The sequence below is a fragment of the Danio rerio genome, chromosome 3 (assembly GCF_052040795.2).
Source record: "Danio rerio strain M-AB ecotype USA chromosome 3, GRCz13ab, whole genome shotgun sequence".
In the NCBI taxonomy this organism is placed as follows: Eukaryota; Metazoa; Chordata; class Actinopteri; order Cypriniformes; family Danionidae; genus Danio; species Danio rerio.
In genome coordinates this window covers 3,373,886-3,445,974 of record NC_141023.1, presented here as the reverse complement: position 1 = coordinate 3,445,974, position 72,089 = coordinate 3,373,886, and the positions used below count along the sequence as shown (strand labels likewise).

General features: G+C 40.0%; 4 protein-coding genes across 10 annotated transcripts in view; 2 read left to right on the top strand and 2 right to left on the bottom strand.

Annotated features, from left to right (window-relative positions):
* Window positions 1-229, top strand: part of LOC147845420 (uncharacterized) — a 20,533-nt gene extending 20,304 nt beyond the window's left edge. The window contains exon 2 of the mRNA XM_087243531.1: window positions 1-229. This exon is cut by the window's left edge and continues 2,109 nt beyond it. Coding sequence (XP_087099657.1) covers window positions 1-128 — 128 coding nt within the window. The 3' untranslated portion in view covers window positions 129-229.
* An 8,930-nt stretch (window positions 230-9,159) lies between these two features.
* Window positions 9,160-10,901, bottom strand: LOC147845419 (uncharacterized). Its single transcript, XM_087243881.1, has 5 exons — window positions 10,784-10,901; window positions 10,013-10,092; window positions 9,771-9,909; window positions 9,462-9,679; window positions 9,160-9,358 (listed from the first exon to the last, which is right to left on the bottom strand). The coding sequence occupies exons 2-5, from the start codon at window positions 10,076-10,078 to the stop codon at window positions 9,245-9,247; spliced, it is 537 nt and encodes a 178-aa protein (XP_087100007.1). The 5' UTR covers window positions 10,079-10,092; window positions 10,784-10,901; the 3' UTR covers window positions 9,160-9,244.
* A 10,108-nt stretch (window positions 10,902-21,009) lies between these two features.
* Window positions 21,010-68,622, top strand: LOC147845417 (interferon-induced very large GTPase 1-like). Of its 5 annotated transcripts, none has more exons than XM_087243494.1 (3): window positions 21,010-21,314; window positions 24,908-25,031; window positions 63,628-68,622. In XM_087243494.1, the coding sequence occupies exon 3, from the start codon at window positions 63,700-63,702 to the stop codon at window positions 68,401-68,403; it is 4,704 nt and encodes a 1,567-aa protein (XP_087099620.1). In that variant the 5' UTR covers window positions 21,010-21,314; window positions 24,908-25,031; window positions 63,628-63,699; the 3' UTR covers window positions 68,404-68,622. The 5 variants fall into 5 exon arrangements, 4 of the variants coding, with proteins under 4 accessions (XP_087099620.1, XP_087099619.1, XP_087099621.1 ...); XR_015480178.1 differs by lacking the exon at window positions 63,628-68,622 and adding an exon at window positions 26,552-26,896 and having other exon boundaries at window positions 21,044-21,314; window positions 24,908-26,289; XM_087243493.1 differs by having other exon boundaries at window positions 21,044-21,314; window positions 24,908-25,057; window positions 63,566-68,622.
* Window positions 30,675-46,768, bottom strand: LOC147845418 (interferon-induced very large GTPase 1-like). Of its 3 annotated transcripts, XM_087243524.1 has the most exons (4): window positions 46,546-46,615; window positions 46,145-46,260; window positions 36,922-36,983; window positions 30,675-34,568 (listed from the first exon to the last, which is right to left on the bottom strand). In XM_087243524.1, the coding sequence occupies exon 4, from the start codon at window positions 34,234-34,236 to the stop codon at window positions 30,790-30,792; it is 3,447 nt and encodes a 1,148-aa protein (XP_087099650.1). In that variant the 5' UTR covers window positions 34,237-34,568; window positions 36,922-36,983; window positions 46,145-46,260; window positions 46,546-46,615; the 3' UTR covers window positions 30,675-30,789. The 3 variants fall into 3 exon arrangements, 2 of the variants coding, with proteins under 2 accessions (XP_087099650.1, XP_087099649.1); XM_087243523.1 differs by lacking the exon at window positions 36,922-36,983; XR_015480181.1 differs by lacking the exons at window positions 30,675-34,568; window positions 36,922-36,983 and adding an exon at window positions 42,876-44,341 and having other exon boundaries at window positions 44,497-46,260; window positions 46,546-46,768.
* Window positions 68,623-72,089: the final 3,467 nt, after the last annotated feature.

Below are 72,089 nucleotides of genomic sequence, written 5' to 3'. Positions count from 1 at the left end.
TTTGCAGATTCCAGAAAGATCTGGAAAAAAAGTACAATAAAACATTTTCGGGGCTCAAAAAAATCCCAGATAGATGGAGACTATATTCAAAACAGTGTGCTATTAAGAGTTTGGATCAATATATTTAATGAAAAAGATCATACTCACACCTGTTCTCCTCAGATCAGTCAGAAGTGAGTTTCTATTACTCATTATTCATCATCGAGAGTCAAAACCCATCATCTCACAGGTGCAGAGGATCACCAAATACGTTACAATCAGATCAAAAACATTGTAAATGGATTAAAAACTGTATTTCTGCACTTGCTGTAGCTGGTGGTTGAAATGCTTTGTAGTCGAGAGCTCTGTCTCAAGTCTTAATTTGTGCCTTAATCTGGACTATTGTACTACTTAAACCAACAATGCATCTTAGAGGACAGGTGTGGGTGCACAATTGAATAAGAAATCCTACCTTACCAGACTTAAAATAATAAATCTACAGCCAAAGACCCACCTAAAGACCAAACAGATCTGGCTGTGCTAATGGTGCTAAAACAACAAGAGGCTACTATCCCTTGTTTGTTTATTCTGCCATCTTAAAGATAAAAGTGGTTGGTGATAAGATTCTGTAGTTTCACTCACTCTCAGAAAACAAAATCTTTCTTGCAGGCAAGCAGAATGCTAAATACTGAAGACAATTGTTTATATCAGATGCCCTCCATTCAAACTAACTTGGTGCAAAAGTGCTAAAGGACACTTCTTCCTCCATCATCCATCTACTATATGTGCTACTGAACCCAACCTAAATTGCTCTGGTAAACACACACAACTTTGGTAAATGTCTGATGTTTGAATGGACTTGTGGCTGACGCATACCACAAGCACAGTGAATATGATGCTAGTTAGTGTTACACTTTAAAGAAGGAGACGAAGTTCGTTCTTGTAGCAACACATTTATTTCTGTTTAAACACAGGAAAACACCGTTTGGTTAAGTAGCACGCTAGTTGTGTCTGCCATGCAGCTAACCATACACTTGACTACTGCTTCCTTGTGCTATGGACACCTACAGATGTTACTACTTCAATGTGTTCCTTTTGCCACCATTCATACCGCAGCGAAGGCGGTAATTGGTGCGCCAGCAGCTGTTGACTGCTGGGTGGCACTTTAACCACAGATATTCAGCTTTGCCTTTTCACAATACTAAACAGACGATTCTGAATGCGTACTTTATGTGATGTGATGTTCAATTAAAATATAATTTTGATTTAGTTTTCTTAGTAATAAACATGATCTTACACTATACTGTATGTTTTAGAAAAGATACATGGTGAGAAGTATAGCCCTAGGCTGCAAAAAGCAAATATAAGAATTAAGTTCTTTAGCCTTTATTCAATTCAATTCAGCTTTATTTGTATAGCGCTTTTACAATGTAGATTGTGTCTAAGCAGCTTCACATTAAAGTTCAGTTCAGTTTAGCTCAGTTCAGTGTGGTTTAAATCATTACTGAGAGTCCAAACACTGAAGAGCAAATTCACCGATGCGTAGCTCTACAGATCCTGAACCATGCAAGCCAGTGGCGACAGCGAAGAGGGAAAAAACTTCACCGATAGGAGAGTGAAGAAAAAAAAAAGTGCCCTTTAGTGCCCTATTAAATTGTGTTGGGGTGAAAACAATGTTTCGTTTTTTTTTACCATCATGGCGATGTTATTAAAATCTTAAACGTGCGCATATGAAAAACAGCAAAATAATATTAAGATTATCGTGCAGGTGGAGCACATCACCTGATTGTGAACTTGTGATCACCTGAACTTACTTTATCAGTAGGCTATTTATTATTTATTACAGGCTATGTTACAAATATTTGACCAACTGCCACTTCATGTAAAACACTGTCATGTTTGAATAAATTAATTAAATAAATGGACATATCAGCACGCAAAGTGAGCCGCATATTTTTTATTGTCTGTTTTTTTTTTCTGTTCATTTTCTCTTTCACACGCATGTAGAGAAAGAAAAAAAATTGCTTGTTTAAAAAATCATTATGTCAACTAATGTATAATAATAATGAGAAGAATAATAATAAAAATATTAATTAGCTAATAGTAATTACCTATATCCATAATGCTGGGATGTGTTGTGCTTTGACTCGATATCTGGGTCAAAAGCAAAATTGTTACGTGTTGCATGGCAGGCTAGCCTATAGTGTGGAAAAATATAATTAGTTTCCCAAAACCATTGTTAGCCAACTAAGTTCTTGTCATTACAAACATAGTTCGTTGATTTGCCGTTTCCCAAAAGTTAGTTTATATTAGTTTAGTTTTTACATACAGTATTGCATAGACCTTAGTTTTCATCGGACTAAAATTAAGGCATGGATTCTGAGTTATTATTTAAAACATAAACCTGCATTTTAATGACGGATGTGGGTTTCACAAAATACTTTTCAAATAAATGTTTTTGTATCATTATTATTTAATGTGAACAACACTTAATAAAAATTTAAATGTATTTATTTCACCATTTATTGGAAAAACTATTAATTACATGCTTCCCGCACTTGCGGTGGTAGCCGGATTGAAGCACATTATTTACCCACATCACTTTAACTATATGCGACAAACAAAACATAATTCCATTTTTAATAATAATAATTGTATTTATTATGACACTTTTCTTTTTTTCTAATAACGAACAATTTCAACTGCGGGGAGATGCCGACAGTTTGTTTTGCAGTATTTTCTAACATGTTAGAAGCAGGCAACGGACACCAGCTGGCCATAGAGACGGGCCGGCACAGAAAAACATGGCTGCCGGTGGAGGAGCGGCTGTCCCCACACTGCCCTCAGCTGATTGAAACGGAGCTGCACTTCCTTACTGAGTGCAGATAATACACAATATAATTACAACAGAAAGACATAAAACTTAACAAATTACGTGTCCCCTTTTGTACACTTAAACAATAGTGTCATATCTTGATAAAATAGCCATATTGAAATGGCCTATAATTTAAAGAATTACAAATATCGGATATAATAAAATCGCATTAAATAAATAAACCAATATAAAACAAGCAAAACCTAGCTATAACAGTTTAGGTAGGCCTATATAGCCTACATAAATGAAACCGTTAAAGCCATATAAAATACGTTTGAAAAACGTAACACTTTCCTTAAGATCACAGAATAATATGCAACATCTAAGTGTCATATAGCCTATAAGGAAAAATGCATATGTTACATATCGAACTCCAGCACTATAAGTGGATTTGATGTTCTAAATCCACGTATGGGAGTCCATTGAAAGCGCCATAATGACTGCACCTTACCAACGCCTCCGATGAGAGGGCAGTCAGGCAAGCGTGACGCACCCAAATCATGGAAGGCGCGGTCCTCCAACATGCCCTTGGCCCTAACTTATCCCCACTTCAAAGAAGCTTTACGGAATAGGTATATTTTTTGGGAGTCGCTCGCGTCTAGATAATTCTAGGAAAATACAACATTATGTTGGGAAGCGTGCAATCCCGGTAGGGAGGACGCTGCGAAGACCATCGGCACCCAATAGGGAGACAAATGGAATTACATATGGACTAACCCTAAGAAGGGGGAGTGCACATAAAAGTGGTTAGCGGATAGGGAAGGCACGGGTCCACCCAGGGGGGAAACTTAACCGTGGCGGAAAAAGCAAATGGGGAACACCAGCGTGGACACGGCACTTCCCTGCTGCCGTCCGCCATAACAGACAAAGAGCTGCTCAGAAGATCTAAAGAACTGAGTACGGTCCACATAAACGCGCAGGCGCAAACTGGAAAAGTAAAAAAAGGGGGCATGAGAGGGGAGCAAGTTGGATTAATTCGCCTAGCGCCTCTGAGGAACCGGATGATGAGGTTATGCTTTCCCACGGTGCCGCCAGCCACCGCGTCATGGTGAGCGGAGATGGCGGCAACGTAAACCTTGAGAGTGGAGAGCGACAGCCTACTGTCCAGCTTCTCTTGAAGGAAAGAGACGACAACACTGATCTGGCAAGATCGGGGGTCTTCTCTGCGAGAGACACACCACTCAGTGAATAGAGTCCACTTTAGGGCATAGGCGCGCCTCGTGGTGGGGGCTCTAGCCTGAGTGATGGTATCAACCACCGCGGGCGGCAGGTTACCTAAGTCTTCCTTGCGTCTAGGGACCACACGTGGAGGTTCCAGAGATCGGGGCGAGGGTGCCAGACGGTGCCTTGTCCCTGAGAAAGTAGGTCCTCTTTCAAGGGGATCTGCCATGGGAGGGCCGTCGCGAGGAGGGAGAGCTCTGATATCCAGCTCCGGTTGGGCCAGAGGGGCGCAACTAACAGAACCTGCTCCTCATCCTCCCTGACCTTGCACAGTAACTGCGCGATCAGGCTCACTGGGGGAAACGCATACTTGCGTATGCCCCGAGGCCAGCTGTGGGCCAGTGCATCCGTGCCGAGAGTGCCCTCGGTCAGGGAATAAACAACTGGCAATTAGCGTTCTCAGGGGAAGCAAACAGATCGATCTGGGCCTCCCCGAATCGCGCCCATATCAGCTGGACAGACTCGGGGTGGAGTCTCCATTCTTCAGAGTGAATCTGCTGCCGTGAGAGCACATTGGCTGCACAGTTGAGCATACCTGGGATGTGAATGGCGCGCAGCGACTTCAGCCACGGGTGACTCGAAAGGAGCAAACGGCGGACGAGCTGAGACATGCAGCGAGAGATCTTGATCTTGATCTTGAAGCCAGTGCTGAAGTGGTCTCATATGGAGCAGTCCAAGCGGCGTGACAACCGCGGCGGAAGACATATGCCCCAGGAGCCTCTAAAAATATTTCAGGGGGACAACTATTTTGCTGTCGAGCTCCCTCAGACAGTTCAGCAGCAGGCGAGCGCGCTCTTCAGAGAGGCGCGCTACCATGGTGACCGAGTCCAGCTCCATCCCGAGAAAAGAGATCCTCTGCACCGAGGCAAGTTTGCTCTTTTCCCAGTTGACCTGCAACCCCAATAGGCGAAGATGCCGGAGCACCTCGTCTCTGTGCGCAGTCAATTGCTCCCGAGAGTGGGCTAAAATCAGCCAATCGTCGAGATAATTGAGTACACGGATGCCCGCGAGCCGAAGGGGCGCTAGGACACCCTCCGCGAGTTTGGTGAAGACCCGCGGAGACAGAGAGAGCCCGAAGGGGAGGACCTTGTACTGCCATGCTTGACCTTCGAATGCAAACCGCAGAAACTGACGGTGGCGTGGAAGAATGGAGACATGAAAATACGCGTCCTTCAGGTCTATGGCTGCAAACCAATCCTGAGGGCGGACGCATCGGAGGATTCGCTTCTGCGTAAGCATTCTGAACGACAGCTTGTGCAGACAACGGTTCAAAATGCGCAGATCTAGGATTGGCCGTGACCCACCACTCTTTTTGGGTACCCGCTCTCCATCTCGGCTGGAGGTACCGGCTCAATTGCACCCTTCGCCAGGACGGCAGCAATCTCCTCTCGTATGACAAGCAGAGCCCTCGCTAATGACGTCATCGCAGCAATCGCTGACGTTCCCGCGGAGGGGCAGCGCGGAGCGGGTGTGCTGATCCGGGGAGCGCGAGGGTCCCACCGAAGAGCTGGAGGAGAGCGATTCGCTCTGGCTCCGCACCCTGACTCCGGAAAAGGGGCTTGGGGGCTGGGAGAAGGGAGACCGTCCCCCCAGCACCCGTGAGCCGCTGGCGGAGCATGTAGACCCTGCGAGCTGAGAGGCGGCGCGTCCCAAACTGGCAGGGCTTGCAGTGCTCGTGAGCCACTGGCGGAACGCACCGAACCTGCGAGCTAGAGGGCACAGTGTCTCAGACTGGCAGATTTCGGGCTGTCACATCCGGGGAAGTGGAAAAGTGCCCTTTCATTTTATGGCAGTAAAAGTTGCCGTTGGAAATGGCGCCCCGCCCTCCAGCGGGGAAGAGCAAGTCCCCTCTTCTTTAGATGACCTGTCCCAGGGACGCTTCGCGGTCCGTTGCCGGACTTAGCGGCGTTCTGGGCAGGGGGAGCTGCCTGCTTCCGAGGTGCTCGATGCGCTCGCTTCGCCGGAGGCATGTGCGGTGCAGCTCTCGTAGACGGCGAGGAGCAGGTATGGATGGCACGGCGGGCGGAGCGGGCTTACGGATTCGCCGATAAGACATCACCCATCAGACTGCTCTCTCACCGCCTCGAATTCCTGGGTGAATTCGCAGACAGTGTCGCCAACCAGCTTGGGATATGGGCTAGTCAAGAAAGCGGACTTTGTCGACTTTGCGCATACCAGCCAAGTTTTAGTCAGGGGTGGCGCTCCTGGATCACTAGTGTGGACATCGTCCTCCCCAAAGCACACTCAGCGGACTCAGTAGTCCGAAGAGCTTAGTTGGCGGCGGTGCGGAGCTCGTAAGCCTGGGTTGGACCCACCCTCGTGCAGCTAGGCCAGCGCCTGCGCTTGGTAGCGCTGGTAGGTGGCTATCGCATGCAAGGCGGATGCAGCCTGGTCCGTAGCTTTGTAAGCTCTAGCTCCGAGGGAGCCGAAAACTCACAGGCTTTGGATGGGAGACGAGGCAGACCCCGCCAAGAAGAGGCGCCGCGCGGATTAACCGCCATCGCGCACTCAACCTGAGGAATCGCCACATACCCCCTGGCCGCTCCACCACCAAGAGTGGTGAGGGTGGAAGGACACGCAGCATGAGCAGAAAAAAGTGCCCTTTAAGACCGCGTGAGCCTACTGTGCATCGCCGGGAAGAAGGGCCGCGGAGCTGGGGGATAAACCATCTCCAACCCACGGCCGAAGCAGCCCGGGGAAGCACGGCTAACACGTCCGTTTCAGGATCCGTTTTGACAGCGCTTACCTGCCCGAAGGGGGCGAGCGGGTCCGGATCATCGTCGGACAATGAAAGCCCACCCTCCGATGCCGCGGAGGACATCTGATCTCCGGTGTCAGCGAGCGTGAGAGCTACCATCTGATTAGACGGATCACTCCCAGTACCCGAAGCTTGGATGGAGCGCTTGGAGGAATGAGAGGTCCGCGAGCCCTTAGGCGGCGGATTATCTCTCGCTGTAACCCTCAGATCTGCCCGCTGCAGAGCAGAAGGCGACTAGGGTGGCTCGCTCTCTTACGAAAGTTAGCCGCGTTCTCAACTGCGCGACGGTCATGGCATCACAGTGACGACATGAACCGCCCCGAGCACCACATTAACATGCTGGACCCCCAAACATGTAATGCAGTGATCGTGCCCTTCATCAGGAGCCAGGAAACCCCCGCAACCAGAAACGCACATTCGGAGCGCCGTCCTGAAAAGGACGTGCTGCACGACTGTGTTGCTCTTTTAGGAAAACTGCAACAATACGCACCGCTCTGGGAACCGGACTCAAAGGGATGCCTGGCAAGGGAGAAACCCAGCTTGACCGTCTGCTGCTGCGTGGACTCGCTCTGGACCGGGAGACATTCGTTCGCTCGATGTGGCTGTAGACACCAAGAGGAACCCTCATGGAGCTCGATCAGAAAAGTCTCTGAAGCGAAAAGGATAGCGTTTGTTAGCGCTAGGTGTGCTTATATGCTCAGTTAATTGCCGATGCAGCACACCTGCGCAAGCTTACGCTGCCAATTAATTGCTTTCATTGGCCCGTTCAATACTCTTTCAGACGAGTAGCTTCTAAACCAAATCTCCCATACGTGGATTTAGAACATCAAATCCACTTATAGTGCTGGAGTTCCCCCCGAAGGGGAACACCTTTTTCCCACAGCACATAAATGGTCAACTTCATGCAACAGTAAAATACTGTTTCCTTTTATTACAGCAAAACACTGGCTATTTTACAGTTATTTATTGCATAATCTACAGTAAGGGTTAACAGTGTAGGTAACTAGATAGAATAGACAGAGATGGGTTGATCTCTGCAGCAGCTGCTGAAGACCTGCACACTGCAGACGCAGCTGGTGTGAAAGGCTACGCCTGCGTGCTGCTTCTGCTCGACATATGCGCTGCGCACGCTCTGCTCACGCACTGCTTTCGCTTGCGGTGTGAAACAGCCGTTATGTTGAAAGGAAAAACAAGATTAGTTGCTTACCCCATTGGCAGATTATTTTGCTTGTCTTAAGGAAAAACTCACTTAATTTTGGCATATTATTTCTGAAAACAAGACATTATGTTTTGCTTGTCTACAAAATGCTTCTCGATTTAGGAATTTTTAGATATTTGGACTAGAATCAAGAAAAAAAATCTAAGTAAGAAAAGCATTTTTACAGTTAGTGTAAAACTCCTGTACATTTTAAAATGTCATTATTGGCAGATAAAAAGGGATTTTGGGTGTACAGCCTGCATGTTTTACTGTATGTATAAATGTGTTATAAATGGGTTTTTGATCCAGTCACAGTAAATGTTTAAATATCTATTACATATGGTGCTGCTTATATTATTTCACCATCTGTACACCAATATAAGTAGTGAATGTGCATGTCTGTCGGTGGTGCTGTGTCGGTGTGGTGCTGTGGGCTATTGTGGGCTGAAATTTTGTCTCAGTCCCCCCCTGCTGAGATATACTTGAAGATCTCTCTTCCATGCTGAAAGATTTGATTGGGAATTTGTTTTTTGTATATTTCCCAGTATTGTCTTAAAAAACAGAGACATAGCTTCTTCATCATTCATGTGTTGAAGTAAGTTAATGTAGAACATTGTGGCTCTAAAGGTAGTAATTTCGTTCATTCATTCATTCATTTTCTTTTCGACTTAGTCCCTTTATTCATCAGGGGTCCCCAGAGTGGAATGAACCGTTAGGTTGTAATTTGTTAATACATCTAATTCATTTATTTATTCATTTATTTTCCTTTGGCTTAGTTTTTTTTTTCAGGGGTTACCACAGCGGAATGAACTGCCATTTATTCCAAACTGGGGAGTACATGCAAACTCTACATGCTTATGAACAACTGCTGAAAGGTCATGCTGTAAGTGTACCTTCATCATATAGGTCGTTTACCATACTTAATAATAATAAAAAAAACATTCAATTCAGTAAACATTTTGAGGAGATTTTTAACAGTTGAGTTGAGCCCAGTACAGTTTTAGAGTTTTTAAGAAAAATAAATTGGGTACTTTTTGGCAAAATTTTGATTATTTGTCTGTGTAAAGTGCATTTAAGTGTTTGGTTTTAATGCTATTAACAAAACAAACCAACAGGACAGGTTGCACATTCATTGCATTCTCTCAACTTTATTAATGTCTCCTTCAGAATTAGCAAGAGGAAAAATAATTGAAGAAAGTGAAGATGGAGATGTTTAAGCTGCGGCGGCAGATTCACGTCTAGAAGGGTTTCTAATTTCTTTGCGTGCTCTTCGTCTCTGGTTAATGTAGGTGAAAAATCTGCATATTGGTCCAACAAGAGTACCTGGCTACATAAAACATCAGTGATATTAGATTATTATTTACCATTTAATCTTACTCTCAGGAGTAAGGAGTTTTAATAATAGATTTTACACACAATATATAGCATACCTGATTACACTGGGAATGATCCTCACCATATCGAACATATGTGGCGATGTGCTCACAGGTATTTGTAAGCCACCACTCTCCACATTCTCCTTTCATTAGATGTACAATGGCCTCTACAATATCTTGCCTCTCCTGTGGAGGAATTTCATCATGATCTAAATAGTTATTTATTTGAAAGTCTTCAGCCAGGGTACTAAATCGACATCCAGATGGGTTTCCTGTGAAAAAAGGATGCACAGTGCAAAACATAATGAAAGAATAGTGAGTATTATAGTCTTCAAATATTAAGAGTGAGAAGACGTGGCATACGTGTCATTTCAAAAATGTTTTGCCCAGGTTTCCTTTTTAGATTGTCTAGTTCTGGTATTGGCTCAGCATCAATAAACACAGCATAGTGACTATAGACACCACCACATCTTTTAAACTCAAGCATGTCTCCAAATTGAAGCTGTAAGGTAAAAAAAAAACATAGGCAAATGATCTGCAATAAAGCACTCCAAATAAAGTCAAGTTGTGTGTGTAATTGCATGAAATGTATAAATAACCTTTACCTGTGTGGCATAAGGCACCGTCACAGCAAGAAACAGAGTGATCAGAACAAACCTCAGGCTCTTCATTTTTACAAGATCCTCTGAAAAATAAACAGTTAAAATTTATTTGATGTGCTTTGTTTTTTCCCATTTAGAAATGTGATGCACACAGTGTTTCAAATGATTGCTTCTGGATTCAAATGTATACTAGAATTCTCTGTAGAACATTTTTATAAAACTGAGAATATAGGGAGCATGGTATAATGCTATTACACAATATTTATTTCCACTTTATATTCAGTGGCCTTAACTAATAAGTACTTAACCTGAAATTAATCATTCACTACAATGTACTTATTGTGTAAATGCATGTTTTACTTTGTACCTCTGCTTGATTTAATACATGCATGTCATTTTATCTCTAATTCATTTCTGTAATTACATTTATAATTACACTGTTGATCATCTCTTACTCCATAAACCACCCATAAACCTACCCGTACCACCAAACCTGCCCCAAACCCAACCCTTATCCCACCTAGTGTTCTGCAGTACATTTATAAATGCAGTAAGTAGATTGTATTTATATATTTAATGTAAGTTCATAGCAGTTAAAGACACTTATAATGTAAGTCCCAATATATTGTAATTATAGACCCTTAGTTCAAGAATTTGTCAAGAAAAGTTAAATAAAAAACAGTGATGTTAAACACTGTAGCTGAAAAACCCTCCGAGTGCTACACTGAATTTAACATGTAGAGTCTCAAATAGTGTGAAAGAAAGGGCTCTTACCAGGGTAGATGATCAGGTATGAAGCTGGATGAGGGTATAGTTTGTCAATTGTAGGAACAGACTTTAAATAGTGTTGCCTTTATCTTATCAACAAAACCATCGTTCCTCAGTTGCATATAATTTAAATACACTTCTCTGCGTTCAGTTTTTTTATACACAGCAGTTTCAGAGTAATCTATACAGGCAAATCAATTCACAAATGAAGCATGCTATAATTATGTGTAGTCTTACTCAAACAATGAGAATAATATTGGAAGTACTGAAATAAAGTATTTTAACACTGCAGCCCTCAGTGAAATTATGTGTTATAACAGGTTATATATACAGTATTTGTAAAAGTGTACTCTGAAATCTAGTAAACAATCTGCCGGTAGAAAATGGTGCAAAAAACCCTCAAGTAAATGCCTAAATAACACGGAAAACTATAATACAACTACAATACATTAATTGATACAGTCTAAATACAGCAAATTACTGAAGTTCTAAAACATACACATTATACATTTGTTACGCAGAGAAATATACAACCCTACGCATGTCATATAGGGATGATTCATTCATGATCATCGTAAACATTTTTTCCACAAGTAGAGAAAAACACAAATACAACCCCAAATCAGAAGTTGGGACAGTATGGAATAAAAAGAAAAAAGTATTGATTTACAAATTTATTTTGACTTGTAATGAGTTGCAGACAATACAACAAACATTATTTAATGTGTTCCTTATGTTTTTTTTTTTTTTTTTTTAAGTAGCACAGTAAAGCATTTACCTCTTTGTAATGTTGCCTTTCCTTTTCACAACACTTAAAAGATGTTTAGAGACTGAAGACAGTAAGTGATAAAGTGTTTCAGGTGTAATTGTGTCCCATTCTTCCTGCACACAAGTCATAATGTGTCCAACAGTATCGGGTCTTCGTTGTTGCTTTTTGGGCTTCAAAATACCCAGATTCTCTATTGGAGACAGGTCAAGACTGCAAGCAGGCCAACGCAATCTCACAGCAATTCGTAACTTTTTAATTTAGTGGCTAAATCGTATGAATTCATACAATCTAATTTGTACAATTTAGCATGATTTGCTCATCACCCAATGACGGTTGGGGTTAGGGGTGGGGTTGGGTGCCACGCCTCCTTTTTAAGATCATACATTTTCATACGACTTAACTCGTACGAATTAGCCACTGAACTGACAAAGCGTAAAATAATTTGGTTTCCTCGTCTGGACTAGGCTGGACAGGCCAGTCAAGTACCTGAATCCTCTTCCTCTGCAGCAGGACTCTAATGTGTGCAGAATGTGCTTTTGCATTGTCTTTTTGAAATATGCATGCATGCTCCTGAAAAAGAAGGCAGCATATTGTGCTATAAAATCTCTCTGTACTTTTCAGAATGTTGCATCACAGAAGTGCAAGTTACTTTTGCCCAGGGCACTGACACAATACCATACCATGACAGACTCTGGCTTTTAGATTTGTTGCTAGTAAATGTCTGGATCAGGGTTGTCAAACTGATTTTAGGTCAGGGGCCGCATGGAATAAAATCTGTTCTCAAGTGGGCCGGACCCCAAGGGGGGAGGGGGTGTGGGGGGACGGTACCACGGCTCTTTTTTTAAATGGTACATTTTCATACGACTGAACTCGTACAGAGTAGCCACTAAACTGACAAAGCGTAAAATAGTTAGATTTCCTCATGAGATCAGCTCAGTGTGCAGGGCTTCCCACAGGTTTAAAATATACTCACAGAGGGAGCCGGATTGAAAAACACCTTTTTCCCACAGCACATACATGGTCAACTTCATGTAAGAAACAAAAAATAATCAGATTTTTAACTTGATTTTTATTTATTATGACACTGTTAAACACCTTTTCTTTTCAATGGGTTAAAGTTATTTTAAAAAGGCTGTTGAAATAATACTAATCCACCATTTCATGTGCACCCACTGACAGGTAAAGGGTGCTCTGCTCTCTCTCTCTCTCTCTCTCTCTCTCTCTAAAGTTGCTATATTGGAATGACATTTACAGTATTGTCAAAACATTTTAGATATGTATAAAGAATGTAATGTATTAGCATCATTCAATTATTAAAATATGCAGCAAATGAGAAATAAATATCAGAAAAAATAAAGTTAGACATTTTTGCAAAAATAATTAAAGTAACTACTAGAATAAAAAGTGTAGATTATTTAAATAAGGCAAATTAGTTGTTTAACCATTTCTGATGGTGTAAAAATATTTTGCAGCCATTATAGATGTCATTTTGTTTTCTCCGAGTATAAAGTTTATCCGAGTCGTTTAGTAAATAATTAATCATTTAATGTTTCTCTCACGGCTGTGCGCGCAGTCAGCTGTGAAATAGTGCAAAAACACATACAAATAACGGCAACTTTAGAATGCAAAAGTAAAACCGAAATCTTGGACATTTTAGGAGATTCAGAAACTACGGTCGGATGCATTTTGGCGGAAAAGTCGTGTCTCAGTGGGTCTGCAGAGCACGTGAGAATTTCTGTATGAGTGACAGATCGCGCAAACACAGAACCAGCAGTAGGAAACATGCAGAGCGAGAGAAGATTTTCCACTGGGTAATCGATCGCGAATGTTTACTTTTCTTGGATGGATACAAAAAAAGGTTTGAGGTCTTTCTCTCTGAGATGGCTGTCAAACTGACGCTTATTTAGGCCTCTGGATGGGATGAAATTAAGTTGGCTGTTGCGCCATCCAGTGGACACAATTGGAACAGCAGCATATTTTATTGAAAAATTTTGAGCTTACAGAATCATCTCGCGTTAAATTCATTTGCGGGCCTGATCCAGCCCAGGGGTCGTACGTTTGACACCCCTGCTCTGGATGATCCTTTTCTTCTTTTCTCTGGAGAACACGGTGTCCATTTCTCCCAAACAGTACCTGAAATTCTGATTCATCTGACCAAAGTGCACCTTTCCTCCAAGCCCAAAAAAGTCGACAGTGCTTCTGGACACTGTTAACATAGGTCTTGCTTTTGGAAAAGTACAGTTTTATTTATTTTTACTCACATTGCATCTGAGCCTGAGCACGCTTATGTCATCGATGATGAGCTGTTCAGTACGAAGCGCTCTCGCTCAGCACAGTAAAGATTTCATTAGTTATATAGTTTTAGTCGTTTGATATGCAGTGACACAGTCAAATAATTCAACAGATCAGCCACTTTTGACGCTCATAAACAATCATAAAGTCCTCGTGCTGCAGGAATTAGGAGGTTTGCAGTGGACTTGCAATGAGGGGTTTGTGTCTTTAATAATCTATGACAGTTTGCGTTCACTGAACAGTAAGAATGATTAATAAAAACATACAAAACAGTCCCTTAAAAGTCACGTCTCATCTTCAGTTTTGGGCTTAGGCGCACTTTGCACTCACACTACAAGTGTACTGCGCCAAAGCCCAAGTAAACCGCACTTTGGCATACCTCTTCCAACCAGGCCAGGGCTGGCCAACTGAACCGCACATGAGCCCAATTCAGAACACTCACACTTCTCAAACAATCCGAGAAATGCGCCTGGGCACAGTTCGGATAGCAGAGTGTGAGTTCAAGTCTCTGTTTTAGTCTCTCAAGTTGCGTCCCAAATCGCATACTTATAATCTATTCTAAGCCATTTTGTAGTATTAATAGTGTAAGTAGTGCGTTCACACTGAAAACTCTAAACATAATAATAAGTGCACTTTAATTACCCGGATGATGCACTCATTCAGCCGCTAAAATGAAGTGTGTAATGATGGACACTTCACGCACTCAATGACTTCAAGTTTGCTCATGTAGAGGAAGGAGCAGAGCTATCGGGCGCCCATGTTGGATAACTTTATTTATTTTGGATTGTGAAAGCAAAATTTTCCTACGAGAGTGATTATAGTGTCTCCCGATGGTGTATGTGGTTACACTCATGGCAGGTAATATTTGATAATTCGGTCGTTTATTTCACTGATTTGGCGACCGTCAAACGTCATCAGGGAAACGGTTTAAGTTTCTGCGTTGTAAAAAAAAATATTAGTGTGCCATTTGGGATGACACTACATACATATACTATCCTGTTGAGTTTGTGCTTAAGTACATAGTGCATGAGTGCATAGTGTATAGTGTGCCATTTGGGACACAGCTTCAGTCTCAGTCTCTGCTTATGAGCCAATGATCTGAATCAGGTGTGTTTGGAAAATGTACAGGACATGTCCTACAGGACTGAGAGAAACACTGCCTTAAAGAAACATATTAGTACATAAAGTGTCCTTATATTGCACCTTAAAGTACATATTTGTTCCTAAAAATTATAAAAATATACCTTTTAAAAGAGTACCACCACAGTGAGAGCATTTGTGACCTTTACATCTGAGAGTGCTCTTATTACATTACTACTGTACTCTTTATTGGTCTGTGCTACAAAGATAGACCCTTCTTATATTGGGATGCAAATGATAGGCCATTATAACATTTCCACTGAAGAAATGATAAGAAGACTAAGAAGAAGAACAATGTTAAGATGAGGTCCCACTTACAGTAGGACCTTTGCATTTTATAGCTTGCAAATGGCAGTGGAGAGTCATCCCAAAGATATCTTGACTCTGTAAGTTTAGCGACAATTGACTGCTGAAATATGACAGAATGGTTGTCAGAATATATGGATCATCTGATATGTGCTTCTCTTTTGTCATTCATTGCTCAAAGAAAAAACTCAGTTACATTAGTCGATTAATTTACATATGCATAAGCATACAAACACAGAGAATAAAGGATCAATGGGTCAGTTTAGAGGGAAGTTTTTAGTTCTGTTTCGCTTTGATTGCTGTAAGTATTCTCATTTGTCACTTGTCAAAGTGTCACTTTAGATCAGGGGTGGGCAAACTCGGTCCTGGAGTGCCGGTGTCCTGCATAGTTTAGCTGCAACACTAATCAAACACACCTGAACAAGCTAATCAGTGTCTTCAAGATCACTAGAAACCTATAAGCAGGTGTGTTTGATTAGAGTTGGAGCTAACAATTAAACAAGCAAAAAAGAAATATTGGAGGGAGTATTGTGCATCTATTGGAAAGGAAACACAATTAGGAGAAGTATGGAATATGTTAAAAAAGATGATTGGAGTTTATAAAACTAGAAATATACCAGTAATATCAGGAGAAGGGAAAACGGCTATTACAGAAAAGGAGAAGGCAGAGTTACTAGTTAATACCTTTCAGAAAGCTCATAGTAAAGAAAACCTCAGTGAGAATTATAGAAAGAAAAGAACAGAAATTTTGACTCAACATGAAGACATTTATAATAAAAGACAAAAAGGAGTGGGAGCATTAGATGAGGAGTTTAAAATGTGGGAACTTAAGCAAGTTATGAATAAGATTAAACATACAGCACCTGGACGAGATGGAATTTACTACATTATGCTTAAGCAAGTAAATGATAAAATACTAAAACTTGTATTGGACTTGTATAATAAAATTTGGACAGAAGGGAGATTACCAAGGTCTTGGAAGCATGCTATAATAATACCCATAGCTAAACCAGGGAAAGATGCTTCAATAGCAGAGAATTACAGACCAATTGCTCTTACATCAAACCTGTGCAAACTAATGGAGAAAATGATTGTAAATAGGCTTAATTATATATTTGACATTAAAGAAATTTTAGCACCATATCAATACGGTTTCAGAAAAGGAAGGTCAACATTAGATGCATTAGTTAAATTGGAAACAGAAGTAAAAAAAGCTATAGCAGTTAAAGAGGGATTGGTAGCAATTTATTTTGATATGGAAAAAGCATATGATATGCTCTGGAAAGAGGGATTATTAATTAAAATGAAAACAATTGGAATAGAAGGAAGAATGTTTAATTGGGTATTGAGTTTTTTATTTGATAGAACAATTCAAGTCCAAGTGGGTAGTGAAGTTTCACAAATTGTGAATATAGAAAACGGAACACCACAGGGAAGTGTGATCAGTCCCATACTTTTTAACATTATGATTAATGATATTTTTAAAAATGTTCATCCAGGAATTAATACAGCATTGTACGCAGATGATGGAATAATGTGGAAAAGAGGAAGGAATATTGCATTTAATTTGTATAAAATTCAAGAAGCTATAAATACAGTAGAGAAATGGTCATTAGATTGGGGTTTCAAATTTTCAACATCAAAAACATGTTATCAAATTTTTACAAAGAAGAAAATAACAGTGAATAAACAGCTTACACTATATGGATCATGTTTAGAGAAAGTTGAAAATTTTAAGTATTTAGGATTATGGTTTGATCAAAAGTTAACATGGAAGAATCATATAGATTATATATTAAATAAATGTGGAAAGATATTAAATTTAATGAGAGCAGTGTCAGGACAAGACTGGGGTGCTGACAAACAGTCGTTAAAAGGAATTTATGATGGACTTATGCGATCTAGTATTGACTATGGATGCATTGTATATGAATCAGCATCATCAACATTATTAAAAAAACTAGACATTATGCAAACTAAAGCGTTAAGAATTATTTTAGGGGCAGTTAAAACAACACCTATAGCTGCTCTTCAAATAGAGACATCAGAAACACCACTTTATATAAGAAGACAAAAATTGGCTTTGGCGTACTGGATAAATCTACAGGGACAAAGTGAGAATCATCCTGTAAAAAATGTTTTGAATGATTCCTGGGAACTTATAAATACACAAGGGAAGGGCTTTGCCTGGAAAATCAAAGAATGGGTAAATGAGAATGGTCTAGATATATTAACTTTTTCATCAATAAATGTAATGTCACCAATTCCACCTTGGTTACTTGAACAACCAAAAGTAGATTTAAAATTACATGAAAACAAAAGAGAGATGGAAGAGACTGATAACATAAACACATATGTCAAGAACTACATTATTAATGAATATTACTCATATCTACAAATATATACAGATGGTTCAAAGAGTATGGAATCAGGAAGGACAGGAGTGGCATTCTATGTCCCAGTGCTTGAAGTGAGGAAGTCTGAAAGGATATCAGATGGAACCTCTGTATACACAGCTGAGATGGTTGCAATTTTGATGGCATTAGAGTGGATATATGAAACCAGACCTGATAAAGCTCTAATATGTTCTGATTCAATGGCTGTCTTGATGAGTTTAAAATCAATGGAATCGAAAAGAAATGACATTCTAACAGAAATTATGATCAAGTTTAATAATCTAACACAGATGGGAGTAATAGTTCATTTAATGTGGGTTCCAGCGCATGTCGGTATTCAGGGCAATGAGGAGGCAGATAAAATAGCTAAAGAATCTCTACAACAAAATGAACCAATTAGACACATTTCACTAAGCAGAGCAGAAGGAAAAGGCTTAATCTTAGAAGCTTGTAATAGGAAATGGCAGAAAGTTTGGGAGTCCAATAACACAGTGAGACATTATCATAAGATCCAAAAAACAGTAAAGAAAAGCAAAATATCACATAATCTTAGTCGAAGAGAACAAGTTATTTTAACACGTTTAAGAACAGGACATACATTTTTAAATCAAACATTACACATAATGGGGAAACATGAGACAGGTTTATGCAACACATGTCTAATAGATGAGACAGTAGAACATGTTTTAAAAAGGTGCAAAGCATATAAAAATGAAAGAAGAAACCTTAAAGAGGAATTGCATAGTTTAGGATACCAGGATTTCACAATAAAGGGTTTATTAAAAGATGGTTTAGATTCAGGAAGACAAATAAAGGCAGTAATAAGGTTCATTAAAAATAGTGGATTATACAATAGAATTTAGTAAACCAGTTCAACCTCTTCACACTCCATCACAGTAGGTGGCGATATGCACCTTTAAAGTTGGTTCGCAACTCGCCATAAAACGAAGAAGAAGAAGAAGAAGAAGAGTTGGAGCTAAACTGTGTAGGACACCAGGACCGAGTTTGCCCATCACTGCTTTAGATGAAACTGTCTGCCAAATGATTACATGTAAGGGTAAGTCTTCATCTACGGGCAGTTTTATGCCGTTTGATCATATACTAAAAATATATATATCATTTTGTTAAAATTCCTCTTTCTTTTTTTTAAAAGATACTCTTAAAGGTAAACAATTCTATAGGAAATGGCAGCCTTTTATTGATTATGTTGACCATATTAAGTAGTTCCCTACAAATGTATTTGTAGCTGTATGTATGTGTGTATATGGAAGCTCATATTTAGAGCTTCACGGCAAAGGCTGTCAATGCAGATGTATGTTTCAATTTGCAACAATTTCAAAACCTCTTTGTTCACATTGTCACACATTGGGGGATTGTGTGTAGAATTTTGGGGGGAAAATGAATTTTATACATTTTGGAATAAGGCTGTATCATAAAAACATGTGAAAAAAGTTGAAGTCAGAATTATTAGCATTATTAGAATTATTATTATTTATTTTTCAAATATTTCCCAAATTATGTTTAACAGAGTAAGAAAATGTTCACAGTATGTCTGATAATATTTTTTCTTCTGGAGAGACTTAATTGTTTTATTTTGGCTACAATAAAAGCAGTTTTGAATTTTTTAAACACCATTTTAAGCACAATATTATTAGCCCCTTTAAGCAATTTTTTTCCGACAGTCTACAGAACAAACCGTCATTATACACTGTAAGAAAAAAGGTACAGTGAGGGTACAATTTTGTACCTTTTTTTCTGAGAGTGTAGAATAACTTGCCTAATTACCCTAACCTGCCTAGTTACCCTAATTAACCTAATTAAGCCTTTAAATGTCTCTTTAAGCTGTATAGAAGTGTCTTGAAGAATATCAAGTCAAATAGTATTTACTGTCATCATGGCAAAGATAAAATAAATCAGTTATTAGAGATGAGTTATTAAACTATTGTTTAAAAATGTGTTGAAGAAATCTGCTCTCCGTTAAACAGAAATTGGGGAAAAAATAAAGTATGGGGCTAATAATTCTGACTTCAACTGTATATGTGTGTGTGTGTGTGTGTTGCTTAGTTTTTTTTAATTAATTTATTTATTTGTGTTATTATTATGATTATTAACATTACTATGTTTCTCCTAAAACACAAATTCTTGACTGAAGTAATTAACAGCTGTGTTTTGTTCTTGGTAAGGGCTGTGGGGTTTGTGATTGGATATTTTAAAAATTAATAACATATATTCAAACAAAAATTACTCTGATTGGTCTTCTGGACAATCGTTCTCTGATTCGTCAAGCACTGATCAGATGCTGAATAAAATATGCAGATATCCATTGAGTGTGAATGGTCAAATATTGTGTGTTGTGCTCTATATAGAGTGGACCGAGTTCACAGTAAAACACAGTCTGGACAAGGCGTGTTTTCATTTTAAATTGCTATTGTAAAATTAAAACGCACTAGTGTTAACGGCACCATAGTGATCTTTAATCTGTACACTGCCACTCCTGTACACTGCATTTCCCTGATTGTGTGTGCAATCAATTTTCACTGCAGTTGTCTGTGCTGTAAGTACTGTATGTTTGTGCCATGAATATTATACGGTGCAATACTTTCATCTTTCTAATTTGCACTATTTCTTTCTCAATTTAATGTTTATGTGGAATTTTATTTGTACCTGTTTAGTAAACATTATTTAACCTTGAATTAATTGTTTTTAATTTTAAATAAATAAAATATTCCTGGTGAAATTTATATTGTACCTGGGGTTCAAAAGAATAGGCTTGGACTTGTGTCAAATATCCATTTTACTTTTCAACAGTTTGGAAACATTCATTTGATGGTGAGTCGAAGAGATTATAGTTTTTTTTTTTTTTTTACAGACAATTGAATATATTATATAATAATATATATCAATATAGTAAAATATAATTTAATGCTGTAAATTAATGCTGTATTTTTTGTAAAATCTGTTGTTATTTTTTTTGCTTCATTATCATTTCTGGTTGTGTTTTTGCAATTCTTGTAATGTTCCTGGAGATAGAATATATCTGAATTTGTCTTATTACTTTATGTAATGTTTCAAAGCTTATAATAAAAATAAATAAAAACAAAAGTTAGCCTTGATGTCAATCATCATAATAATTTGTTTGCATTATAATCCATGTGCTTGTTATTAGTGTCTGGTGTTGTGTATTATTTTACATGTTTTTTTCATTAGGATTAAGCTCAATAAATAATAAAACAAATCTGTCTAACGCAATTATTATTTTAAATAATAATAACAATAATAATATAAGATAAACTTTTGGAACTTTAAGTATTGTGTTGTTTTTGAATTTTCCTTTTAAACCGCGAAGAACGCGAACGCGTTTCTGCTGCGCATGCGTCGCAACGGTCTGTGCCCTGCTCCATTCAATCAGCAGAGCCTGTGAAGTAAAAACAACTTTGCTCTTTGCTTGAAATGAGTTCTTCGAAGGGTGTAGGAATTGACCCTCGTGTTTGTCCGTCATTTACTCATTTCTAGAAGACTCCTTTACAAGGTAGTTACGCTGTTTTTGCTAGTTTGGCTTGTTTTTACTACTGGAGTTTATTCCCGATGTGGCCTTCAAGGACGCAAAGAGACCGCTTGGAATTCAAAATGAAAGGTAACGTCAACGCGGTTATTCCATTTTTGTTCATAGCATTATATATTTTTAAATAAGTATTTTTCCTTCTCCTAAAGTCTCTTCTACTTTAATTTAACGTTAGTCCTTATATGTACATTGCACATTTTGAGAGAGAGAGAGAGAGAGAGAGAGAAAGAGAGAGAAATACATTGAGGTAAAGTTGGTTTTATGTTCGCACATTCGTTCATTTAACGGTTTATTGTTTAACGTTACCATGCTAATTTGAATATTTGGTCAGAATTAGTATGCTTTAAAACAGCATTAGCACTATCTTATAGACTGTAAACAATGCTGTACTTTGATAATCATTGGCTGCTTATATGATTTCCTATTTAGACTGTGCAAAGATTACTTTTCTGAAATTAAATTATTAAGGAGAATGTTTGAATATCCGAATATAAAACCAACTTTACCTCTATGAAATACCATTCTTAAATCTGCACACAATACTGCACACAAGTTAGCTGTTTATTTAATAAATGCTGAATTTCGAGTTGGTGAATTGTAAATTCCTAACATTATTTATTGTTTTAAGACATGGTGGCCAGTCATACTGTATTTGCTAACTGGCAATTATTACCAAGTTATTGTTAGTAAATGTGCCTTTTTCCTTGTACAAAATACAAATCAGCAGCTATTTGTACTGATAAGAGCTGAGATATAATGAGAACCTTGATCATAAGATCCTATTTAAAATTTGAATATATATGAGCAATTCTATGCAAATGTCAACTAGGCCATGAAAAAATTAAGTTTTCACCAAAATATGGAAACCATTTCTAAGTTTTTTCTGTAGGCTTTTATTTTACAGTTCCTTAGAAATGCTAAAAATAGTCTCTGTCAATGTTTTATATATAATTTCACACAAGTGGCAAATTCTCATTGGTCACATCCATAACGGAGAGATGTCACATCCATAAAGACACTTTTTCCTCATAAATGCAGAAATGTCAAATAAAGTAAAGTCAATCATTTTTGCTCTATGGAGAGAAATGTTTTATCCTTTTGATTATTATATTTTTTTTGTTTTGTGCAGTTTAATTCACAGAATTTCTGTTGTATACTGCAAACTCGCATACTTTCTTGGTCACATCCATAACGCATGTTTATTTTCTTCATTAAAATACAAAACATGTTTACAGATAGATATTTTCTGGTCCCCTAACTCTGTGGTCAGTTGATTTGGAAAAGACAAGATTTTTTTCCAACTCATTTTACGATCTAATATTTTTTTTAAAATAAACTTATATTACAAATTTATTTAGACGTTAACATTTTACAGTAGTATTCAGCTTAAAGTGTAATGTAAAGGCTTGAATGGGTTAGTTTAGGTAACTAGGTCATTGGAATACAGTTTGTACTGTAGCAATTGAGAATTTTTTTTTTATATAAACAAATACTATTGACCGTAAAATTATTTTAAGAATAACAAACTGGTTTTATCGGTTCAAATAGTTAGGGCAAGAGACTTTCTGTGCAGCTATCCACTGTGTCTGCATTTAGATCTGGGAATTCAAGAGAGAAGTCCTCCACCTCAGCAGACCCCTTCACTACATGCTTCTATGTCATAGTCCATCTTTATTATAAGTGCTCTGTAGGCTTGGGCGGTGTCCAAATTTTGATATCGTCAAACCGCCTCCATATTTTACCCCGGTATCCGGTATTACCGGCGTAATAAAAAAAATTATGACGTAAGGCTCCGACAGCGTCACCAAACTGTTGGCTTGAGCCTAAACCATTCAGAAACTGAATACCTTCTATGAGACCTTAGGCTCGCGGTCAGAAAGAGAAAGAGAGAGAGAGAGAGAGAGAGAGAGAGCGCCAAGCGACGCACAGCATATCTCTCTCTCTCTCTCTCTCTCTCTCTCTCTCTCTTACACAAACACACACACACACATCTCTACCGCGATTTATTCAGAAATTTACTCCCACACCATAAGAAATCTGGCCGGCTCCCGCGGTACTGCAGCGGGAATGCAGAGAGCTGTAATCGGGCCATAAAAATTATACCCGATAGGTCCCGAGTCCGACAGGTACATTTTGATTGACAGCTTTATACAGCCCGAACCGTTTACAGCCCGACATTAATCAAATGTGCTCATGCACACAGCTCTAATGCATTTTTTCAAGAATGAGTCATTTATATGTTTTAACATTATTTATTCGTAACAAACGTAGACTATAGGCCACTTGATAGTTGGAACAAAGAAATAAAATAAGTCCTCTGAAACATCATAACATCTCAACAATCTAAATAGGCCTGGGTACATACACTTAGCTTTTAAATTGGCTATACAAAAAAAAAAAAAAGAAAAGAAATCGTGCTTAACAAATCAAATTAAAATAAACTCTAAATGGTGACGGGTATTTTGGCAATAACGAAATTAAGATAAAGGCTGTGCAAGATTTGTTTCGCCACTTCTCTTCACAATCTGGCATTAAGGCAGCGGTGAAGCTGAATATTAAAATAATAATGCCACCATTAGCCTGTATACTCTGTCTACATTATGATTATATGGTTTAATTAATATTTATTTATAATTGAAAAACCCTTTACTTACCAAGATTAGGCTACGTGTGTTTGTGGAGGAACATTATTAAATCCACTGGCTTTAGCGCAGTCCTGCGCTCACGGGGTCCAGCAGCTGAACACCCTTTCCTGCTGCTACAGGTCGAGATGCAGAGTTCTGATCTGGCTTATTCTGCAAGTTTTTGGTAGGATTGTTTGTTCATCTTCTACCAGTCAGGAACATCCATTTAATTTTCCATGACAGCAGTTTCAGTGTAGCGAGTGGTCTCGTCTTTTTACCTGTCAGCTTGCGGTTTAGGGCTCTACCGTAATACGCAGTGTATGAGCGACCGCCGAAATACCTGCGGCTGGAATGACCGCTCCTTCTGAGCTAGTGACTGGCTTGACCGCCGTCAAAATTAGCTTTTTTTAATACTGCGTCATCATTTGTTTCACCTTTGCAGGGATGGATTTTAATGCAGGAATTTGGATTTTTTCAGGTCTCGTCGGGTTCGGGCAAAGATCTTCAGCTCTAATGCAGACCTCTCGTTCATATTAAACACGTCTCCCTTCTGTTCAGTCGAAACCGTAAATACTGCCAAACTGCAGGACACTTTGAAGCGCGACTCATCACGTCACCTCTCCTCCTCTCCCCCTCTCCTCCTCTCCCCCTCTCCCTCTCCCCCTCCCTCTCCCCCTCTCCCTCTCTCCTCCACATTGTCCCGTGATGAAAACCACACATAAGTTTTTGTAGGCAATAAATAAAGGATATTTAATATTTTATGACGGTATAACGGTATTGAAACTGACACCGTTGCTATTTTTAGATCCCGCGGTATACCATAATACCGTAATACCACCCAAGCCTAGTACTCTGTGGGAACATAAATCCGGGCTACGTATGTGGGATTTTATTTATTTTTTTTTTTGTTAGGGTTTTGAGCAAATATTTATCTATTGTATTCACATTTTTTAGGATAAACTTCTGTAGGGACAAAAGTAAAAAAAAATAAAAATTGGTTTGTTCCTATATCCTGATTAACTCTTACATTTTGATTGACAGGTTGGATAATGGTTGTCCTGATGGTGTGAGTTGTGACTTTGCTTACAACGAGGAGGAGCTTCAGGAATGGAGTGAACAGAGGGATTTTCTGCGCAGAAAACTATGTCAGAACGGATCTTTTAAGGTAGGAGTTATTGCTGGCTGTGATGGGTGAATGTACGATCGGTCTTGTCTATCCTTAAAGGGGTGGTCCAGAATGTCATTTTAAGGGCTTGGTTGTGTTTATAAGATGCAAAGCAATGTGTGCTTATGTTTCACTTGAAGGAAATCGCATGATTTTTTCATATATCTCACTTTGATTATACACAGCTACTCAGCTAACATGAAAACCACTGATATATTTCCTAGTTCCTCTGAAAGGCCCGCCCTTAAGTGACTCTGATTGGTCATCGTCATAATGTGCTGCTATTGGCGGATCGGCTCCAGGTCACGCCCGTAAAAGCACGCGCTTTTCTGCTGTGTAAACATACAGTCAACCTCGCGCCCGCTCTCTAAAATAACATCTGACAAGTGTCTGTAAATAAGGAGTGAAAATGGGGTGCGGCTCCTTTAACAGCGTCTGTGTGTGTGTGGTGTGAACTTTCTTTAGCAAGCGCATGTGCGCTGGACTTTCTTTTTCTCTGATGCTCGGATTAAGTTATTTTCTGTAATATATCGTGACAGAAGAATAAAGCACAAGATATGAGATGCTACCTGTTGAGCCTTGATTAATTATTCTGCTGCGACCACTAGTCAGGTAAGCTAATCTGTATTTTTTTTTAACTCTATGCGTTATGACGTCTTTCATGAGTATCCGGAATATGCAGGTGTAAGTAATATGAATCATCCACATATCTTTTGCGACTTCATTATCTGAGATGTGAAACACATGCAGCTGCCTGAAGACTGTCAGTGCAGCCCCATGCGCACACACATAAGAGACACGAACGTGCTGGTGGAGTGAGTGTGTGTTACAGCAGTTTGGCTGATATGAATTTGTAGCTAAATCATTTGCCCGCAAAGCAGCATTTCGCATTGTTTACATCATTGCTACAGCATACCGTTAACGCTAGACACTGTACATGTCATGATCAATTTTAACAAATAAAAACACTTGTAGCTTACAAATTCTGCTTTGAGGAGATTTTAGCCGAATCCAGCACTGAACTGGGAGAGATTCTGGAGCTGTTTTGTCAAATGATGCTTGCTGATTATTTTATAATTCTCTGGAAGATAATTAATATTGAACTGAAGGCACTTCTGTCTTTGTGTCGTGTCCTTTAAAAGCCCAAATACGGAAACAGACGAAGCTCTGTGGAAACAGCTGTGTTTGGACGTATTTATAGCATCTCTGCTATAACATTACAGTGCTTCTGGCCACGGCCCTTACCTGCATGCACAGTGTGGGATGCGCCAACACAATCTCACGGCAATTCGTAACTTTTTCATTTAGTGGTTAATTCGTATGAATTCGTACGATTTAATTCGTACAATTTAGTACGATTTGCTTATCCCCCAATGACGGTTGGGGTTAGGGGTGGGGTCAGGTGCCACGCCTCCTTTTTAAAATCGTACCATTTCGTACGACTGAACTCGTACGAATTCGTACGAATTAGCCACTAAACTGGCAAAACGTAAAATACTTACGTTTTCTCATGAGATCAGGCTGGATGCGCAGTAAACGAACTTGTGATGTCACAGGGGGCGGAAGTATTTTTTTGTAGTCCCCAAAATTGGTTCATTGTAGGCTTTGCTAAGCTAACTCTGTAAAAACCAAGGTCTCCCTTTGCATTGAACTTAGAACTTTTTACATTCAGAGATGTTGTTTATGTTCACACAGCTACATTACACATCAAGTAAAGTTTAAAATATAAGATCGTAGTGGATCACCCCTTTAATATGTAATAGCAAAGATACAGAAGAAATGTCACACGTATAGATTTGAATGTGGAAATCTGTAAAGGCCTATATGGCCACTCTAGCGAAGGAAGTCTCGTCTTTTAGTAAAGGATTCAATCATTGCTATAGATGTCCTTTTCCTGGGAAGGGGCTCAGTCCATACGTGCCTTCTTTATGACTGTTTCTGTAGCTTAGTTATTATGAACCCTCTGGGGTCGGCAAATGTACTGCTATCTGAGCGAATACTTGTCTCACAAACATGGAAAATATTGCTACATATACGATTTAAAACCTATACTTAAAAAAATAAACAGCTACACTTAAACTAATGTTCTCTGGTTTTGTAATCCGTATGAAATAAATGCGAGGTACAGATGGTCCTGTATGGCCCCATGAATGCCAGCCTCCACCAAATAAACATGTAAACAAAGAGGTCGATGTCATTTTGGGAGGAGAGTTGGAAACAAGTCAGGAACAAGTTGGAAATTACTAAAAGACATTACTTCATAAAACCAATTGGCCAGAATTATAAGTGCCCCTGTTTATTTTTTCCCCAATTTCTGTTAAATGGAGTGAATATTGTTTCAGCACATTTCTAAGCATAATAGTTTTAAAAACTTATTTCTAATACCTGATTTAATTTATCTTTGCCATGATTACAGTAAATTAGGTTAATCAGGTTAGGGTAATTAGGCAAGTTATTGTATAACAATGGTTTGTTCTGTAAACTGTCGGAAAAAACATTTGCCGAAAGGGGCTAATAATTTTTTCCCAAAAATGATTTTTAAAAAATTAAAAACTGCTTTTATTCTTGCCGAAATAAAACAAATAAGACTTTCTCCAAAAGAAAAAATATTATCAGACATACTGTGAACATTGCCTTGCTCTGTTAAAAATAATTTGGGAAATATTTAAAAAAAAAATTGCTTGCATACTTATTATTTTTGGTTTCTATTAAAATAAAATGTTATCATGAATCGACCAAAGAAAATCATGATTGGTGAATCACTACTCAATGATTTAGGAACATATTTTATCTGTTAGTCTATTCTTTCATGCTTTTTTCTACAGATTCATTAGCATAGTGTGCTGGATCTCCTTTATTAATTACCCTAATTAAACAGATAAACCAGGATCCTCCTTTCTCTATATTTCTTAGCTAGAGTTTAGTTAAAAGGATCGTGTTTATAATGTTTTGCAAAAGGAATACATTAGATTCATAATTTACCACACAGGGTAACTGGAAAATGAAGTCAATGTCCACTCCAGTGAAGATAATTAATAAAATACACTTTTATTAATAAAATAAAATCCAATGAAAAGTAGAATAAACATAAGACAATTAACAGAAACAAAATCCTCACTTTATCCTCCGCTGAGAATATAGGGCAACCAACCTCAGTATAGAGAAGTCGGAAAGCGCAAAGCTGATCAGTGTGGCTCAGTTTTTATACTTCCAAAATCAGGTCATGCACATAGATACACCTCATACATCGAGGACTTGACATATTGATTTATGCTCCGGAATACAATTACCCATACACCATTTGGGTTTTACCTATTATATCAAAGCACAGTTTATAAATCACTAAGGACCAACTGTATAATGTGGTCTGATCACTCAGTTTAAATATTTAATAGTCAGCAAAACTTATAGGTCTTGTCTTATGTGAACAAATTTATAGTTGTCCCTTGGTACATTTAAGAACATAAATCAACATACAAACAATTACATGCACATTGTTTAGACAGTTTTAAGCCATTAATGCACTACATGAGGTACCCGCGCCTACGGAGGCTCTGGCTTCAATGGCCAGAGAGTCTCATGTCAAGCCTTATGCGTTCAGGGGAAGGTAAGAGCAGATGAGGGTCAGAGAAAGGTAACAGCTCTCCCCCTCTCGGTTCATTAGTCTTGCGCTCCCTCTTCTGGTCATGTCGTGCTATCTGTTTACACTTGACTGTTTCAGATAAAGTTGAGCTTTGAACTATTGGAATGTCAGAGGACAGGAGAGGTTTGCATTTGTTTTTTTCTTCGTCTCACATTAATAAAGGCATCATTTACTACAACAGCCACTTCTGTTCTTTTGAGATCCAATTTGACAAACATTCAGGTTAAGTGCTAGGACTTTTTTTTTTTTTTTTTTACATATTTTGACAAACTGTTCAAACTGTTGAATGTAATTCTGTTTTTCATGAAGCTTTAAAATTTAATGAATATTAGCTACTAAAATGTTTTTAGGAAACTGAACAGGGGTTATGTTACCATGTTAATTCCTAAAAAACGTCATCCGTGTCGTCCATGTTTATATATTTCAACTATCTCTCAGTACTGTCCTTGTCTAAAATCTTAGGTTTTGGTTAATAATACATTAAACTGTTTTGGTTAATAGTAAAGGAACAGCAATGCATCCATACACCATTTGGGTTTTAGGAATGCATCAAACATTTTTTTTTTTTTACAAATATTATTTAAATTAAAAAAACATGTTTTAAAATATGCCATTTAAGATATCTAGGTCATTTCACAGCTATTGAAGTGAACCTTGTGGTTAGTCCTCTTGTAGATTAATTCACTGAGCTGTATTTTCCTGTGTTATAGATGCATTAGAGTCACACTGATATATATATATATAACAGAAACTCACTTGTAACTGGGATCTGAGGAGATTCCTGGATGTAGGAGGCTGATTATTGGTTCATTAGATATATTTAGTGAACTCCTAATAGTACCCTATGCTGAGAATTTTTTTCTGTTCATCTGGGATCTCAATATAACTACGTTTTTTTAAAGTATTTGTTCAGATATTTCTGAAATCTGTACACAACTTCCAGTAGGCTAGTTCAGAGGGATCGGGTGTTATGCTCCAGTTTGGGTAAACTCCTTCTGGTCTTCTGTGTTCTCTTCAGACAACTTTAGCTATTCAATGATATAAAAATAAATAGTATTGTCTTCTACTGTTGATAATGATATGGATGCAAGTGAGGACTATTTAGCTTTATTCCTTTAATAAATTACATTTTGTCCAGTATTACAATGGAAAGATGGTGTTTGTACAGGTTGACTGTACTCAGACACTGAACTCAACAAAACTGACAGAAGTGATTGATCGATATCATTAATTTTACTGATCTCATAAACAACAAACCCTGATTCTGATCTGCCTAAAATTTACTAAGTTTACATGGACATCAGTAATCGAATGATGTGCTTTAATCTAATAAAGACAATAATAAGACTAAGGGTGCTTTCACACCTGTGAATCGATTCAGTTGTTCCGAAACAGAGATTACAATTGTTACATTGTTGCTCTTTGCTCTTGGAGCGGTTCTGCAAAGTTTATAAACGGACCAAAAGAGCTAAAACAAGTCACGTGCGAGTAAACTCTCCTCACATTGGTCAGAGTGTCAGTTTATTTTGCAGCGTCCTGCTCAGCTGTCAGGAGAGGTGGTGGTTTGGTGGTGATTGACAGGGTGCGCGCGACATGTCTGAGGAGAGATGCGGTGGGGAGGGGTGAGAAGGGTGCGCGACGATGCCTATTTGAGGACCGGGAGGGAGACGCGAGATTACCGGGAGATCATCATTCGTTTGCGGGCATCCGGAGACTCGCGAAACTTCCCGCCCTACTCATAATTCTCTCTTCATATAGCCGTACGCCTATTACATATCCATAAAACACTGTGATATAACCGCGCTCGGATCGGATTGCTTTCTCACTGCAAACAAACCGCTCCAGGGTTCGTTTCAGTCGAGCCGAGACCACCTCATTCAAGCGATCTCGGAGCGATTACTTTGGCGTGGAACAGAGCGCGATTGCCCTGTTCACATATGACAAACGAACCGCGCTAACTGGGCAAATGAGACACGTTCCGAAACAAGTGTAGGTGTGAAAGCACCCTAAGGCATGGCTCAACAATAAGGACTGCCCGATGGCCCGGGGCCAGCGTGAAGGATGTTCGGGACAGTAGAGAAAATTGTTACTGGCCCGATCATGTTATATCAGCAATCATTGGATCATTTCAGGATCATTGGCTTCTCTGAACATTCTGTGTTGGTCAGTGATCGTCTTGTCAGCCTTTTTGCAGATAAAAAGAATCAAGTCAATGAATAATTCATCCGTGAACTCATATTTTTCTTGTCCTTCCTGATGCTCTGTTGCTCTGGCCATGATGCTCTTTATTATTTGTTCAATGTAGGTTTTATTGTAGCCAGTTTTTGAAATGTTGAATGACTTGATCATTTTATCTGTCTGCTGATCAACATCCCTCACTAATTCTTTCACTATTTCCTCTCTTTTGTTTTTTTTAGTACTGTGACAAACAAATGTTTTCCCCATGCATCTTTTAAACCCTGTTTTTGAATCAAAATATTTCTTATAGTTTTTTGAATTTAGAATATTATGTTCCTCTGAGTTCTCTTTAATGAAGTTTGCAGGGTCAAATTTGAAGATGTCTTTGAAGATGATTTGAAGGATCTCTCTGACATCTCTCATTACGTCAATGTCTTTGATTTTAACTGTTTCTGAGATGATGTTTTCATTGAAACCACAATCCCTAAATGAATCAAGCTCTTTCTTCTGTGTTTCCTCATTTATTTTGTCGTTTAATGGAAGTTTTCTGGCCTTTTCATGAATAGTGTTTTCTTGATGTTTCTTCTGAGCATCAGTCTTTTGTTGCACTGCTGTTTTTCTGCAGTGCTGCTGTGCTGCTCGTTTGTAGTCTTCATCTTTGTTAGGTGTTTCTGGATCAGCTGTTTTGACTTTGAGTTTTATGGGAAGTTCTTTGCTGTTTTCATTGAGAGATTTTTTATAATGTGTCTTTTGAGCATCAGTGTTTTTCTTTTGGTCTCGTTGCTGAAGAATCTCATTTAATTTCCTTATTGCTTCTCTCACAATGTTCTCTTGTAGCTCTTTGATTTTGATTTCAAATGATGCTTTCCACTGTATCAGTATATCTTTATCTTTGCCTTTCTCAAAGAATTCAGTCATTGATTTTTCTACTTCTTCACTGGTCTTCTTCAGTTCTCTTTGAAGATCAGATTCCTCAACCTCATGAATTACTTCATTTTCTATTTCATTTTGTAGTTTGTTCTCAATTTTTTCCATAGCATTATGAACACTTGAGGACCACTTGCTGTATTGGGTCCTTAGTTTTTTATAAGCTGAAATCTCCTGAGAATTTCTGAAGCTGAAGACAAATCGTTCCTTTAGTAAAGCTTCCCACAGATCTTTGACACAATCTCTTAAGTCTTTCAGCCCTGTTCTATGTGATTCTGAGGCATGAGCTATAACGGTTTTCTTTAGATCTTGAATATTCTCACAATACTTTGGGTTTGGTGGAGCCATTGGTGGACTGCCCTCCCAGAGCTGAGCAAAATACTTTACATCATTCTGAACATCAAATCCTATGACTTTATCAAAAAATTCTGCATCACAGCCTTCCTCCTCAGCAGTAAGTTTCGTCATCTCATCCAGTTTCTCCAGCAGTCGTCTCCTTCCTTCTTTGTTTTTCTCTCCAGCTATGAAGTCAGAGATGTTCTGATGCACAAACACACAACTGCCGCTTTGTTTAAATGTTTTAATCCTCAAGAAGGCCTGCACCACAATCTGAAGAACGTCCTGCATCTCAGATGAGTTTTCTCCAAAGATGTTGATTAAGGTTAGATTTGCAATACCGACAACAAATGTGGCCAATTCATTGTCATGATGTCTTGTTGATCTTCCAGCCAGTTCTGGAGCACAAAGACCCTCAGTATCAACAACCAGTATATAGTCAAAGTTCATCTGTGTTTTCATCTCCTCAGACACTTTGACCAGCTGCATGAAAGCTCCTCTGGTGCACCTGCCAGCACCAACTGCAAACTGGAGTCCAAACATGGCGTTCAGCATGGTGGATTTCCCAGAGCTCTGGATCCCTAAAACTGACAGCACAAAGACTCTGGTCTGGTCTCCCAGTTTCTGGACGAGTTCATCAAGAACAGCAGAGATCCAGACCAGAGGAACATGAGCAGCATCTCCATCCATCAGCTCCAGTGGAAACCCAGAGATCATCATCTCTGCTGCGAGACTCGGGAGAGAAGAGAAGTGAACCGGCAGATCTTTCTTGTTCTGCTTCACAGATGAACATGATTCATAGATCTGACCGATCTCCCTCATGATGTGCTCCAGACCAAAGGCTGCAGCTTGCAGATCTTCAGATATCCTCTCCAGTTCAGCTTGTTCTGCTTTGATTTTTTCAAATTTATCATAATTCTTCTTCAGTTTCAGGACTGTTGACCACTTTTCATTATATTTGTGGTGTAGAGCTGAAAGTTCAGTTGATGTGTGTTCATCCAAGAGAATTTTGAGCCATTTGAGGAAAAACATCTTTTCATGCTTATCATCTTTGTTAAGTTTTTTAACAAAGAGCTTTATAAACTCACTGATGTCAGACTCATGCTGCTGTTTACGAAATTTCATCATCGCTTTTTGTTTTCTACTGATTTCCATTTCTATCTCATCTCCTTGAGGTCGATGTAGTTCTTTGTTCTTCTGACTCCACTGATGCCACAGTTTCCCCTGATGAGGCAGAAATGATTCTTTGATTTCTGTCAGTTTTTTCTCCTCCAGTAAACTGATCATCTGCTGTGCTGCTGCTCTTCCTTTCTTGCAGTATTTATTAACTTCCTCATCTACTCTCATGTCCGAGTGTTTGGACACATCTACAAGTCTGACAGTGGAAGATGATTCTGAGAGACAATCACTTATAACTCCTCTGAGTTCTTCAGATATTTCTGACTGATTTCTGTCTTTCAGACCGATCTTGTATTTCCCCTTCTTCATCTCAGTTACAACAGACTCATCTTCAGTAAAAAGAAAAATAAGTGGCTTTTTGTTCTTGTACAGGCTTTGGATCATGTCTGTGCTTCTTTTATTCTTTTGAAGTTGCTGTAGAAGAACCACATTGACTGAGGCCATCTCAGTGAGGATCTTCCACTGTTTCTCATGGTCTCCTGCATCTCCATGTAGATTACAGAAGGCCACACAGTCAGTAAATGTATCTGTGTTTCTCCCAGAAGGGCAGAACCAGGCGATCTCCACCACTCCATCCATCAGGACTCTGGATCTGCTGCTGCCTGGGCAGTTCCTGTGGAAGAACGTGTTGTGTTTGTCATTGATCAGACTGTTCATCAGCTGAGACTTGGATGAAGACACAGAGTCAAACCTGAAGAAAAACACCATTGGAGTTTGTGCCTTGTAGATGGGCTGGGTTTGACTGATGGTTTCATTGTTGGTGTTTCTGATCTTCCAGCTCTTGTTGATTTGTCTGAATGTCCAGAGAGGAAACTCAATCTGTTGTGTTTCTGGATCAGGAACAAGCAGAGGTAGAGCGAACTGACACTGGGACAGTTTAGTGCCCATCAGCTGCTTCAGGAAACCATCAGCACGATGAAACACAGCCATCTGAACATCCATCGGGTGAATAAGAGTGGGCTGACTTGATCTATTGTTTTTAAGAACATCATCAAAAATATCACTCTCATCTTCAGACACTTAGCGTTGTTTGATTGGTCTCACTGTTAACTTTAGTTTTGATATGCCTTGCCCTGTAGTTGTTTATCAGTAGTTTTTGCATGAAAGTCTGAATCAGCTCTTCTTCAGCACAGGTTTCATGTGACTGTGTTGAATGTTCATTTATCTGAAGAACATCTGCAGCTGTTAGTTTGTCGGGTAATTGGAGTCTTTGAAACAGTTGATTCATTTCCATCTGTACTGACCCTCGTTCAGAATGGTGTCTTCTTTTTCCCCTGATAAAGACATCAATATTTCAATTAATTTATTATTTAGATTTTAAAGAAAATATGACAAAATATTAAATTGTAATTAATAATATTAAATTCAAACAGAATTAATTTGATCTGTTTATTTGTACAGGGATGTTCACAATACACATGGTTTTAAAACAGAAATCCATTCATTCATTTTCTTGTCGCCACAGCGGAATGAACCGCCAACTTATCCAGCAAGTTTTTACGCAGCGGATGCCCTACCAGCCACAACCCATCTTTGGGAAATATACAGAAATCCATAAAATTATAATCCCCATAATATATAATCAGCTTATGTCTTGGAGCAGTTTAGAACTACTGTAGCAGTCATGTATTTTACATTTGTTTCAATAAAAAACATTAGCCAGTAGATGTTGGCTGTGTAGTTTATATTGTTTTGTGCAGGAAAGGTTAATTTATATCAAAAACTGTAATTCAAGAGATTTGTTTGGAATTATCAAATCAGTTTTTAAAGATGATCAGATGGATCAACCTGTAACCAACACATCTACAACAGATATTGATTAACCAAATTGCAACTTTGTAGCATGGTAACAATTAAGGATGCTCAGATCAGGATTTTTCCAGCTGATTCCGAGTACCTATTTCTTGTCATGGTGATTGGCCGATACCAAGTAGCTATTTTGATGCTTTAAGCTTTATATAACTTTGTCATTGCATGAAGCACATTTTTCCTATAAGTATGATACGTATGTGGAGGTCTCCCCTTACCAAAAATAATAGAATGCTGCATATAATCCTATACATTATTATTACTGCATGTAATTTTAAACAAGTCTCTTAAAACATTTTAGTGTGTACAGAAGCGCAGAGCTTACAGGAGAGGACATACGGTTGTACAAAAGATGTGGCTGATTGCTCCGCTCACGTCACAGAACCTAAAACCACTATATTTACAGTAGTTAGTACTGTTGCTGCCCTACTCCAGTCTTTTCTAGTTGATAATAATCTCTCGGACCCTTTTCAATCTGGTTTTCGCCCCCTCCATAGTACCAAAACTGCACTTGTAAAGGTAGTGAATGATCTATTGCTATCTGGAAATTCTGGCTCCTTGTCTATATTATTGCTACTCGACCTCAGCTCTGCCTTTGATACAGTCTCTTATTATTTACTTATCTCACGTCTCTCTGATCTGGGTATTTCTGGTACTGCTCTCTCTTGGTTCTCTTCATATCTCTCAGATTGGCAATTCTTCATCTCTGTATAAAATCCCTGTTGAACTCTTACTTTGATAACTGTGTGACGTCACATGTGGGTGGAGTTACGGACGTGCCCAGACATGTTCGGTTCTCAGAATATTCCAGTGCTGCAATGAGACAGACGGTAGTTTGTTGATGTGTGTGCGTTCATGAGAATGTAAGTTCAAATTACTATTTATTGTTAGCTAAAAGTGTGTATATGTATACTTTCTAATATATACTGTTTTGTTTTACCTCAGTATTTTAAGATGCCTCAGCTAAAAGAGTTTGCTTGATAGATCTGTATAAATAGACTGTTAAAATCAATGTTTACAGCACATACTTATACAAATAATGCTAATTGAAACTATAAGGTGTTTATACATTTATAAGTAGTATTCAAAGATACTGAAATCAGTTTATGTAATGTATAGCAAGTTGTATTGATCGATTATACAACATGTAGCGAGTTTACATGGCTGCTATTTGTTATAACTGGTACAAGACTAGTGGCCATTAGCGGAATTACCTTGTATTATTCCCCATTCAGTAATGTTTATTTATTGTCATTCAAGAATATTTGTTTAAGAGCTTTGTTTAATCTATTGGTATTGTTTTATTTCAGAAACCACACACACAGACACAAAAATGCACCCAAATACGCAAATCTAAATGCACTCCTAAATGTGTAAACTGTTTGAAGATGGGATTGAATAAATCAATGTGCAGACCATACTGTCGTCAATGTTGCCTGTTCACCTCTGACCGGGTTTAAGGAATGGATGTTGACCACCCAGTGTATACACGCACATACATCTAACAATCTCTGTTAAGGATTTTCAGTCACCCACTCTCCCCCTGAAGCGAGGTGTTCCCCAGAGATCTGTTCTAGGCCCACTATTGTTCACAATTTACCTAAACCCACTTGGTCTGATTCTACAACGTCATGGTCTAAACTATCATTTTTATGCAGACGATATTTACCTTTACTCTGTCTGTACACCTACCTCATCCGCCCAAATTGACAATATCTCTGCTTGTGTGAAGGATATTAATGATTGGCTTACCTCAAATTCCCTGAAACTCAACACTGACCAAACTGAGATGATTTTTATTGGCACCTCAGCACTTACCAGCAATATTTCCACCAGTTTCTCCTGTGAGATTGCTGGCTCGCACATTAAAATGTCTACTTCTGTAAAAAAAAAAAAAAAAATTAGGTGTAATCTTTGTTTCCACACTCTCTTTTCAGTCTCACATTAAATCTGTCACTAAATCTGCATTCTTTCATTTACGTAGCATTTCCCAACTGCTTCCCTCGTTTATGCATTTGTCTACTGTATGCATTGCAGGGCTCGAAATTGCGACCATTTTGGTCGCATATGCGCCCGAAAATTAATCTATGCGACCTCATAATATATCTGGGCGCATTAGTGCGACTGCAGATAATGGTTGTAGTGCAACCTGTTTTGATTTTTTGTAAAAACGTGCTGAATCGCTCTTCCCTGCCGCTATATTGGTTCATATTAGCTGTCATTCACTCAAGGTATTCCGCTGTCAGATGACAGGGAAGGAGCTTTTATGACCACGGGAAATGCAAACGGCAGAAGAGTAAAAACTTAAAGCACACAGGTTTGCAAACCCCACCTAAAGTTGAGGCGCAGCTGAAAGCGATCATGACACGTCACGTGGTGAATAATGATCCGCCAGCTGAGATCAATCGAGTACGCGCTTCTTGGAGAAGGCGCCCGAATCTCCATGTGTTGCATTCACTGTGTGTTCAGCGCAAATGTCCGCTAAAAGTCAAATCTAAAACTGTACATATCATCGCCAAAGGAGCTCGCCTTTACTAAGTTTACACTGAAACTGCGGCTCATAACAAAGAACGGTATTGGGCCGGTGGTCAGCGCAAGAAACCTGCTCTGCCTGCTCATAAATTGGGTCGGCTGACTCGCCAGCTTTTCCACTAACACAGAAACATGAAGATCAGCTCAGACTGAACCTTTAAATTGACACAAACTGAAACCAAAACTTTTAAAGAGTGATAGAAGTGAGACTTTACTTACTTTCTTTTGTCTATTCTTTTTTGAGGTGTATATTATTTTTTTTTATTTATTTACTGATGACTGATTTGCAGCTTTCATCATTGAATTGAATGATTTATTATAATCTTTTGTTTGTTTTGTTGCAGAAATATTATTTATTAAATTGACATGCATATAAAAACAGCAGCACAAAATAAATTTTTCTTACTGCAATGCTTCATTTTTGTTTGATGTAAACTATACAATTATTTTTCATAAAGTAACAGACTTTTAATAGCAGATAACCTACATTCATGCACATTCAAGGCAGTATCATAATGAGAAATGTAATTCATTTTTACTATTATTGTCATTTTTTATCATCATTTATATTCTATAGCCTAATTATTAGACATTAATTTTGGAATTATTGCTCACAAATATCAATGTCTTCGCAGCATTAGTTAGATAGTTGTTTCTGTTTTTTGTCAGTCCTATTAATGTTGTTTTAAAATACAATAAATCCCTTAAAAAACAATTTGCAGCTGTGCTCATTCATTTTTGGTGGGTGCTCCTAAATTTTTTCTGGTGCTCCTAAAAATTTTTTGGTGCTCCTAAATATATGAAGTTGGGAGCACCGGTGCTACCAAGTAAAAAAGTTAATTTCGAGCCCTGCATTGACTACTGTAATGCTCTTTTCATTGGCCTGCCTGCCTGCCAGCCTCATCTCCAAATTACAGTATAGTGTTGGGCTATATACGAAATTTTCAGACCGCCATATCACCCCCCCTGTACCGCCGATACACGGTACTATCGCATGAGGGGTGCAGCAGTGTTATGTTTGTGTGTGTTTGTGTATGTATGTATATATATATATATATGGGACAGGATTTGATTGTGACTTTGGGGTCATTACGTTATCCTCGGCCTGCGAGACGGATGTAATACACATGGATGAAAGCAAATGAAATGATATTTATCTATGCATAGAAACAAGGATGCGTTTTGGTCCTTTCAGACGGGACTCGCCGCCCGAAAGTGACTACGTTTCTACGTGGTGAGGTTTTCCAATGTTTTGTTGAGTAAGCACAGTGCGGCTTCAGGTCTAATCTATTACAAAAGTAATCATCAACAGTGTCACATTTGTATTTGCTAAGATCTAACACAATGTTGCACTTGGGATAGGCAATGTAAATGTATTTATTGTTTTCTGATGAGAGTTTCATTTTAGACATGACTGCGGCGAGTCTGCAATAGCTTATATTGCTCTAATATCAAATAGCCTGTTTGACTTAAAACTTTTCACTGAGCGCAGTAAATTGTTCTTTGATAAGTTATTTATAATCTGTTCAATAATTCTTTAATGCCAAAACGAATGGTAAAATACAGGTTTTAATTTAATGTAGGCTACTTTAAATAAATAAATAAAATATATTTTAATAACATTTATAAATAAATATAGGCCAAACACATATTTTTAAAATAAATAAATGTTATTTTCTGAAAAAGGTGCATGTCCGTGTTTTTCATTCTATCAAATTAAACACAAATTAACAAATATATTCCGTGTATTTAAAGAAGCTATCAATGCACGCACTGAAAAAATAGGCTATAGACCACCCTAAAACTTAAATAGGCGATTAATAACATATATAAAAGATAAATAGCTTTTTTTATGAAAGCAAGAGAGAATCTTGCGGGAGTGCTGTTATAAAGCAATCTCAAATGACCAACGACCGCAACACATTTTATTCCAGAAAATTTAAGCTGGTTTCAGAGTTCTTTCACTTTCTTCTTCAGTTGTTTCATTTTTAAAAATTGTTTTATTTAACTTGTTTGTTAATTAAATCCTGTTTTGTTATTTAGCCTATTATTTTTAGGCCTATGAAAGAAAGTTGCAAACTACTTTGCTATGAGATTTGGCTGTGCCCTCAGGTGCAGCTCGCACTTCAACTGCTGCTGCTGAGACAGAGACATAGAGAGAGTACGCAGCGATGATGCACTGCTTTGGCAATATAAATGTACAGTTATTTGTCATGCCAATAAAGCACCTAAAATGTGAAAATGTGAGTAAGAGTGAGACAGAGAGAGAGAGAGAGAGAAAGCGCGCAAGAGTGCAGTCGAAATAATGCATTTTTATCCAAAAGTGTCGGTCAAGTGATGTTGATGTGAACAGCTGAAGCTGTCAAATTATTTGTAGTTCCTTTATTATTAATAATGATGATTAAAAATAGTAATACTATTAATTTTATTCAATAATGCAAATAAAACATGTAATACGTCCACAATAATGCAAAACGAGCTAAATATCGTCTTTAAAATCGTCAAAGGTTTCAGCTCTCAGCGATATCTTTGCCTATCGTCGATACACGATACAATCGTCTATCGGCACAACCCTATTACAGTATATTCTAAACTCTGCATCTAAAATACTCACTCATATCAAACGTTCTGCTCACATAACCCCAATCTTGTACAACCTCCATTGGCTCCCAGTTGCATATCGCATTGAACTCAAAATTCTCCTCCTTCCATTTAGATCCCTAAATAGCCTAGCACCCTCCTATCTCTGCAACATGCTTATCCCCTACACCCCACTCGTTCATTACGTTCTGCTGACTCTGGCCTTCTTGCTGATTCTCAGTACCGCATCTCTTCAATGGGTGGCAGATCATTTAGTGTTATTGCACCTAAACTCTGGAACTCTCTACCACAATCACTCCGCTCTGCTAATAATATCTCTGAATTCAAATCCTTACTTAAGACTCACTCATTTTCTAAATGCTTCGCTTCTGATCTGCCAAACTGACTACTTAATCTGATCCACCTCCACTCTGCTCATATGTCTCCTAGATCTTGTTTGTGTAATTCCAGTTTGTTATATTTGACCTCATGTATGTTTGTTTATCTTTTTGTCGCATTCATTGTAAAGTGTCCTTGAGTTCTGAAAAGGCACTATATAAATAAAATTATTATTATTAATGGTTGCAACAAAGAGATGCGAGTTGGACCAATAAGCTAAATAAACAGGTCGCACCACATCTGTTTAAATTTTAGCTGTTGTGGCGTGTGGTCAGCAATCGCTTATTCCCCACACATCATTTTGCCCTTGACATGTTGTAGTGCTGCTATCTGTATAACCCAGGTGCACATGTGCATATTCACTTTGAACTCATAAACAAATACTTGTGATTGGTTCATAAGATGGGCTAGATTTGTGAGTACTGATCAAATCATTAAATGCGATTATTGGCTGATCAATCGTAGCATCCCTAGTAACAATGATCATTACCATTTTGAAAAGTACAATGGAGACAATATTTCTATCATGAGAATAAGAAAAGAAACAAGATTTTTAAACTATTATAAAGAATGATATTAGAATGAAAATAGTATTTTTATTTAACTAGAAGGAAATCACGAAACGCAACAGTAAGTGCTTTTTGAAAATCAATTGTATGTAATGTTATTTTACTTCTATTTTAATGAATTCTATGCAGTAAAGGACATGCAAATACTGCAAAATATTTTGCTATAAACTCTACTGACTGGCTTTTCCTCTGTACAATTTCACCAATTATTTTCCACAAATTAAACTTCAACTTTTTAAAATGTATAAGTAGTTTTACATTTAGCAACATTTCATTCATGTCCCTATAGCAAACTCTGAGCTACTGGATGTGAGTATGAAGTAAGGACTGATAGAGAGTTGTTTTTATGTAGTTTAATACCGCACCTCAAATAAAAAGAAGACTTCGTCTTTTGCCAGACAGCATAAAAGTGTGTTCGGTGATGATAATGGCAGGTGTGACGAGTCTCCAACAGTTCACTGTGTGTGCGCATTCGGAGATGTGAGTCTGTGGTCATTTACTGACTCAGAAGGTCTGTAGTCATTTGCTGACACTGTGGTAGTGTCAAACAGCTGTATGTGTATGACATATCTTCTTGCAAAATGATCTACACTATGTTAATAGTTTGATTATGGTGTTTATGTGTCTATTTTGCACTTAAATAATGTGGCTAAAATAGGAATACTCCACGTGTCTTAATTTGAATTTGTGTTTAGTACGACTTTCAGCATTTAAAAAGTGTTAATACATTGCCTAGTAATGTCTATGCCTAATTTGTGTGGTGGCAGGTGTGTCCATTGCTTGGACATGAATAACACTGCAGCCTTTAAAATCCAGTACAAAAGCTTCTATTGCTCAACTAAGTGACACACAGAACACAGAGTCTAGCCTTGGCTTGGCCGTAGGCTATTACATAAACACGATCTCGACTTAATACTGCGCTCTTGACATTTGTCATTGAAATAACGACACAAGTAATTGGTAGGCCTGCCACCACAGCTGGAAAAAATCCTAGAGGAAACACTGGGTTATTAATACTGGCATTGCCAGATGTTCAGTTCAACTCATCTTTATTTCTATTGCACTTTTTACAAAATAGATTGTATCAAAGCAGCTAAGCATAGAAACATATGTGAAAAAGAGGCACAGCTTTCGAATTTGATGAATAGAGACTCTGCTGGGTAGCTGCGCTGGTTTGCCAACACTTGTTAATGTCTGTAATTTCTTAGCATCTTTATAAGGGTGGTCTTGTTTTACATGGTGAAACAGGTCGTGGTGTTGCCTGCATTTGATGACACGAGTCGTCTAAGCAGTTTGCGGTGCACGTTGCTCTGTTTTGTGTCGGATAGTGAAAAACTAAGTAGCTCATGAAGTCTAGTGACGTTTCTTGTCAACAATGTCTGTGACTGACCTTTTTTACCTTATTTCTTTCTTACTCCTTTCACTGCAACTAACACTGTATGGCTGTAAACTTGTACGGCGTGCGGCATCCGGAAGGGCAGGCTGCAAAATGCTTGCGCAACGTTACGCATAGTGCGTAAATATTATCGAGCAATTATTGAACTGTCATTATCGTTTTATCGAAAAATTTTTATACCGTGATAATTATCGATATTGAATTATCGCTCAGCCCTAGGTGAGAGTAAGTCACACATGTGCAAGTTTGTACATGTCATTTTTTTTTTTGTGAAAATCAAGCAAGTTAACTTGTTTTAAAGTTAGTAAGTTAACTGCGTAATGTCAAGCAATTCAAGTCGTTTTTTTTCTTTTGGTCCAGCTAGTCTTAGGTTAAACAATTCAAGGTTTCTATGCCATCAAATGGCATTCTTTAAATGGGGATCAATTTTCCACATAAACAGAGTTAGCCTATGCATGAATTAGTTTGGTAAGCTAATAAATAGATTATTAAATCAAATTTATGTTCAGCTGAATTTAGTAGCAGTACCCTACCCTGGAGTCAGGATTGGGGCTTGGGCTTAGTTCGAAGTAGCAACGTGGTAACATCCTCGTGCAGGGGGAGCCGAAAGGGGCCAGTGCATTGTGGAGCAGGTGGTGGTTGAAGGTTAGGACTACCTCATTGGTAGGTAAGGAACCTGAGCTTGTGCAGGAGGTGGAACAGTACCGACTAGAGATAGTTGGGCTCATCTCCACGCACAGCTGGGGCTCTGGAAACTTAACTTCTGGAGAAGGGCTGGACTTTCTTTTACTCTGGAGTTGCCCACGATGAGAGGTGGCAGGCTGGTGTGGGCTTGCTTATAGCTCCTCAGCTTAGCCACCATGTGTTAGAGTTTTCCCCGGTGAACGAGATGGTTGCCTCCCTTCGCCTTCAGGTCATAGGCTAAACACCAGTGCAGAGTACCCGGCCTTCTTGGAGTCCTTGGGAGGGGTGCTGGAACGTGCTTAGACTGAGGACTCCATAGTTCTACTGAGGGACTTCAATGCCCACATGTATAATGACAATGATACTTGGAGAGGTGTGATTGGGAGGAACTGCCTCCCTGATCTGAATTCAAGTGAAAGCAGCAGGACTGTGGTTGCACAGCAACTGCTTTTTTTCCAATCTATTTCAAAGAGAAACACTTGCACCCATTGCGTTTTCATGATTGTTTTGCGGAAAGAAACGGGAATCTTTAGACACTCATGTGCATCACATCAGCTGTGCCTCGCTCACAACATCACTGTGCGTCTGATCCATTCATTGCATCCTCTCATTCAGTATTCACCTGCATTTGTTTGCTCGCACAAACATTTATCAATCATGCTGCTTCTTTGTTCAAAGAACCCATTTGCATGCATATTGACAAACGATCTTAAACTAAAATGTTTATGCTATTCAGGAGCCATGTGCACCCACTGACAGATAAAATCTGTTCTCTCTCATTGAAGTTTAGGTTGCTTTCATTGGCACAACATTTTGCACAGTATTGCTAAAGCAAAATAAATAAATATACAGCAAATGAGAAATAAATTACAGAAAAGGGAATAAAAACAGACAATATCTCTAAAAAATAATAATAATTACAAGATTAAAAGGTGTAGATTATTTAAATAAGACAAATGAGTTGATTACACATTTCTATTGGTGTACAAATGTTCTGCAGCCAATTTAGATGTAATTTCGACCTCTGAGTATTTAGTTTTCAGAGTTTTTCTGAGTCTAATTATAAATTTGATTAAAACTGATATTATTCATTCATTCATTCATTTTCTTTTCGGCTTAGTCCCTTATTAATCTAGGGTTGTCACAGCGGAATGAACCAATATATTATCCAGTATTTGTTTTACGCAGCGAATGGCTTTCAAGCTGCAACTCATCTCTGAGAAACATCTATACACAGTCATTCACACTCATATACTACAGACAATTTACCCTACCTAATTCACCTGTACCCATGTCTTTTTACTGTGGGTGAAACCGGAGCACCCGGAGGAAACTATGCGAACGCAGGAGAACATGCCAACTCCACACAGAAATGCCAACTGACCCACCCGAGGCTTGAACCAGTGACCTTCTTGCTGTGAGGCCACAGCACTACCTACTGCGTTGCCGTTTTTCTAAGTTGTTTAGAATAAATAATTACTTATTTAATGTCTTTCTCGATCACTTAGCTGTGCGCATGAAAATTAACGACAGCTCAGAAAGCAAAAGTAAAACCAAATCCCGGACATTTTAGTAGATTTTATAAACACCGGCTGGACGCAAAAAGGTGCGGGTCTCTGTGGGTCTGTAGAGTATGGAGGCATATCTATGCCAATATTAATCGAAGTGCCGCCATAGTAGAGCACACGAGACTGAGAACGAGCAGTATGAAAAGGAGGGTAAGGGAGAGATGATTTTCCACTACTTAATCATTGGCGGATGTTTGTTTATATTGGGCAGATACAAAAAAAGTGTAAAAAGATGATAATAATGACCGTTAATATACCTGTGCGGCCCGCCCAAGTAAAGTCCATGTGTGGGAAGCACTGGATTATGATGGTCTTTCTTTAGTGCTGTTAAAATCTTTCCGTCAGTCCAGCAGCTTTTATGAAATTATCGTTAATCAAATTTTAAATCGCAATTTTCATCAAATAAATTGCAATTAGATTTTTTCTTTCTTTCTGCAAATCGTGCAGCCCTAAGACAACATATTGTGGTTATGCAACGTGTTATAATGCCAAATTGTTTACTGCATGCGCAGAATTAGGGGACATTTAGACTGCCCAAAAATTTGCTAAATAGACGGGAAGTTTTTTCACTTCGACAACAATTTGACAACTGTCTTTAAAATGAGACCGAGCTTGGATATGTGCAATAAAAGCTGAAGATTTACAACAATTTATGTTGAATATGTAATTTTTACATATATGCTCTAATGGTGGGACTAACTTTTTAGGATATCAAAACATCTTAATAACATTTTAAAAGCATCTAATACAAATCGTATGCATGTTTCATAAATATTTTAGTCTTTTTAGTGATGTTTGGTTTGCATTTATGTTAAAAGTGACATTAGTTTTGGAATATTTTGTAGTATTGTTTTAGAAAAATAACATTGCTGTCTATTAAGGTCAATTATTCGGTCTCTACAAGCAGTTGACAAAATCAAACAGATTAAAAGGTAACAAGCAAGATCAAGAACTGAAACATAACAAATACTACTGATGCTAGTTGCAGACTTATGAAATCGACTGAAATAAAACACTCTATCTTTTGAAATCTTAGCAGGTATTTAATTTAAATAGTAATTTATTAGATCTTGATTAGTAGCAGAAGTTTATCATAAATGCTCAACCAAACGCTTAGTAGTTACTTACCTATCTTGTTAACTTCAACAGTTACAGCAGAGTTCAAGTAACTTTTCCCCAGTAAGTGCAATGGATTTAAACTATTTAAGTAAATACTTATTTAATTTGGTTAATTTGACTTTTACATATACTGTACTACACTTTTCCAATAAATGTTTAAGCTCTAAAACATGAAATCCAAAATCCATTGGTACCTGCAGTGTTGCCCCAGCGCTCAGTTCTTGTAATGTGCTGTGACTTGTCGATTGATCAGTTAAGCCCTTCTGAAATCTGAAGTTCTCTTTCCACCAGAGGTTTCATTCGACTTTGTCTGCACACAAAACAGATGAACGTTTGATAAAAGACAACATTAAAACAAGACTGTGCTTAAACAGCCTGATGTGCTGAAAATAATATTTTAAATTAGAAATGATAACTCTCTTTTAAAACACAAAACAATTCAGTGTATTGGTGCAGTTTCACATTACTCATTCTAGCCTGAAAGCCTGACAAACTTGTAGATAATATATCAAACACACCATTGTCTTTTCTTGTTTTATTCATTATGGCTAATATCATTAATACATCAAGTCAAAACTGTTCACTTTACACCTACCTTAGAACACATGTCGAAGGTTTCGTTTCAAATGTGCATTACGCCCAGACGGTGCAACAGGCAATGCCTTTACGCAAGACTTGACAAGCATTTTTTGTCAAGCCTAGTCTTGCAACCAGAAGACAAAAACACTTTCGATTTCTCCTACTGCCACGTCTGGCGATTTTTCATTATTATAATAGACGCATATTTGACTGGACACTTTTGTTTACTGCTCATAAGCAAATTGAATATGCTAACTACAAATTTATAGTCTGTATTACGATACCTAAAGAGATAGCATTTTTATGGTAATGACTTCATTAAATATCATGACAGACATTCAAAGCTTTATTTTTATATCTCAATAGAAACTTTTAGCATAGTTAAAAATGACAGTCAGATAATATAATAATAATAATAATGGTCAGAATGGCCTGATGTGATGAAAATAATATTTTTAATTAGAAATGATAACTTTCTTTTAAAACACAAAAAAATTCAGTGTATTGGTGCAGTTTCTCATTACTCATTCTAGCCTGAAAGCCTGACAAACTTGTAGATAATGTATCAAACACACCATTGTCTTTTCTTGTTTTATTCATTATGGCTAATATCATTAATACATCAAGTCAAAACTGTTCACTTTACACCTACCTTAGAATCAGGGCTTTACATTAGCACCCGCCAAATGCGGGTAGATTTCAGCTTTGGCGGGTTAGACAGCCGCTCCCACTAGCCACTTTGGCAGGTTGGAAATAATTTTTACATTGTAGTTTTCTTAAAGCAGGGTTCGACAATGAGGATGGCCCAATATGCGTGCAAATGTGATCTTAAAATCGAGAAGCAGCACGACTGAAAACAATAACATTTCGTTCGAGACAAAGCAGGTGAATACCGTATGAGAGGATGATTACTCGCGCGCACAGGTGATGTGATGCGCGTGACTGTTAAAAAGCGCACGCGCACCCGTTTACTTGCGATCGGTTCTCTTTGAAAAAGACTAGAGAAAAAACGAAGCTCGTGTACCCACAGTCCTACTGCTTTTAAGAGCTCAAGATTGAAAAATATATATATTTGTAAGCAACAACAGCAGTCACTGCTTTACTTTTAATTATTCTCAGGCACGTGATCATCCTTTCATTATCCCTCGTGGTATGTTGTTACCTGCTTTCTTTTGCTTACAGTTATTTTTGTTAATATAGTTTATTTATCATCCTTTACAATAACATTTTTTTATTATTAGATTTACTACCCATTTGTGTGTAGTAACTGCTGATCTGGGACCTTTAGCCAGGAAAGATTACTGTGCATATTTTACATGTATGACAATAGATCTTTTTAAATGTTCATAAAAAAAACAGTTTTGTTGAATAAAAAGTTGTTTTGACACATTTAAATATGTGGCTAAGAAATAAATATTTCTTTTTGGTGTGCTTTGAGATGAATTTGGTAAAACCTTTATTCTGAGCCCTAAAAAGTTATTTGAAATAAAAACCAATTGCAATGCGACACAATCCATTTGCTCATGCACAGTGAGCAAGCTCATACACAACACACACAAACAGTGAAGTAAATTAGGAGGCATGTGTACAACACAACATCTAAATCAAGTCATTTTAACATGTCAAAGACACATTTATTCATATAAAATATATTTTCCAAACAACAAAATTGTAGCTAGTAAAAATGGCAAGTGACTAGTAATGTTGGAAATCCACTAGCCACAGTTGCTGGTGATCAAAAAAGTTAATGTAAAGCCCTTCTTAGAACACATGTCGAAGGTTTCCATTCAAATGTGCATTACGCCCAGATGGTGCAACAGGCAATAACTTTACTCAAGACTTAGAATGCATTTTTTGTCAAGCCTAGTCTTGCAACCAGAAGACAAAAACACTTTCAATTTCTCCTATCAGCCACATCAGGGGAATTTTCATTATTATAAACGACGCATGTTTGACTGGACACTTTGTTTTGCTGCTCATAAGCGAATTGAAGATACTGAGAAGAAAGACTACATTATTAGGTGAGACCTAATTTGTTTATAAATAAATATAACTTAATATTATTAAAATACCCTCTCAGGTATAGTAACAGTCAATTTTGATCTTGTGGGACCATTAATTTAGTCCTCATGAGAAAAACTGCTCACAAGTAATCTAAAATTAAGTATTTTGAAAATGTAAAAATGCAGATTGTTTTCTATCGGAGTTGGGAAAGAGAACAGAATATAAAGAATGTACCAAATAAAAATCAGTATAGCTATGGAGAGTTACAACAAAGATATGTGTGTCTCTATGCAAAGTTAATGAACATCGATAAGGTTTGGTTTCCAGAATTCTTGTACATATTATTGTCATGTTTAAAATCAAATAGGTTTAAAATGGTCTGTTTAAATGATAATGATTTTTTCTTTCAGAAGTTAACAATCTTTCAGTGATATCTTTGGAAACATCCTCAATCATTAAAAGGATTTAAAAAGTATTTAAGTATTTTGTACAATAAAAAAAAAACACATTTTTGGTGGTGTGGATTAGGTTTGTATGTAGATTTTATAATTTGATGTATTTAATTAAATCATCAAGACATTGCTTTAACTGAAAGTTTCTGCAAAATGCCTAAATATTGGTTCAAATAAATTTTGGTATTGCAAACTAAAGTACTGTAGAGTTAACCCTCTGGGGTCGAAGACCGCATATACACGTTTTGACCTGTGGTGTCATTAAACTGCTGAAATGAACTTAAATTACACTTTCAGTTTTGATCGTACAGATAAGATCAATACTTGAATTAAATCTGTTATGTGTCTACTTTTAGTTGTGTACACTCACAACAACAAACGTGTGTGCTTTTGCAAAATAAGGAAAACAAACAGTGTGGGCATATTGTCTTTTCTCTCTCCATGAACTGCTTTTAGAAACGTGTCAGTAAAATGAGCTGAAACGCCGCGAATACAAAACGCACAGAGACGAGACATGTATTTCTAGAAAGCTTGAAGTGTCTACTTTTAAATGCAGCTATGCATGTTGAAAACAAACCTTGCTTGATAAAGTAATCAGTATGAAACCAATGCTATGTCTAGTTTCTCAGTCTGATCTCATTAGTTTTAATTAGACCACGCCCACGAATCATTGTTATTACAAGCGTCTGAGGCGCGAGCAGACTGTGGTCAGAAAAACACGTCAATAAAATGAAAGGAAACTCAGCAAATACTCAACAAAGATGATGATTTATGATATCTATATTAAGCTTGATATGTCTACTTGTGCATTAAAAAATTCAGGTCGAAAACAAATTATCTCTTTTTATGTTTCAAGAGTTCACACTTAGCTGATGATTTACAAAGCTTATTTGGCATGCTGTCCCGGGAGAGAGCCCCGAGCTCAAGGGCTCCTCGAGCCCGGGGCTTCCTCCCGTTGGCAGAGCAAGAAGGGAGCCTGAGCTCGGTGGATCTCAGAACTCCCCTGCCGCTGTAGCTAAGGGAACGTAAGGAATTAGACAAGCTTGATTGTTAAGTATGTTGAATGTCTTTGGATGGTGGGAGGAAACCGGAGAGCCCGGGGAAAACCCACGCGGACACGGGAAGGACATACAAACTCCCCACAGAAACACTCACCAGTCCTATCGAACTAGGACCGGCAGTATTCTTGCTGTGTGGTTCACAGTGCTAACCACTGGACCGCCGTGCCGCCCAATTGCAGGTAAAGGAGGAGAATAGGGGAGGAGGGGGGTTTTCTTCCAAACGAAGATAAAGTGAACTGAAAACTTAGACTATTTATGGTGCCTTAGGGCTCATATGATTGGAAGATTAGTGATTAGCAAATACGAGACTGGACGTGATAAATCATAAGCACGTGATCCTCTCGAAATTAGTTTATGAATAAACTTCACTTCAAGAGTTCACACTTAGCTGATGATTTACAAAGCTTATTTGGCATGCTGTCCCGGGAGAGAGCCCCGAGCTCAAGGGCTCCTCGAGCCCGGGGCTTCCTCCCGTTGGCAGAGCAAGAAGGGAGCCTGAGCTCGGTGGATCTCAGAACTCCCCAAAATGCAGAAATTAATCGCTCGGGACAGCAGCCGCGTATTCGAAGAAAAAACCCCCCAAAAGGCAGGAAATTTAGAGCTATATCCGGCTGCTGGATATAATAGAAGGAAAAAGGTTAAATGCATGGGCATTAATTAGATAGGATTAATAAGGGTGAAAAGAGGATTCTAATAACTCTTGCTGGAGTTAGAGTTTGAAGGAACCCCTGCGGGGGTCATGGTTTTCGGGGTTGAGAAGAAGGGGAGAATAGGTGGTTTGAAGCAGTGAAAAGAGAACTTTGAGTGAATCTTGTGGGAGTTGGAGCTCTAAGTGACCCCTGCGGGGGCCAGAGTAGAGTGAAGGTATGGAGCAGTGAGTGGAGGAGAGTAGCTCTTACGAAAGATGGAGCTTTTGTGAGAGTTTGAGTTTAGAGCGGCCTCTGCGGAGGTTAGAGCTTGAGGGTAGGGTGTAGATAGGAGTGACCTCTGCGGAGGTTAGAGCTTGAGGGTAGGGTGTAGATAGGAGCGACCTCTGCGGAGGTTTGAGCTTGAAGGTAGGGTGTAGATAGGAGTGACCTCTGCGGAGGTTTGAGCTTGAGGGTAGGGTGTAGATAGGAGCGACCTCTGCGGAGGTTTGAGCTTGAAGGTAGGGTGTAGATAGGAGTGACCTCTGCGGAGGTTTGAGCTTGAGGGTAGGGTGTAGATAGGAGTGACCTCTGCGGAGGTTTGAGCTTGAGGGTAGAGTGTAGATAGGAGTGACCTCTGCGGAGGTTTGAGCTTGAGGGTAGAGTGTAGATAGGAGTGACCTCTGCGGAGGTTAGAGCTTGAGGGTAGGGTGTAGATAGGAGTGACCTCTGCGGAGGTTAGAGCTTGAGGGTAGGGTGTAGATAGGAGCGACCTCTGCGGAGGTTTGAGCTTGAAGGTAGGGTGTAGATAGGAGTGACCTCTGCGGAGGTTTGAGCTTGAGGGTAGGGTGTAGATAGGAGCGACCTCTGCGGAGGTTTGAGCTTGAAGGTAGGGTGTAGATAGGAGTGACCTCTGCGGAGGTTTGAGCTTGAGGGTAGGGTGTAGATAGGAGTGACCTCTGCGGAGGTTTGAGCTTGAGGGTAGGGTGTAGATAGGAACGACCTCTGCGGAGGTTTGAGCTTGAAGGTAGGGTGTAGATAGGAGTGACCTCTGCGGAGGTTTGAGCTTGAGGGTAGGGTGTAGATAGGAGTGACCTCTGCGGAGGTTTGAGCTTGAGGATAGAGTGTAGATAGGAGTGACCTCTGCGGAGGTTTGAGCTTGAGGGTAGAGTGTAGCTAGGAGCGACCTCTGCGGAGGTTTGAGCTTAAAGGTAGGGTGTAGATAGGAGTGACCTCTGCGGAGGTTTGAGCTTGAGGGTAGGGTGTAGATAGGAGTGACCTCTGCGGAGGTTTGAGCTTGAGGGTAGGGTGTAGATAGGAGTGACCTCTGCGGAGGTTTGAGCTTGAGGGTAGAGTGTAGCTGGGAGGAGCAATGAGTGGAAGAGAGTAACTCTTGCGAGAGTTGGAGCTTGAAGCGACCTCTGTGGAGGTCAGAGCTTGGGGGTAGAGTGTAGATAGGGGGAGATAGGTAGCAGTGAGTGGAAGAGAGTAACTCTTGTGAGAGTTGGAGCTCTGAGCGACCTTTGTGGAGGTCAGAGCTTGAGGGTAGATTGCGGATAGGAGGAGATAGATATCAGTGAGTGGGAAAGAGGATTTGGATAACTCTTGCGAGAGATTGGGGCTCGGAGCGACCCCTGGGGGGTCAGAGCTAGAGGGTGAGTCATAAGGAGAAGAGAGGTAGTTGAAGTAGAGTGAAGAAGTTTTAGCTTGAGCGGACCCCTGCGGGGTTTGGAGCTTGGAGAAAGAGTCTAGGCGGAAAAAGAATAGGTAACATCGTGAAGAAGAAAGGACTGTGGCGGCTATGGCCGAATCCTGCGAGAGTTGGAGCTCAAGGGGGCCCCTTCGGGTGTCTGAAGAGTCTAGACAGGAGAAACAAGATCATTAGAGGTAGAGTGTAAAATAGATTAGTTGGGAGTGGAGTGTAGAGAAGAAAGGAACGAGAGGCTGAAAAGTAGGGTTATAAGGATAAAAGATTTGGAAAAGTTGGAAGAAGGGAACAAGCACAAATATAATACATATGTACAAACGCAGTAAATGCGCAAAGAACATGTGGATACAAACGTCTGCATCTGTAAATAGCTATTGGTGATTGCAGAAGATGCTAACTGCAATGGCCCTTGAGGGAGTCCTTGGCAAACATGTAAGGGTGCCATGGGTGGACAATTGGCTTCTGCGGGGTTTGGTTTGGATGACTCTTGCGAGAGTCGAGGCTCTGTTAGACACCTTTTTGAGTTGGAGCCGTGTGAGGAGGTGCTTGGGGGTTGGTTAAAGCCTGTTGGGCTTTCTTGAGGTGGTATTTACTGAGACGTATACAAGATTTGAAAGCTTCAGAAGACCAGCGACCAAGGGTCTGGATCTGATGGTGTGAGAGCCCGTTGTAGTGGCTGCGCCAATCCTGAATGAGTGGCTGGAAAAGGGCTCTGGGAAAAAACCTGATAGGCGAAAGATTTCTTTAAGGTGTTTTTGAAACCAGAATCGAGATACTGGACGGTTAGCGTCATCAGTAAAAAGCGGGGCCAGTGGGTTAGCCTCTTGAGATTTTCTAGGCTAAGAGGGTTTGGAATGGGCGTGTAGGTGAAGGAATATTGAAAATGAGGATAGAGTGTCCTCTCTGGAATTAATCTGTTTTGCTTTGTTTGATAAGGAAAGAGATAGTTTCCCTGTCTTGCAAAGCTAGATCTGAGATGGTGGGGTGGAGTAGAGGGTTAAATTTGGATGTAACTGTTAATTCAGAACATTTAAGAAACCCCCCAAAAAAATGCTAGATTGAACATAGCATCTAAGGTGCGGGCTGTATGAGAGGAAATGTAACCTTTACAGAGGGTGTAGATGCATGAGGTAAGAATTTGGAGTGTAATGGGTTGTCTAGCATGGTATGGAATTGTTTGAACGAATTCCATGCTGTGAGGTATGCATTGAGGGTTCTGGGAGCTATTGCTTGTAGGATAAGAGATAGAGAAGTTTGATGAAGATTATGAAGTGGGTGGTTTATGGAAATATCGTTACTGAATAAGGAGGGACCGGCGTTGGGTGAGGGTCTGCTTCCGGGGCTAGTTGCCAGAATATCTGCAAAGAGAAATGAGAGATAGAGTCAGCGATTTGGTTTTTGCAACCAGGTACATGTTCAGCAATCATGATAAATTGTTTTTTAGCAGATATCCAGATAAGGTGTCTTAAAAATGGCATAAGCGATTGGGAGTGGGAGCGCCCTTTGTTAATGCAATGCACTGTAGCTTCGTTATCGCAGTGAAAGAGAATGCTAGATGTAGACCATTCGTCCCCCCACAGGATGGCTGCTGCGATGATAGGGTAGAATTTGAAGAGGGCTGAAAAACATTGGTCTTTGGAATGGAATTACAATTGGGTTGGCCATGTTGAGACAAACCAGTGTCCTTTATATTAGCCACTGTAACTTATTGGAGGGGCAGCGTCTGTGTATGTGTTGATGTCAATAGGGGATGCAATCAAGTCGCTGTAGAAAAAGGAACAGCCGTTCCATTGCTTAAGGAAAGAGATCCATAAGCAAAGTTCATCGCGACTGGGTTTGGAGAGAAAAATTGTTTCTTCTAAACCATGAACTGTGGTGGATAATTGAAGGAGGTGGGAAATGAAAGGAATAATGCGCATAGCGAAATTTAGATGGCCGAGAATTGGTAGGAGTTCTCGTTGTGTGCACATCTGTTTTTCAAGGAAAATTTGGGATAGAGAAATTATTCGAATGATTTTCTCTTTAGGAAGGGGTGCTTGGAATTTATGCGAGTCTAGATTAATACCCAGAAATTCGATTGAAGTACTGGGTCCTTCCGAGATCAGCAAAAACCTGCTGGGTGATCGCTAGGTGTTTGGCTGGAGGAGATGACGGGGGGGAAATAAGAAAATCGTCTAGAAGGTGAATGAGGTATGGTATTTCGTAAATATTAGACAGAATCCAGCATAAAGCTTCTGACATCATGTCAAATTTTTTTTTTTTTTTTTTTTTTTTTTTTTTTGGGCTGCTTTTGCATCCGAAAGATAGAATTGATTTCGCCAATAAATGCCAAAAGGTGCCAGAAGTCTGGGTGGATTGGCATGATTTTAAAGGTAGGGGAAATGTCTTCTTTGGCTAGCCAGGTGTTACGACTTGCTATCTTTATGAGAGAGATCTCTTGATCAATGTCGTGGTAGTTAAGTAAATATTCGTCCAATGGGATAGTGCTGTTAATGCTAGGAAAGGAGCAATTGTGTTGGGACGAAAGGTCGACTACAAGGCGTTTTTGCCAGAACATTTTTGAGTAGCGACACCAATGGGGCTAATGCGCGAGATATTAAAAGGAGGAGCCTTGGAGTTCCAATCATGAAGTTGTTGTCGATTTCTTTTTAATAAGATAATCGACGGTTTCAGGTTCGGAGGTTGCAGACTGCAGGTTAGGACAGATTGGATAAAGTGAAAAATGGAATGTATCCTTTGTGAAGAGGATGTGGAGTGTAATAGGTTGGATGAGGGTCAGCTTCTGGAGCCAGCAGTCATGATCTCTAAAATAGAAAAAACAAAGAGAATCAGAAATTAAATCTTTGCAAAATAATACAAGTATGGCAGACATGAAAATTGTTTTAGTTTATATCCATGCGAGGCATCTTAATAAGGGCATGGGCGGCTGTAAATGGAAGCGCTTTTGATAATGCATGGTCCGATGACTTCATTGATACGATGTGCAAGGATGGTAGGGGTGGGTGTTCGTCTCCTAACGGGATGACAGATGAATGGAGAGCTGAGGACATGGGATATGGCTAGTCTGGTGGTCCTGGAAAACTGGTACCCCTTGAAGACTGAGCATGTGAAGTGATAGTGAAGTTTAAATTTGTATTTATAACAGTCAAGTGGGAAGTTTGTTTCTTTGCCGTTTTCACATCCGACTGACTTGCTATATAATCTTATATGACGCTTGTAAATCAACACATGAGTCGCTGGCGTATTACAATTGGACTTCTGTGCTTGATGGCATAATGTTTTTCAATAGCTTGTTAATATTTACTGGTTGGGTAATAATCTTTTCAGAAGTTAAAATGTCAAATGGAATTTTATTTATTTATTTGTTTATTATTATTTTTTTTAAATTTATTTATTTATTTATTTATTTATTTTTTTTATTTATTTATTTTATTATTATTATTTTATTTTTTTTTTTTTAACTAAATTTACAAGCGTGTCTGGCCTATTCATTCATAAGGTCTTTGCAACAGAGTCAAGAGAGAGGGCGGGACCATCTCCAGTCTTTTAGCTCATTGGATGGAGACGCTTATCTTTACAGCTATTGGCTTAAGGAGTTTCAGTCAGGCCATGCAAAAGGTGCAAAAAGCCTGGCGGCCATTTTGTTGATCAAATTCAACATTGTTTGTGGCTGGAGCTGCTGCTCTGCTGAACACATTCCAGCAAACAATCTGTTAAACGATGGATAGCATGTGTACTGCTAGGAGAAGGTGAGGGTTCCGTTTTATTGCAATAGCTTTGGAGTTTTGGCTTATATCTTGCTGGGAAATAAGGTTGAAGACACAGCAGATGCATTGTGGAGGCTCTTTGAAGTGGAAGGTTTTGGTGTTGTTGTTTAAGCTGTTGATGAAATTGTTGGAGTTGTAGTTGTTTGAAATGGTAGCAATAGTAGTTGTTGTTGTTGTTGTTGCTGTAGCTTGTATATTGTAGCTTGTAGATTGAAACTTTTAGATTGTATATTGTAGATTGTAGCTTGAAGCTTTTGTAGCTTGTAGCACTTGTAGCTTTTGTAGTTGATGAGCAGAGCAGAGCGTTCTTCCAAATGAAGATCCTGAAGATTGTAGCTTGTTGCTGCTTTAGTTGTCCATGCTGGTTTAGAGTTGGTTCTTCAACGGAGCTAGCTACGGTGAAGCTGCTTCTTCCAAACGAAGATAAAGTGAACTGAAAACTTAGACTATTTATGGTGCCTTAGGGCTCATATGATTGGAAGATTAGTGATTAGCAAATACGAGACTGGACGTGATAAATCATAAGCACGTGATCCTCTCGAAATTAGTTTATGAATAAACTTCACTTATGGCGACACTGTCTGTGAATTCACCCAGGAATTCGAAGCGGTGAGAGAGCAGTCTGATGGGTGATGTCTTATCAGCGGGTCCGTAAGCCCGCTCCGCCCACCGTGCCATCCATACCTGCTCCTCGCCAAATGCGCCCGCCTACGAGAGCTGCACTGCCTTCACACACGCCTCTGGCAAAGCGAGCGCGTCGAGCACCTCGGAAGCAGGCGCGCCCCCCTGCCCAGAACGCAGTCCGGCAACGGACCGCGAAGCGTCCCTGGGACAGGTCATCTGGAGAAGAGGAAACTTGCTCTTTCCCCGCTGGAGGGCGGGGCCCCATTTTCAACGGCACCTTTTACTGCCATGAAATGAAAGGGCACTTTTCCAATTCCCCGGATGTGACAGCCCGAAATCTGCCAGTCTGAGACACTGTGCTCTCTAGCTCACAGGTTCGGTGCGCTCCGCCAGTGGCTCACGAGCGCTGGGAGCCCTACCAGTCTGGGACGCGCGGCTTCTCAGGTCGCAGGGTCTACATGCTCCGCCAGCCTCCGAGCCCCTTCTACGGAGTCCGGGTGCGGAGCCAGAGCGCGGAGCCAGAGCGAATCGCTCTCCTCCAGCTCTTCCGCGGGACCCTCGCGCTTCCCGGATCAGCACACCCGCTCCGCGCTGCCCCACCTCTGGTACGTCAGCAGTTGTAGCGATGACGCCATTAGCGAGGGCTCTCCCTGCCTGGTTAGCACGGGCCAGCCCCTCACGGTGGCTCATACCCACAATCAGACTCGGCTACGCGATTCAGTTCGCGAAATGGCCCCCCAAAGTCACGGGCGTGTATTTTACCAGGGTCTACCCCCTGTCCGCCCCTGTCTTGCGAGAGGAGATTGCTGCCTTCCTGGCGAAGGATGCAATCGAGCCGGTTCCTCCAGCAGAGAGAGAGAGCGGGTTCTACAGCCCGTACTTCATCGTACCCAAAAGGAGCGGTGGGTCATGGCCAATCCTAGATCTGCGCGTTTTGAACCGCTGTCTTCACAAGCTGCAGTTCAGAATGCTTACGCAGAAGCGCATCCTCCGATGTGTTTGTCCTCAGGATTGGTTTGCAGCTATAGACCTGAAGGACGCATATTTTCATGTCTCCATTCTTCCGCGCCACCGCCAGTTTCTGCGGTTTGCGTTCAAAGGTCGAGCGTGGCAATACAAGGTCCTCCCCTTCGGGCTCTCTCTGTCTCCGCGGGTCTTCACCAAACTCGCGGAGGGTGCCTTAGTGCCCCTTTGGCTTGTGGGCATCCGTATGCTCAATTATCTCGACGACTGGCTGATTTTAGCCCACTCGCGGGAGTAATTGACTGTGCACAGAGACAAGGTGCTCCGGCATCTTCGCCTATTGAGAGTTTCATTGTTTCACAGTTTCATGTTGGCGCTGCAACGTCTCTGCATAACTTTCACTATTGCTCGCGACCCCCGGATCAGGCGCACCCTCACTCGGCAACAAAGAGGCATCCAGGTGCTTGGCAGGCTTACTGTCGTTCTTTTCTTTAAGACGTGCGCGGCAAGCGCGCGCGATATGCCCCCGCTTGCCACAGTCGCGGCACTCAACATCCTTGAAACGGCAACATTCGGGTTTATGTCCACTTCCATTACATCGGTAGCATGGTTTAGCATTTTTCACGTTCAATTTGCCACCGCCTTTTCTTTCTACAACGTGTGTTTTGAAAGTCCTCTGGGAAAACTGCTGTGAGCTCTCTTAACAGTCACTTCATATGCCAAACCCATCTCCACAGCCTGTGCAAGGGTTAATTCTCTAGAATGAGCAGCAGTTAACAGGCGATCTCTTAACTCGATGCTTCTTACTCCACACACGAATCTATCGCGTAGAGCTTCCTCCAGAAACTGTCCAAACTTGCAAGTGGCTGACAATTTTCTTAAATTTGCCACATACTCACTTATCGATTCACCTTCCAGCTGATTCCTTGCATGGAACTTGCATCTCTCTGCAATGAAATTCGTTCGAGGCACATAGTGCGTTTCTAACAAATCAATCAGTTCTTTATAGGTCTTTTGCGATGGTTTGTCCGGTGTACATAAGTCCATCAACAAACTATGAGTCCTCTTCCCCACAATTGTTAGAAACACCGCTTTTGTCTTCTCCTCTGTATCCTTTAATCCATTCGCTTCAAAATACTGTTCGAGCCTTTTCAAATAGGCGTCGAATTGTTCCTCACTTTCTTCATAGTGAAAATCCTCGGGCTTTCCATATGCCATTTTACGAGGCTGCTAATTTACCCTCCGAAATGCTCGCTCAGTTCACAGGCCTCAATGGAGTTATTCCTAACTCAGTTTCTGTACGGTAAAAATCCCATCCTCGACGCAATAACTGTTGTGTCCGGTAGTGGAAATCCGTTGGATCTTAACTGAAACACGGCACTAGAACGTTTTGAACCAAGCAAAAAGGATTTATTAGTCTTCAGTGGTTTTACAGCAGCATGATACTGTCTCACACTCTTCTATCTTTGTAGATCACTGCACTCACATATAACCCGGCAGCGCCCCCTGTATACAATCAATCACAGGCATATGTACAGAACACACACAATTACAGCTGAACTACAACAGTAGCATTTAGCAGTATGAACAAAATATTACACTTTCTCTTTTCGTTCATTAATTCTTATTTTTGGTGAACAAACACCACAGTAGCCTGACATTTTTATTTGACCGAAAAAAAAAAAAAGATTGGACAAACAGCCTATTCCGGTTCTTAAAAACAATTCAGTAAGTGTTTTTGTTTTGTAATCTATATTTGTCATTTAGGTGAAAAAGATCTAGAGCAGGATTTAGTTCATTCAGTTTTATTTTGCCACGAAACAGAATAAGGGCGAAGGTGCAGTTCAACAAAGCTCTTTGATGACGAAAAAGATCAAACAAGGCAGTCTGTCTTATAGCAAAACACACAGAGCTGGATCTTCAGGAAGGAAACTCAAACACCACCCACTTGACAGAGAGAGAGAGAGAGAGAAAGAGAATGAGCCGGCTGGATGGTCCCGTAAGCTCACCACTGCGATGACAACGTCTGACCTCAGGGTGTTGGTAATCTGAGCACATTCAATGATGAGAGCGCACTAAAATCAGGATCATATCATTTGTACCCACAACGGACCACACATGAGAACAAGACAAGACAGGACAGGACAGAAAAACACAGGTTAATTGCGTGCAAGATGCACTTACGATACGCACAAGATAAACTGACAACGAAGAGAATGAAAAGGAGGGATATAGGAATGCCAATAAAGGTAAAGCGAGAACAGGTGACTGGTGATCAGCGCTAGCGCTGATTACAAAAGCTAACAGCTGAGAGGAGGACACAGAGGGGAAGGAGTTTATAATAATCAGACTAGACATGATATATTTTGCTGTTGAAAATACTGCAGGTGCATGAAGATGCTCTGTTATGTTCTGTATTCTGTACGCATGCTAAAATAAATCAGTATTTCAAAAAGCCATATTTAATGTGTCACACAAAATAGGCACATCAGCATAGCTCTGGTGCTAAACTCAAATAATATATCTTCTTTAGTAAAAAATAACAGACCTATAGGTATACATGTCAGACTGCACAATCTAACTAAAGCATGCTTGCTGTTTGAGCATTCGTGTGTAATATTGCCCTTTCCTTTTTATTATTAAGATTTATCTTGAAAATCTGCCGTAGGCTACTATTGACAATGTTGATAAAATAATCAGTCTTTTATTAAATGTATTAATTTTATTAAATTAAAGCCTGACATTTTCCTGCAGGTTTGTTGCAGACTAAATTAAACCGTCTGATGCCAGTTTTACTTAATAATCCCTCTCCTAATCTCGCTGTGAGTGAGACGGAGAAAGTATAAAAACAAGGTCCACTTATATGATTCAGCACTAAAACACAAACTGGTCTGTTAAATAAAGTGTTAATATATGAAATTACAGTGAAATATTCACAGTTTCAGAGTAGCTTATATTAGGCTAAATCATTTTCTGTTAATGCCAATCAATATGCTCCCATCAGTTTCACTTGTATTAATTTAATCAACTACTTTGACCACAACGGGCTTTAAAACTATTCGCAGCACTTAAAGAATTCCCCTTGGAAGAAACTCAGTTTGAAGGATGGGAGAACAAACTCATTGTAAGAATAATCTTACGGAGCGGTGCACATCGCCTCTGTGCATGCAGCTGGCACGTGAATGAAAGTTCTTGATGCATCGGAGACAAAGCGCAAAGCACTCCAATATCTACAGACATTTGCAAAACAGCAGCCCAAATGGAAGAAATAAGTGTTTTAAAGGTCTGTCCAATGTATTATTGAAGCTTTTCTAATTAAACATTTCAGGTAGGCCTACTTTGTGGGTGAAAAGCAGGTAATAGGCTAACCCTCTCTACTCCTCTATTACAAATGCTATCTGATATAACAGACACAACATGATGTACATGATACATGATGTAGAAACAGCAATGAAATGAACTTCTGTTGCAGGTCAAAATGAACCCATTTAATGCAAAACTAAATGCATTTCTCCACTAATTATTTAAACTAACAGGAACAAATACTCTTAAAGAGTATTCACGCGCAAGATCAGATTTGATGATTTAGGTGGTTTTAGTGCGATTATTTGGTACGCTATTATAAAAAAAATAAAATGTTTTGAATGACAAGCTGTAATGTAGTCGTGTAGTTTTGGCACGGAGCCCCGCCATGGAAGAATGAATGTAGTGGAAACCATGGTAATAATAGCAATTATAATAGCACAGGTTTCACTTTCACTTCCCAGTGCGGCTCATAGCTCTGGAGACCCTCTGGAGACGCACACCTTATTATGCACCCCTGCTAGAGCAGTGACTGCTCCCTCTGGAGACGCACACCTTATTATGCACCCCTGCTAGAGCAGTGACTGCTCCCTCTGGAGACGCACACCTTATTATGCACCCCTGCTAGAGCAGTGACTGCTCCCTCTGGAGACACACACCTTATTATGCACCCCTGCTAGTGCAGTGACTGCTCCCTCTAAAGACGCACACCTTATTATGCACCCCTGTTAGTGCAGTGACTGCTCCCTCTGGAGGCACACACCTTATTATGCACCCCTGCTAGTGCAGTGACTGCTCCCTCTGGAGACGCACACCTTATTATGCACCCCTGCTAGCGCAGTGACTGCTCCCTCTGGAGACGCACACCTTATTATGCACCCCTGCTAGTGCAGTGACTGCTCCCTCTGGAGACGCACACCTTATTATGCACCCCTGTTAGTGCAGTGACTGCTCCCTCTGGAGATGCACACCTTATTATACACCCCTGCTAGTGCAGTGACTGCTCCCTCTGGAGACGCTCACCTTATTATGCACCACTGCTAGAGCAGTGACTGCTCCTTCTGGAGACGCACACCTTACTAAGCACCACTGCTAACACAGTGACCGCTCCTATGAGAGTACTGGTCCTATGGGAGATGCACACCTTGTTATTATGCACCACTGCAAGCCCTGTGACCGCTCCTACGGGAGACGCACACCTTATGATGCACCAATATCAGCACAGTGCCTGCTCCTACGGGAGACGCACACCTTATTATGCACCACTGCTAGCGCACTGACCACTCCTATGGGAGACGCACACCTTATGCACCACTGCTAGTGCAGTGACTGCTCCTATGGAGGACGCAGACCTTACTATGCACCACTGCTAACGCAGTGACTGCTCCTACGGGAGACACACCTTATCATGCACCACTGCTAGCGCAGTGACCGCTCCCACGGAAGACGCACACCTTATTTTGCACCACTGCTAGCGCAGTGACCGCTCCTATGTGAGACACACACCTCATCATGCACCACTGCTAGCGCAGTGACCGCTCCTATGGGAGACACACACCTCATCATGCACCACTGCTAGCGCAGTGACCGCTCCTATGGGAGACACACACCTCATCATGCACCACTGCTAGCGCAGTGACCGCTCCTATGGGAGACGCACACCTTATTATGCACCACTATTAGTGCAGCGATCGCTTCGGCTGAAGACGCATACAGTGCACCACTGCAAGCGCTGTGACCGTTCCAATGGGAGATGCACACCTTTTCAGGCACCACTGCTAGAGCAGTGACCGCTCCCACAGGATATGCACACCTTATTATGCACTACTGCTAGCACAGTGGCCGCTCCTACGGAAGACTAACACCTTATTATGCACCACTTCAAGCGCAGTGACCGCTCCCACGGGAGACACACACCTTATCCTGCACCACTGCAAGCACAGCGATCGCTCCCACGGAAGGCGCACATCTTATTATGCACCACTATCAGTGCAGTGGCCGCTCCTGCTGGGGATGCATACAATGCACCTCTGCCTACACTGCGACCGCGTCCTCTGGAGACTCACACCTTGCAATGCACCGCCACCAACCTAACAGCACCCCTCCAGATTTTAAACACTAGCAAACTTTGGGGGTTCGCATTCGTGTCTGGCTGCTGTCCTGTAACCAAATAGCAATTTTGGGGAATGTTCTGGGGCCGGGCTAGGCACTTCGCTTAAACCCCATCTTCTGTTTCTCGATAAGGGAAATAACACAAATTGTGGTGTCTTTCTTGAGCTCAGAGTCCTCTCCCTGGACAGCACGCCAAATACGCTTTCTTCTTAAACATCTGTAAATGTGAACTCATGAAATGATGTTTTATAAACAAATTTTGTAAGGAACTGGCACAGATGTTTTAGCAATTCAATACGTCTTGTTAAGTTGTCAGCAATTAAAAAATGCTATATTTTCAGACCGAATTAAACTCAAGTCCATAAATTTAAACTGAATTCATTCTCAGCTAAAAAATACAACACACTGAATATTAGGCATATACTGCTGTGAAAGAATGTTTATTGCGAATTAATTCAAATACTTATTTCTTTATTAGGAAAGAAGCAAAGACACTGGATGGCCAAGGGTCAGTCCAGACCGACACCTGCTGAAGCAAAAGACTGAAAAAATGAATCAACTGTTTCAAAGACTCCATTTACCACTCAAACTAAGAGCTGCAGATGTTCTTCAGATTAATGAACATTCAACACAGCCTCATGAAATCTGTGATGAAGAAGAGCTGATTCAGACTTTCATGCAAAAACTACTGATAAACAACTACAGGGCAAGACATATCAAAACTAAAGTTAACAGTGAGACCAATCAAACAACGCTAAGTGTCAGTGATACATCTGAAAATGAAAGCGATATGTTTAATGATGTTTTTAAGAGCAAAACATCAAGTCAATCTGAAGGAATTCATCCGATGGATGTTCAGATGGCTGTGTTTCACTCTCCTGATGGTTTCCTGAGGCAGCTGATGGTCACTAAACTGTCCCAGTGTCAGTTCGCTCTGCCTCTGCTTGTTCCTGATCCAGAAACACAACAGATTGAGTTTCCTCTCTGGACATTCAGACAAATCAACAAGAGCTGGAAGACTAGAAACACCAACTATGAAACCATCAGTCAAACCCAGACGATCTACAAGGCACAAACTCCAATGGTGTTTTTCTTCAGGTTTGGCTCTGTGTCTTCATCCAAGTCTCAGCTGATGAACAGTCTGATCAATGACAAACACAACACGTTCTTCCACAGGAACTGCCCAGGCAGCAGCAGATCCAGAGTCCTGATGGATGGAGTGGTGGAGATCGCCTGGTTCTGCCCTTCTGCAACAAATGATGATAAATTCAGTGACTGTGTGGCCTTCTGTAATCTACATGGAGATGCAGGAGACCACGAGAAACAGTGGAAGATCCTCACTGAGATGGCCTCAGTCAATGTGCTTCTTCTACAGCAACTTCAAAAGAATGAAAAGAGCACAGACATGATCCAAAGCCTGTACAAGAACAAAAAGCCACTTATCTTTCTTTTTACTGAAGATGAGTCTGCTGTAACTGAGATGAAGAAGGGGAAATACAAGATCGGTCTGAAAGACAGAAATCAGTCAGAAGTATCTGAAGAACTCAGAGGAGCTATAAGTGATTGTCTCTCAGAATCCTCTTCCACTGTCAGACTTGAAGATGTGTCCAAACACTCAGACATCAGAGTAGATGAGGAAGATGATGAAGACTGCAGGAGAGGAAGAGCAGCAGCACAGCAGATGATCAGTTTACTGGAGGAGAAAAAACTGACAGAAATCAAAGAATCATTTCTGCCTCATCAGGGGAAACTGTGGCATCAGTGGAGTCAGAAGAACAAAGAACTACATCGACCTCAAGCAGATGAGATAGAAATGGACATCAGTAGAAAACAAACAGAAATGAAGAAAATCCGTCAACAGCAGCATGAGTCTGACATCAGTGTCTTCATAAAGGTCTTCGTTAAAGAAATTAACTCACATAATGAACAAGAAAAGATGTTTTTCCTCAGATGGCTCAAAATTATCCTGGATGAACATACATCAGCTGACCTGTCTGCTCTACACCACAAATATTGTGAAAAGGTGTCAACGGTCATGAAACAAAAAAAAAATCATGATAAACCTGAACAACTCAAAGCTGAAGAAACTGAACTTGAGAGAATATCTGAGGATCTTCAAGCTGCAGCCTTTGGTCTGGAGCACATCATGAGGGAGATCGGTCAGATCTATGAATCATGTTCATCTGTGAAGCAGAACAAGAAAGATCTGCCGGTTCACTTCTCTTCTCTCCCGAGTCTCGCAGCAGAGATGATGATCTCTGGGTTTCCACTGGAGCTGATGGATGGAGATGCTGCTCATGTTCCTCTGGTCTGGATCTCTGCTGTTTTTGATCAACTCGTCCAGAAACTGGGAGACCAGACCAGAGTCTTTGTGCTGTCAGTTTTAGGAATTCAGAGCTCTGGGAAATCCACCATGCTGAACGCCATGTTTGGACTCCAGTTTGCCGTCAGTGCTGGCAGGTGCACCAGAGGAGCTTTCATGCAGCTGGTCAAAGTGTCTGAGGAGATGAAAACACAGATGAACTGTGACTATATTCTGGTTGTTGATACTGAGGGTCTTCGTGCTCTAGAACTCGCCGGAAGATCAACAAGAGATCATGACAATGAATTGGCCACATTTGTTGTTGGTCTTGCAAATCTGACAGTGGTCAATATCTTTGGAGAAAACCCATCTGAGATGCAGGACGTTCTTCAGATTGTTGCTCAGGCCTTCATGAGGATGAAGAAGGTCAGACTGAATCCCAGTTGTGTGTTTGTGCATCAGAATGTTTCAGACATAACAGCGGGAGAGAAAAACATGGAGGGTAGGAGACGACTGCTAGAGAAACTGGATGAGATGACAAAACTCGCTGCTGAAGAAGAAAATAGTTCTGCAGATTGTTTCAGTGACGTCATTAGATTTGATGTTCAGAATGATGTGAAATATTTTGCTCAGCTCTGGGAGGGCAGTCCACCAATGGCTCCACCAAACCCAAACTACTGTGATGATATTCAAGAACTAAAAAGAACTGTTTTGTCTCATGCATCAAAATCACGTCGAATGATGCTGAAAGATATAAGAGATTGCATTAAAGATCTCTGGGAGGCTTTATTGAATGAACGATTTGTCTTCAGCTTCAGAAATTCCCTGGAGATTTCAGCCTACAGGAAACTGGAGACTGAATACAGCAAATGGTCCTGGAGGCTTTGCAGTGCCATGTTGAAAACTGAGGACAGACTAAACAACCAAATCAAAAATAAAACTATTTGTGAGGTTGAGGAAACTGTTCTTCAAAAAGAACTGAAGAAGACCAGTGAAGAAGTGGAAAAATCTATGTCCATATTCTTTGAAAAAAACATAAATAATGATATAATGATTCAGTGGAAAACATCATTTGAAATCAAAATCAAAGAGCTTCAACATAGCATTGTGAGAGAAACAAAAAGGAAATTAAATGAGATCCTTCAACAGCAAAGCCTGAACCCAAAATTATATGCTCAGAGGAAACTTCATGAAAACACTCTCTATGAAAAGAGCAAAGAACTTGCATTAAAACTCAAAGACAAAACAAATAATGATGAAGAAACCCTGAAGAAAATGTTTGAGTTTTTTTGGGAACAGAGTATGAAGAAGATCAAAACAGACACTCTTCCAATCAAATACACTGACATAATGAGAGATGTCAGAGAGATCATCAGAGACATCTATGAAAGTATTCCTGTAGACCATTGGAAGGAGAACAATGAGTGTAACATTTTCAACATTCCAAGTTATTCGGATTACATTATTTTTAAAAAGCCCACACAAACAGGAATAAAAGAGGCTGTCAAGGATGCATTCACAACATTTAAAGAAAGAATCGGATATAACCGAACTCTGTCTCCAGCAGATGAAGCCCAAATTAGATTATTTGCCAGTGATGTTGCTCTGCAGACAGACAGAATGATTGAGTCATTCAACATTTCAACAATGGGCTACAACAGCGGCTCCATTCAACTACTCACAAATTACATTAAAGCAAGAGTAGCAGAACATGAGGCAGGACCAGTGACATATACGTTCAAGAATGAATTCATTATGGATTTAAGTCTTAGCATCTGTAAGAATGATATGATCATTGACCAACACAGACTGTTCAGAGAAACCAATGATCCTAAAATATATGTGGAGAAGAAGAGAGAAGAGTACTATAGTGTTTTCCAGAAATACTGTCATGGAGCAACAACAGCTGCTATTATTGCTGAGATCATCTGTCAGAAACTGAGAGAGCCCATTGAGCAGAGCGTCTACAAGAAAACTGCCAGAGATTTAGCAGATGAACTGAAATCAAACTGTGAATCACTAAATGGAAACAGATCAAATCTGGAGAAACACATCCTGAAGACACTGGCAGAAGAGGAGGACTTTGACAAATACATGAACTACATTCATTATCCCAGAGGTCACTACAAGAGTTTCATCAGACATGAAGTCAGTCGCTACATCAGAGATAAGTTCAGCATCAGTGTTTTACCCAAGATGAAGGAGAACATTAAACTCCTGCAGCAGAAGATCATGAACGCAGCACATCAATCTACTGAACATGTTCAAGTCAACAGTGGAGATGTTGGTTTGTGGTTGAAGAGTTTCACACAGCAGCTCTCAGATCAGCTGATCTTCTCTGAAAAAGACCTCAGTGGAGTCAAACATGATGATGTTGATGATTTCACACTCCTGGAAGATGTGATCAGACAAGAGCTTCCTGCTGTAATGTCAGACATCAGCAGCAGATTCAACACAGACACATTTCCAGTAAAGCTGGACTATAAGTTCAGGCCAGATGAGCTTCTGATTGATCACTTCTGTCAGTGCTGTTGGGTTCAGTGTCCGTTCTGTGGAGCCACTTGTACAAACACCATTGAAAATCACAAAGGAGATCACAATGTTCCCTTCCATCGTTATACTGGACTAAAAGGGATGAGTTACAGACATACAACAAACTTGTCCATCAGTATTTGTTCATCAGCAGTAGCCAGTGATCGATGTTTTTATTCTATCGTCTTAGATAAAAAAATCCCTTGGAGAGAATACAGAACAGCAGGAGAAGATTATGTCAACTGGAGCATCACTCCTGATCTCTCTGAACTGCCCTACTGGAAGTGGTTTGTGTGCAGATTCCAGAAAGATCTGGAGAATTACTACAATAACACATTTGAAGGGGGTGGTGAGATCCCAGATGGGTGGAGAAAATACTCAAAACAAGAAACTGTTGAGAGCTTAGACAAATACATTTAAGTGAACACATAAATTTATTTCAGAGATTGCAATGGGTTTCTTTTTCCTCACTTCAAATAGTTCATTCTCAGAAAACACGAGAGAAGTCTTGTAATTTGTTAACACTGGTAAATGTTATTAAAACATTTCAAAAGATGTTCATAATGGCAATATGTTTAAATGAACTGTACTCGAGTTAAAACTACAGATGGAGAAATAAAATGATTTCTAAACATAAAACCTAAATGGTTATCTTTATATTTTATTAATTATATTGCTAACAAAGTGGAAGTTAATATGTGGTATTGACTGGTAGAGGAAAACCTTTATCCAAACTTGACAGGTTTTTAAATTTAAATTTTCATCGTTTTATTCATGTTAAAATTATTATTATTTTTTTTTTTTTTGCATTAGTTCAGACTACAGTAAAAAGCTCATCTGCATATAGGGAATAAAGGAGGGGGGGGATAAAATACATGATTTTACAGAACATTACCTCTGGATTGTGTTTTAGAAAATTTCTGTAGCTGTTTCTCCACTTTTCAACTGATACATTGTGTGTATATTTTGTTACATCTAAAGTTGAGTTTGGGACATCCATACATTCATTGCCTGCGATTTATCCAGAGCTGGGTAATGGGAGCTGCAGTTTCTGCAGGGAACTCCAGACTCCCTAGCCAAGAGTTTAAGAGGCATCCAAAAAACAGATGCCCGTGCCACTTCAACTGGCATTTCTTGTGAAGAGCCATGGCTCTACTCCAAGCTCCTCGCCCTATTTCTGAGGGTGCACCCTATGAAGGAAGCTCATTTCGGTCAATTTTATCTGATATCTTTTTACTTCAGGGTGTGCTCACACTAGGCAGAGTTGTCTTGAACCATGCCTGGGTGTGATTGTCACCCCTCTCCTCTCCCCCTCGGCCCACACTCACACTGTATTTTTATCTTCCGAGCCAGAGTATGCTTACTTCATCAATGAAGTCATCATGCTGCATGTGTTAGGAGGTTTGCTGAAGGTGCAGCTGACGTGCAGCAAGGGGTTTGCCACTTTAATAAACTATGACAGTTCGCGTTCATTAAAAAGTAAGAATGATTAATAAATCCATAAGTAGTAGTCCCTTAAAAGTGATCTTACATCTTTAGTGAGCGCTCAGGCGCTCATTGCACCTAACTACAAGTATACCGTGCTTGAGCCCTACCAAACTGCTCTCTAGACCATCTCTTCCAACCACGCATGGCACGGAGCACTCAGACTTGTCAAACCAGGAAATGGGGGCCAAATGTGCCCGGGCATGATTCGGATGGCCTAGCATGAGTACACTCCCAGTCATGACCCAAAGCTTATTACTATACAAGTGAAAAAGGAACTCCTCCTCTGGGGGCAAGGACTTCTACCTGTAGATGACAAGCCAACTTTTTCTGGTTGAGCACCATGGCCCTTTCACTTGTGGGTGTGATTCGTCTTTGTCATTCGTACATAGCAGAGATTAAATCTTGTGGTCCCTGAACATGACCCGCTCTGGCTCAGAGCTACACCTAGAAATTCTGTTCATAAACAAAATAAACAAAACTGATGACAAAGGGCAGCTCTGCTGGAGTCTATCATGTACTTGAAAATGTGACATTGCTGGCAATGTGAAACACCTCCAGCACATGTGGACTTGACAGCCAAACTCCCACAAACCATTGAGAATCCTAAAGAGGGTAAACAGCCAGACCAGTGTTCCATGGCCCTGATCCTCCTGAGTTCGATGTCGGTTGGATTTTCTTCTCCAGAGCCAAGACAGACTTTTTCAGTTAGGCTGAGGAACATGATCCCTCTGCAGTTGGAACACATCCTCTGGTCCCCTTCCTAAGGTACTCTGGGTGGATCTCATCCGCACCCTTTTTCCACTTACAGACTACTTTGGTGTCTTCAGTTTGGGTGATGGATAAGTCAACTGCTGTATCCTCCATCTCTGCTTCCTCAAAGGAAGGTGTGTCAGTGAGATTAAGGATTCTCAAAGTATTTCGCATTTAGTATTTATTTTCTTAGGTACTCTTAAACACAAACTACAGTAAGAGACCTTGGGGAATAATTAGTAAGCCCACGCCAGCCCATCACCTCTTACTGTGGGCAACATCAGAGTAGAAGAGGGTCCAGCCCTTCTCAATAAGTTGAGTTCCTGAGCACAAACTGTACACAGAGGTTAGACCAATTCTAGTTGGTACCATTCAACCTCCTGCACAATATCAAGCTCCTTCCCTCCCAGTAAGATGATATTCCATATCTAGGCAACATCACAGTTCACTATTTTGTTTGGCTCATAAGACGTTTGTGAATTGCACTTAGTCTGACCTGTCAACTTGGATTTTTTTTTTTTTTGCCTTGGGAGACCCTACTAGGAGGTGGCCGGAATAGTTGGTGTTTCGTTCTACTGTTCCACTATTCATTCCCTTATGAATAAGGGGCTAAGCTGAAGGAAAATTAATGAATGACCCTACCAGGGGCGTTATCAAATCCCTCAACCACAATAAGGTGATTGTTCAAGGACAGTGTGTTTCTCGTTCATTCATTTTCTTGTCGGCTTAGTACCTTTATTAATCCGGGGTCGCCACAGCAGAATGAACCGCCAACTTATCCAGCAAGTTTTACACAGCGGATGCCCTTCCAGCCGCAACCCATCTCTGAGAAACATGCACACACACACTCATACACTACGGACAATTTAGCCTACCCAAATCACCTGTACCGCATGTCTTAGGGGAAACCGGAACACCCGGAGGAAACCCACGCGAAGGCAGGGAGAACATGCAAACTCCACACAGAAATGCCAACTGAGGCGAGGTTCGACCCAGCAACCTTCTTGCTGTGAGGCAACAGCACTACCTACAGCGCCACTGCTTCGCCCCGTTATTACATTCAAAAAATGTATATTCAAGCTCGATACAATTTTGCTATTATGCAAAGCACAACAGTGACATGCTTTTTCATTTATTATAGGTCATGGAATTTCAGGTTTCTAGTAAGTAAAAGTCAGGGGAATTGACACTTGGTGAGGAGTGGGAACCCTAATTTGTTCACAAGACAACACATGGTGTACAGAATGTGCTGTTACATCCTATGATGTATTTAGGTAATAAGTTGTTGGTGTGAGTGGCAGCTTATTGCTCTCCCCTTTTGTTTTATTAATCTCTCTGCCTCTCCCTCTCTCTCATTGAGCAGCGGTCCAAACCAGCCGCACCTGTTTTCAATCAGAGAAAATCGGATCGGTTGCTGTTGATTGAGCTTCCAGGCTTTATAAAGAGGCAGAGCGGCAAAGCATGGAGAGAGTCCCTGTTTTCCCTATCCCAGTGATTATAGTGCGATATTTAGAACTGTGAATTTGTGAATCTGGTGAGATTATAGCGTGAATAAGTGTGACGTGTAGAGAGACGAGTAGTGATGTTGAAATGAAGCTTTCTGAACCAGTGAAGCGCTCGACTCAATTGTATCGGAAAAACGTTTGTTACTCGAAGCTTTCTAAATCAGAGCTCGAGGAGGACCTCTTCTGGATAAAGTGTGGGAAAGCACTGTGTTGCCATAATGTCAAATGTTCACAACTGAACAACTCATTCATGTAGTAATACAACAACAGCAATATAAACAAATTACTCAATTACTGTAGTTTTTACACAAGATATATTACATTACACAACTGATGACTGTGGTAAAATCCAAGGTATTCAAA

Excerpts from the sequence above, each read along its gene's own strand:
- LOC147845417 (XM_087243494.1), top strand. The coding sequence starts at position 63,700 with ATGAATCAACTGTTTCAAAGACTCCATTTACCACTCAAACTAAGAGCT.
- LOC147845419 (XM_087243881.1), bottom strand. The coding sequence starts at position 10,078 with ATGAAGAGCCTGAGGTTTGTTCTGATCACTCTGTTTCTTGCTGTGACG. Across the intron at positions 9,680-9,770 it reads AAACATTTTTGAAATGACAC|GAAACCCATCTGGATGTCGA; the intron begins GTATGCCACGTC and ends CTTTTTTCACAG. Across the intron at positions 9,359-9,461 it reads ATCATTCCCAGTGTAATCAG|CCAGGTACTCTTGTTGGACC; the intron begins GTATGCTATATA and ends TGTTTTATGTAG.
- LOC147845418 (XM_087243524.1), bottom strand. The coding sequence starts at position 34,236 with ATGGATGTTCAGATGGCTGTGTTTCATCGTGCTGATGGTTTCCTGAAG.